Below are 72089 nucleotides of genomic sequence, written 5' to 3'. Positions count from 1 at the left end.
CTCGTGATCATTGTTATGGGGTAGAAACGAAAATTCTCAGCAGTTTGAACCAGAATGAACTGGTTCAAAGACCTGGTTCAGACTGCTGTGATCCATTGTGGTTTTCACTGGCCCATTTTCAGAAGTATGATCATGACTTCCTTCCTAGTCCTTCTTAGTCTGGAGGCTCTGCTGAAACCTGTTCAGCATCACAGCAACATGCAACCCTCCACAGATAGGCAGTGGTGACTGTGCAGAGGTGCATTGGTTGGAAATCAAATTCAAGTCTCCCACATAGAAAGTGAAAACTCTACTAATAAACAACCACTGCCTCTCTCGTTGTTGTTGATGTTGTGAGGTACTGTTGAGCTGGTTCCGACTCATAGCAATCCTATACATCCCTGCCCCCCTCAGATCCCTGCTATTCTCTTTTCTAGAGAAACTAGCCCCAGGCCCTAGAGCCCCCTTAGGGTATTCTTCTGGCCCCATTCACTATGGTTGTTACCTGCCTGGCCCATCTTGGTATCTGTTCTGCAATACTTGCCCTGTTCATTCATACGTATGGTTTTGACCATCACCTGGCTGGAAATATTTTAAAACTTCCATCTTCCATGCCTTGCTCTTCAAGCTTCAGGCTCTTTATTTTTAACTGCCCGTCTCTGAATGCCTCATCCTCAACTAACTCATCATCTTTTCCTCTGCTGGGTTCCCTTTATCCAGTTTCCCAAGTTAGAAACCTAGAAAGCATCCTTGACTCTTCCCTTTCTCTCACCTCCAGTCAATCGTTGTTGGGTACCGTTGAGTTGATTCCAACTCATAATGACCCCAACTGCCCCATAAGGTTTTCTTGACTATAATCTTTACAGAAGCAGATTACCAGGTCTGTCTCCCACAGAGCCACTAGGTAGATTCGAACCTCTGACCTTTCAGGTAGCAGCTGAGTGTTTAACTGTTTTGCTACCAGGGCTCCATAGTCAATCACTAAGATCTACTAATATTACTTCTTAGAAGCTTCTTATAACTGTTTCCTCCTTTTTATTCTTTCTGATACTTCCCTAATTCGGGACTACATATCTTTGGCTTAAATGACTCCAACAGCTTCTAAAAGGGTCTACCTGCTACCAGCCTCATGTTTACCCAGTCCATTCTCCACCTAGCAGCCAAAATGGCCTTTTTTTTTTTAATGTAAATCTGTTTGTGATGTTCCCCTGTTTAAAACCGTTTAATGTTGCCCCATCACCTTTGGGGTCACCCTCTTTAGCATCACAAACAGGGACTTTCTTCATCTGACCTCATCTGTATCTCCATCTCATAATACTTCCTACCTTGCCTTTTTGCTCCAGTAAGAAAGTTGCCCAAAAAGAAAGGTGATTCAGCCACCCCGACTGCACACTGAAATCAACTGGGGAACTAAACAATAATGCCTGGGTACCACTCAAGACCAAATAAATTAGGAACTCCTTGGGATGACGGTATTTTTTTTTAAAGCTCCTTAGATGATTTGAATGGGCAACCACTGGCCTAGAACACAATTCCTCACTTGCCGGGGCCTGGTTAATTCATTTATTCTTCAAACTTCAGCTCAGGCGTCATCTCCTCCAAGAACTCTTCCTTGAGGCAGCTGTGAGCCTAGAGCAGGTGCCTATGCTCTGTACCCCCTCCAGCCCCTGTGGTGGTTCTCACACTGAATATCCCAGTGTCACTACTTCTCAGTCTCTCCCTCTAGGCTGAAGTCACTGAGCAGGTGCTGTATTTTGTTCATCCTTCTTCTCTCAGTTCCCAGCACAGAATAAGTGTCCTCTTTTTTTATAGCCCTGGTGGTACAATAGTTAAGAGCTCAGTTGCTAACCAAAAAGGTGGCAGCTGGAATCCACCAGCCGCTCCTTGGAAACTATATTGGGCAGTTCTACTCTGTCCTAAAGGATTGCTATGAGTTGGAATTGACTCAATGGCCATGGGTTTTTTTTTTTTTTTTTTTGATTTTTGGTTTTATAGCCCTGGTAGCGCAATGGCTAAATGCTCAGCTGCTAACTGAAAGGGCAAGTGTTCTAACCTATCAGCCACTCTTTGGGAGAAAGGACCTGGTGATCTGCTCCAGTAAAGATTAACAAAACTCATTGACGTTGAGTCGAGTCCGACTCATAGCTACCCTATAGGACAGAGTAGAACCGCCCCATAGAGTTTCCAAGGAGCACCTGGTGAATTCGAACTGCCAAACTCTTGGTTAGCAGCTGAAGCACTTAACCACTACACCATCAGGGTTTCCCCAGTAAAGATTACAGCTTAGAAAATACTACGGGGCAGGTCTGCTCTATCCTATGGGGTGTCTATGAGTTGGAATCGACTTGAGACAAACAACAACAGTGCTACTTACCATCCCTTTCTTTCACTCTCTTCTGCTTGAAAAAGATCCTCACATACATTTTCTCCTTCAACAAAGATCCCAAAAAGTGACTCACACTTTTGCCCAGTGACTCACAGCAGTGTGGCAAAGGCAGAATTAGAACAAGTTCCTTCAGGAAGCCAGCCCAGGGCTCTTCTTACTTAATACTCTAATATCTGTGAAGATCAATCAAGGGCTTGCACTCCTTAATACTTCTTTCCAAGCTCTCCTTGAAGCCACATCTGGGGTGACTCATGATCAGAATTCCTAAGGTGGCTTATCTTGGGGGTGCAGAGGGAACGTCTGCACGTCTACTGGAATTTTCTCAATGGTTAAAAGCAAATGATTTGAGAACTGGGATTTAGAAGTTAGGAGGCACAAGTCCTGGGTTTGGCCCTACTGTTAACTACTTATTTGAATTTTCGTGAACAAGAGAAATTGCCTCTATGAGCTTCCATTTCCTCATCTATTAAGTGAGTATAGTTGTACTTTGCTTTCTACCCCACAAAGGTGTTTAGAAAAGCAAATCAATCTATGAAGAATAGAGTGGGTAGAAATATGCATTGGAGTATTACAGAAGGATATGAACAAACGAACTACAATTATACACAAGGCTATGACTAAATCTCACAATCATAGCATTGTGTGAAAGAAGTCAGACCCCAAACGATATAATACTGTATCATTACACATACATAAAGTACAGAAGTACGTAGCTGATATACAGAGCTAGAAGCCAGGAGAGTGACTTGGGACAGTGATTTCGTGGGGTGAGTAGTAACTGGAAGGAGTATAAAGGAGAGCCTGGGGTAATGACAGTATTCTTCTTCATCTGAGGGCTTGTTACTAGGGTTTGTTCAGTTTGTGAAAATTCATCAAGCCATACCTGTAGATATGTGCACCTTTCTGTAATTAAAAAAAAAAATCTAAAACAATGAAACTTACAGAAGGTAAAATTGCTACATAATGATCTATAATAATTATATATAATATGCAAATATTATGTAAATATAAACAGATGTATATGTGTATATAAACATAGCTGTATATATATACACATACACACACGTGTATATGTACACATAGATGTATCAATAAAAGTAGAATATATAGAAAAACCAAACCAAAACAGTTGCTGTTCAGCCAATTCAGACTCACTGTGACCCTACAGGAAGGACACAGTAGAACTGCTCCACAGGGTTTCCTAGGAGCTTCTGGTAGATTCCAACTGCCCATCTTTTCGTTAGCAGCCACGCTGGTAATCACTGTACCACCAGGGCTCCAGGATATATAGAACATGTTCCATATATTCTTAAGTGTAGAATATATTCCCTATGTATTCTACCTTTATTTGATGTCTTCTACTCTGGGCATGGCGGCAAGCACTTGACGCACATTACCTCATTTAATCTGCATAGAAATTTCACTTTACAGACAGAAAAAACAGACCAGGAAAGATAAGAAACTTGCTTAAAATCCCATCTCGTGTTCCACTGATGATTGTCAGAGTCTGTTCTCAAAATCAGACCTCTGGCCAACTCAAAGTAAAGCATTAGAAAGAGTGCAGGCTCTGAAATCAGAAAGCCCGACGAATTCTGTGACCTTGGATGAGGTACTTAACCTTTCTGTGACCCAGCTTCCTCATCTTTATTATGATGATAATAATACCCGACCTTTTGCAAGTCACAGGTGGTGAGGACTAATTAAAAGAAAGTGGGAACAAGAAAGAAAAATGATGGATGACTTAGTCATTTAGGCTCTCTAAGGCAGTAGATACGTAGATGTATCTAAACACATAGGAAGGTGGGGTGATGAGCTGCTTGGAGAGGTGAAACCTGCTCTGGAAAATGGAAGAGAGAAATAAGAGAGACAGAAGATCAAAGTGAAGGTGAACTCTGTAAGAAACTGCTATTTGAGAAAATATTTAGTCTCATTTATTGATGGGAAAGGAATGATAGATATGTATACTGTGTAAGTTATTTAAAAAAATTTTTTTTTGAGTGATTCGCAAAATCACAATGGTACAGTAAGGAAAGTACCCTGAGTTCCAGCTCTGCATCCACAACTTCATATCCATGTAACTTTTGGACAAGTCAACTAACTGATCTAAATCTCTAGTTCCTATCCACAGGGATATTAATACCCACCTGGCATCCTGGAAAGAACAAAATAAGAAAACAGATATGTGTATTATTTGAAAAGTTAAAATACCATTTGTTGGTGGAATAATTTGGAAAAGGATGGTGATAATGGCTGCAGAACATGACAATCATAACCAATGCCACTAAGTTATACATGTAAAAATGACTGAATTGGTGAATGTTTTGTACTATATTTTTTTTACAACAATTAAAAAAAAATACCATCTAGGTCCAGGTTAAAGTGGCTTTTACAAGCCATCTGACCCAAATGGCTTTAACTTTTCTGAACCTGTTTACTCATCTGCAAAAGGGATTAAAAAAAAAAAAAGAACTTAAATTAAGTAATGTAGGTAAGCATATTATACTCATTGGTGAAGAATGGCACGACTACTTCTCACGTACTTTGGACATGTTATCAGGAGGGACCAGTCCCTGGAGAAGGACATCATGCTTGGTAAAGTAGAGGGTCAGTGAAAAAGGAAGACCCTCGATGAGATGGATTGACACAGTGGCTTCAACAACGGGCTCAAGCACAGCAACAATTGTGAGGATGGCGCAGGACCGGCCACTGTTCTGTTGCACATAGGGTTGCTATGAGCCGGAACTGACTGGACAGCACCTAACAGCAACGATGTAGGTAAAATGCTTCGCACGGTGTCTGGCACATGTTAAGGGTTCAATAAATGGCTGTGTTTATGGAGACATCAACAACAACCACCACAGAAACATAACTGCTGGGAAGTAAAAACAGTAGGATGTTTTGGCTTTTTAGGAAAAGAAAAATTAATGGAAGTGTTAAATATCCAGGTTTCTTAGTCTTCTTAATTTGCCCTTAGCCTGAGAAACTGCAACAGAATGGTATGCCTGAAATAGCGTGCTTGGAGATTTTTCTTCAACTCTACAAGGTTAGAAGGCTTCAGTCTTCAGTGATTGAGCACTCCCAAGACACTAGATCATTTCCTGAACTTCATTTATTTAATAACTAATCTTTTATTGCCTTTCCTCTCTTAAAGCTGGCTAGTCTTGTTTCCACCCCCATCTCTTTTCAAGGTTTCACCTCTTTAATCATTTGGATACTGCTGGGACACACTACAAACCATTTTAATGGAGGACTGATAAGTGGAGGCCATTTTTCCTCCCGTCTGCTTCTCAACCTGGCAGTATTTCGGATGATTTTCAATAATCCCAGCAAATCACTCATGTCATTCTCCCACTGTCACCTAGTTAATATCCTCAGTCAACAGGTTTCTTTTGGCTCTTTTGTCTGGGAAAGCCTGCTATGCAGGGCTCCAGAACTCCAGAGGAATGAGTCTGTACCTGGAGTTTGTACAAACTAAGCCCTTAACTGCAAGATTAACATTTTCCCAAGTTAATATAATCGTTACCATCTCTGAGCCATAATTCTGTGCCAGGTGCTGTGCCAAGCACTGTACCTGCATTATCATCTGTAATCCTCACAAAACCTACTAGAGAATGCTCTCACACTCATTGTATGGACAGAGAAACTTAGGTCTAAGACTTTATTACTCCAAGTGTGGCCTTCAGGGCAACAGCATCACCTGGGAACTTGTTAGACATGCAGATTTTGGGGCTCCAATACAAACTTACAGAATAAGAATATCTGGGGATGGGGTTCAGGGATCTGTGTTTTAATAAGACTTCCAGGCATTTCTGATGCCAGTGAAAATTTGAGAAGCACTGGACTAGAAAAGGTGAGTAACGTCCCAAGTTCACAGAGCTAAAAAGTGGCAGAGCTAAGGTTGAAATAAAAAAATCCTAAACCGAAGTCAGATGGGCTTGCAACTAGAAATGAGATGGCTCAGAGAGGTTTTAGAGTTTGAAGTAAAATTGGCTTGTACAACAAAGACATTTATTATTTCGTATAGTAAGATGTGGAGATAGTCCAGTTCCAAGATTGGTTTAATTCAGTGGTTGGGTGGCTTTATGTCTCCAGCTCAGCAACATCTCTGTGATTCTCTTGGCTTTCTCCTCATGGCCACAAGATGGCTGCAGCAATTTTAGGCATTGCATGTTATTCCTCAATGCCCAAAATTCTGGGGGTGAGATGAGAGGAAAGGGTCTGTGTCTTCTTCCGTGTCTCTTTTTATAAGCAATAATATTTTTTCAAGAAGAACTTTTCCTCAACAGACCCCTCCTCTCATGCCTTGCAGTCCAGAATTTCATTACATGCTCATTCTTAAACCAATCATTGGCAAGAAAAATGGAATAATGATGACTGGATAAGACTAATCCAGATTCGCCTCACCTGGAATGCATGGCCACCTGAATAAACAACCATGTGGATGGGAGTCTAGATCAGAGCAATGGGCACAAATTACAGGATGGTGAAAAACAAGTTTGGAGTCACAGGATGATATCAGATGATGGGAATCCAGATAGAAAAATTAAGAATTTATTCCATAAGAAATATAGAGACTGTAAATTTTTGAACAGGGGGCAGTAGCATGTTTAGAAACACATGGAAAGAGTCTGCTGGTGGTGTGTAGGATAGATGGGTCTTGGATGGGTTAAGGGAATGATGTGAGGCTACAGGAGAAGACCAGATGTTGCTTTAACCCTGGTGAATGTGCCAAGGTCTTGGTCTAGGTAAATGCTGGTGGGTATGAAGGATGGATGAAGGTAAGAGTCATTTGGAAGGAAAATTGGCAAGAGTGGGTGACTGGCCATGGGGAGATAAAGAAGGGGATGAGTCAGGGATTAGGAGCCATCTTCATGTCCGTGATCAGTTGTTCTCTGGCTTGTCTGAGGTCAGGATGGAAAGAAAAGTGTCAGTTTCTGCAAAAGGAATTTAGGCTAGCTAAAGGGAAATTGTCAGATGTGTGTGGCTTAATTACGGGTATATACTTAAATTCTTAAATGTGGTGCTTGGCTCAGTGACATAGTGATAACAATAGCGCCATTTATGGCCAATTTTTAGGTCCTGCTGTTACACTTATTTATTTAGCTTCACTTTTCATTATGGAAAATTTTAAACATATATAAAAGTAGAAAGATTAGTATAAAGAATCCCCATATACATATTAATCAGTTTCAAGAAGATCACACCACAGAAAATCGATTTTATTTTCCCCATTCTTCCACCCACTCTCTCCCTTCTCACCCCACTCCTTGGTTATTATTTTTTTTTAATAATAGCTTTATTGCGCCGTAATTCGCATAGCATACAATTCACTCACTTAAAGTACATCATGCAATTGTTTTTAGTATATTCACAGAGTTATGCAACCATCATCATAATAAACTTTAGAACACTTTCATCACCCCCAGAATAATCCCTGTACCCAATAGTAGTCACTCCCATTCACCTCACCCCATCCCCAGCCCTAGGTAGTCATTAATCTTCTTTCTGTCTCCATTGTTGTTAGGTGCCTTCGAGTCAATTCCAACTCATAGGGACCCTATAGGACAGAGCCGAACGGCCCTATAGGGTTTCCAGGAAGCAGCTGGTGGATTTGAACTGCTGCCCTTTTGGTTAGCAGCCAAACTTTAACCACTATGCCACCAGGGCTTTCTTCCTCCATAGATTTGCTTATTATGGACATTTCGTATAGATGGAATCATAAGAGATGTGATCTTTTGTGACTGGCTCCTTTCACGTAGTATAATGTTTTTGAGGTTCATCCATGTTGTCGCAGGTCTCGGTACTTCATTCCTTTATATTGTCAAATAGTATTCCGTTGTATGGATATACCACATTTTATTTCTCTAGTCATCATTTGGAAACCTAGGTGATGTAGTGATTAAGAGCTATGGCTGCTCACCAAAAGGTCGGCAGTTCGAATCCACCAGGCACTCCTTGGAAACTCTATGGGGCAGTTCTACTATGTCCTATAGGGTCACTATGAGTTGGAATCAACTGGACGGCAACAAAAACTGTTTCCACTTTTTGTCTGTTATGACTAATGTAGCTATGAATACCCATGTACCAATTTTTATATGGATATGTTTTCATTTCCCTTGGGTATATACCTAGGAGTGGAATTGCTGCGTCATATGGTAACTTTTTAAGGAAATGCCGGACTGTTCTGAAGCGGCTGCTGCACCTTTTTACGTTTCCACTAGCAGTGTATGTGGGTTCCAGTTTCTCCACATCCTTACCAGCACTTGTTATAATCTGACTTTTTGATTATAGCCATCCTAGTGGGGGTGAAGTGGTATCTCATTATTGCTTTGATTTGCATTTCCCAATGGCTAACGATGTTAAGCATTTTTTCATGTACTTATTGGCTACTTGATATTCTTCTTTGGAGAACTATCTATTCAAATCATTTTTAAATTTTTGTCTTTTTATTATTGAGATATAAAAGCTCTTGTGTTCCAGATACAAGTTCCTTATCATATATGAAATTTGCAAATAGTTCCCCCATTCTGTGGGTTATCTTTCATTTTCTTTCATTGTGCTTTAGATGAACATTTACAGAGCAAATTAGTTTCTCATTAAACAATTAATACACATTTTGTTATGTGACACTGGTTGCCAACCCTGCAGTGTGTCAACACTCTCTCCTTCTTGACCTTGGTTTCCCCATTTTTTTTTGTCCAGCTTTCCTGCCTTCTCATCCTTGCCCCTGGGCTGGCGTGCCCATTTCATTTCATACATGTGGTTGAGCTACATGCGTTATTGTTTGTTTTATGGGCCTGACTAATCTTTTGGAAACCGTGGTGGTGCAGTGGTTTAGTGCTACGGCTAGTAACCAAGATGTCAGCAGTTCAAATCCACCAGGCGCTCCCTGGAAACTCTATGGGGGTGGTTCTACTTTGTCCTATAGGGTCGCTATGAGTTGGAATCGCCTCGACGGCAGTGGGTTTTTTAGGTGGGTCTAATCTTTGGCTGAAGGGTGAACCTCAGGAGTGACTTCAATACTGAGCTAAAAGGGTGTCCAGGGGCCATACTCTCGGGGTTTCTCCAGTCTCCATCAGAACAGTAAATCTGGTCTTTTTTTGTGAGTTTGAATCTTGTTCTACATTTTTCTCCAGCTCTGTCTGGGACCCTCTGTTGTGATCCCTGTCAGAGCAGTCAGTGGTGGTAGCTGGGCACCATCTCTTTGTGCTGGACTCAGTCTGGTGAAGGCTGTGGTAGTTGTTGTCCTTTAGTCCTTTGGACTAATCTTTCCTTTGTGTCTGGCTTTCTTCATTCTCCATTGCTCCAGATGGGGTGGGACCAGTGGAGTATCTTAGATGGCAGCTCACCAACTTTTAAGACTCCAGATGCTACTCACCAAAGTAGGATGTAGAACATTTTCTTTATAAACTATGTTATGCCAATTGACCTAGATGCCCCCAAGACCATGCTCCCTAGCCCTTAGCCCAGTAATTCAGTCCCTCAAGGAGTGTCTTTCATTTTACTGATGTGTCTTTGAAGCACAAAAGTTTTTTGATGACGTTCATCTATTTTTTCCTTTGTTGTTTATACTTGTGGTGTTATATCTAAGAAGCTGTTGCCTAATCCACGGTCACAAAGATTTATACCTATGTTTTCTTCTAAGAGTTTTGTAGTTCTGATCCATTTTGAGTTAATTTTTGTATATGGTTATGAGGTAGGGTTCCAATTTCATTCTTTTGCATGTGGATATCCAGTTGTCCCAGCATCATTTGTTGAAAAGACTATTTGTCCCCCAACAAATTGTCTTGGTTTCCTTGTCAAGATCAATTGACCATAACCTCCAATTATTTTGAAACAAATCACAGATATTATGTCACCTTATCTGTAAAAATTTCAAAATGTATCTCTAAACTTCAATGCCATGGTGTTTTATCATCACTGATCCTCACACAACAATCATCAAGTTACCATTATCCACTTTTAACAGATAAGGATACTGAGGCTCAGAAGGGTTGGGTGACTTGCCCAAGATCATGCAGCTACTTAAGTGACACAGCCAGATCCACCGGCGGTGCCCTTGCCATCAGATCATCAACCCCTGTAGCCAAAGCACAGTGAAATATAGTAATATGAGGGCAGCATGACCCAGGCAACCCTTGCCTGAAATTCCTTAAAAGTATCAGTTAACTTGTTTACTTTCTTCACTGCCATCATAACCATCTCGATTTGTCCTTCATCCAGTGTTCTGCCCAACAGGAGGTAGAAAGACAGCTCTCTAAAAAGCTCTTAAATTGCCACCTCGGAACTTAGAGGAAGAGTAAGGTGGGAAAATTGAAAGCTCAGGACAAAGAGTCTGTAAATTTGCATCAGTCTGTGAGGTGACACTATCCATTCTGAAGTGAGGAGAAGATTGGGCAATTTTAACTTTCAAATGGAATTTGAAACTTTGTTTACTAAAAGGAAGACTTGAATTACCAAATCTTAGAATTGAAAGACACCTTCAGCGTTAGTTTGTCTGACTGATGTCTTATTTCATACATCGAAAGACGTCTAGTGACTTCCCAAAGGTTAAAAACTAGTCGTCGTTGATTCTGACTCATAGTGATACCGTACGTGTCAGAGTAAAACAGTGCTCTATAGGGTTTTAAATGGTTGGTTTTTCAGGGTTAGAACACGAGGCCTTTCTTCTGTGATGCCTGTGGGTGGACTTGAGCCTCCAAACTTTCAGTTAGCAGCCAGTTACCTTAACCATTCATACCACTCAGGGACTCCTTCCAAAGGTTACAGGACTAGTAAGAGGTGGAAAGGAAACTTAAAGGCAGATCCCCTGATTCCTATACTAGGGAATATGAGAATTTCCTGTTTCTAGAACCTTCTGGGCATGAAAGGCCAGATAACTTGCCCTCACCAAGCAAAGAGTCTATATTAATCTCATGAGACATCAAAAGACTTCAAGTAACAGGAATGTGAAGAAGAGGCAAAAAGATTGAGATTTCTCTGAACATGCCTGGGGAACAGGAATTTTCCCAAAAATGTATAAGCTAACAAACAATCCAACTTCTGAGTCAGAGGGTAGATATATGATACAGGAATTGGAAAGCATAATGTAGATTCTGTCATCTTTTCAATAAGAAAAGAAAGTGAGAGAGTTGGGCTCAGACCCAATTATAATATACTGCCTAGGGCACAATGGAAATACCATAGACAGCACACGAGTTTAAAATAAGTGGTGCTAGAAAGAGATGTACAGCCTATGCTAAAATGGCTTAGGGTCTACACCAGAGGATAGAATCCCACCAAGGTGAGTAATGTGGGGGAGGGAACATCAACCAATGAGATCACCTTCAGGACTGGTGCCTTCTTACCTTCCACCCAGCCCTGACTTCCACCTTCAGCAGAAACTGCTCTCAGGGAAACTCTTAATGGTAGAATCAGGATTGTAGCAAAGCTTTAGAGTTAGCTAGTTGTTGTCATTGTTGTTAGTTGCCATTGGGTTGGCTCTGATTCATGGCAACCTTATGTATAACAGAACAAAATGTTGCCTGGTTTTGTACTATCTTCATGATTGTTGCTATGTTTGAGTCCATTTTTTCAGCTACTGTCTCAATCCATCTCACTGAGGGCCTCCCTTGCCTTCACCTATCCTCCGTTTTACCAACCATGATGTCCTTTTAGAGCAATTGATCTTTCCTGATGATGTGCCCAAAGTAAGCAAGCCAAAGTCTTATCATCTTCGCTTCTGAACTGCATTCTGGCTGTATTTTTTCTAAGACTGATTTGTTTGTTTTTCTGGCAGTTCATGGTATCTTCAATATCCAATAGAGTCAGTTGGACAAAGGTTCAAATTCTGACTTCTTTACTGTTTAGCTGGGCAAGTCATTTTACCTCTCCAAGCCTCAGTTTCTTCCACTGTCCAGTGGGGCTAAGCATAAGTCTCTCAAGGATGTTATGAGAATTAACTGACACAATAGTATAAAGCATATAGCACAGTTCCTGGCACATAGTAGATGTTTCACTCACGATTTTTTGTGCCTACCTCATTTAATCTTTCTCATCTTAGTATGAATTTTGGTCCCTGTGCTCTTCAGGTGCTGTTTGGATCTTGGGAGCTACACCTTTCACTATGAAATTAAATATTTCATTCTCCTACTGACTGAACTTCAGACATAAAGGAGCAGAGGCCCTACTGAGAAACCTGAGGCCAGAGCATCCATGGCAGAGTGGATGTTGGACTCTTCATTCGGTGCTCCCCCTTCTACCCTCACTGTGGTGTGCCTGTGATGCTGGTTGCCATGATCACCTAATTATTTCCTCTAGGCCTGACCACCACAACTAATTGAAATGCTTGCCAATCTCCCAGCCAAACAAGCAACAGATGTCCAATTTGAAAACACGTAAGTTCCTGAACAATAGTGTTTGGGTTCCCATCAATCTCATGGACCATCCGCAGAAGTGGGGGCAGGGAAGGGCAACGGTGGGGAAGCCAGAAGTCAGAGCTGGGGCACAGAAAGGGGCCAGCCCAGCTGTATGGTCTTGTGCCTTTCCGTGGTTAAAATGTGCAGGAGGTACTTCTTACCCAATACTGGTTAAATTATGGAGTCACTAAGTATAGGGTCGCTATGAGTCGGAATCGACTCGATGGCACTGGGTTCTGGGTAAGTATGTTCAGTTGGTCTTAGGACAAACTCTAAACAGCCACCCAGCAGCAATGGTGGGCAAAGAGAATGGCTTTTAGAGTCAGACAAACCTGGATTTCAATACTACTTCTGCCTGTGACTACCTGGGTGCCTTTGACCAAATTTGAATGTAATAATACCTGCCTCATAGAGTCGTTGTAAGTATTAAAGGGGAAAGTGTAAGGATTTAGTACAGGGCTTGAACCTAGTAATTCTTGATCAATGTTAGCTACACAGTTGTTTTAAATCATCACACAGTCGAATATACCCACTCTACCACAATATATCAAGATTCGTGACTGATTCTGAGAAATACAGAATCTCATCCAAATGAAAGGTGCTTTATAAATTGTTTAGTACAGCACTTTTATTTTATAGAGGAGGAAATTGAGACTCAGAGGGGTTAAAGCATTTGCCTGAAATCACACAACTAGTTACACCAGGGCCAGGACTAGTATGCCAAGGTTGTAACCTCCAGTCTGGTGCTTTTTCTGGCATCCCATGCTTCCTAAGAAAGGGAAGGAGGTAAGATAATTAGCATTTAGTATCTACTATTCACAAATGGTTAAGGTTGGAGGTTCAAGTCCATCCAGAGGCACCTTAGAAGAAAGGCCTGGTGATCTACTTCTGAAAACGTAGCCATTGAAAACCCTGTGGAGCACAGTTCTACTCTGACACACGTGGAGTCACCATGAGTCTGAGTTCTTCACGAACTGTTTCATTTAATCCTTGTAACAACACTAGAATGCATGTTCATATATATTATCTCACTTGTTTTTTACAACCACCAAACAACAAAACCTACTACCACTGAGTCAATTCCAACTCATAGTGACCCTATAGGAGAGAGGAGAACTGTCCCATAGGGTTTCCAAGGAGCACCTGGTGAGTTTGAACTGCCGACCTTCTGATTAGCAGCCGTAGCTTTTAACCACTACGCCACCAGGGTTTCCTTCACAACCACGGAGGATAACTATTTTTCTTTTTCTTTTTTTTTTTGACATATGGGAAAATTGAGATGTAGAAAGGTTCAGTAACTCTTCCAAAGTAACATGGTGAGTAGGTAAAACAAGGGCTCAAACCCCAGTCCCAGACTTTCACCTCCATCCTGGTTTTCTTCACAGAATATCACAGCTGCTTCTAGCTTGTGTCCAGAAGAGGCTGAGAAGGGGTCAGCAGATGTTATCAGACCTGTCATACAATAGGATGGGGGAACAAGAATAGCCCCCTCAGGTCTGCCGCTGAACATTGGTCAGGATGCTCTGAGCTGTGGTGGCTGTCTGTGACCACAAGCACAAAACAGACAAGTTGAGGATAGCTAGGTCCTTGGTGACACTACTGAAGCTTGCAACCTAGTTAAGTTAGATAACCAAATAGCTTTGTTACTTTAGCTGTTATTAGTTGGCAATCTGCTTTCTATAGCCCAAAGCTCTTCTGACTGATACGCTGTTTCTCGGGTGTGAGTGGGCAGTAAAGGCCACAGCACTTACCGCCTATTCTCTGATGGGCAGGAAAGTCTACTTACGTCCAGAATTCTCAGTGTCCATATCTTTATGTATGGGAGAAATTTGTTGGTTAAAAGCATTAGAAATGAACTGGAGCTAGTTTATGTGAGTGAAGAGAATTTGTTATAGAAATAAGACGTGTCTCATGGAACCCAATACAAGGGTGCTGCTGAGCCTGGCAGTAACCTGGAACTGGGACCTAAATAGGGCTCTTTGAAAAACAGCCTCCAACAGTGTCCACATTTATGTGTAACCAATTCAACCACTGGCAATGAGACTGAATCTCAGGCCCAGATAAAATTTCTTGGAGAGGAGATGCTGATTGGCCACACTTGGATCTTGTGCCCAATGCTGTGACAATCAGCTATGGCCAGGAGGAAGGGCCACATAGTAGAACTTGGCTTCCTGGGCTTGATCGCTGTATACCATGTAGAGGATGGACCAGGTAAGTTCTAAGAATAGAGGGTCTGGGAAGACAACCCCAAAAGTGTCTATTACAAGATCCTACCTTCTCTTGCTTTCCAAAGCATTAAGTCACCAGTTTCATCTGTTACTGAGGCCAAGTGGCATCCCGACCCTCTCTGCAGTTTGGGTTTTGTTCATTTAACATTGAACAGGCTCTGTTCCAGGCACTAACATGGAGCAGTGAACAAAGGTGGCAAAGTCACTGCCCTCAGAGGTCCTATACTATCCCTGTTAAATTGTATGAGATATCCTATATTGTTCCAATAAGGTATTCTTTAGCCTAAGCTTATTGGAGATGGGTTTTTCTCAGTTCTGATACAGAAATGGGTACTGGAAGTGAAATGCTACAACTGGCATATCTTCAAATGTAAAACTGGCTGAATCAGGATAAAGTAGGGAGTTGTGAGTGCCATATGTTGTTGTCGTTAGGCGCCATTGAGTCAGTTCCAGCTCATACTGACCCCATGCACAACAGAATGAAACACTGCCTGGTCCTGAGCCATCCTTACAATCGTTGTTATGCTTGAGCTCGTTGAAGCAGCCACTGTGTCAGTCCACCTCATTGAGGGTCTTCCTCTTTTCTGCTGACCCTGTACTCTGCCAAGCATGATGTCCTTCTCCAGGGACTGATCTCTCCTGACAATATGTCCAAAGTATGTAAGATGCAGTCTCGCCATCCTTGCCTCTAAGGAGCATTCTGGCTGTACTTCTTCTGAGGTAGATTTGTTTGTTCTTTTGGCAGTCCATGGTATACTCAATATTCTTCGCCTACACCACAATTCAAAGACGTCAATTCTTCTTTGGTCTTCCTTATTCATTGTCCAGCTTTCGCATGCATATGATTCAATTGAAAATACCATGGCTCAGGTCAGGCGTACCTTAGTCTTCAAGGTGACATCTTTGCTCTTCAATACTTCGAAGAGGTCCTCTGAAGCAGATTTGCCCAATGCGGTGCATCTTTTGATTTCTTGACTGCTGCTTCCATGGCTGTTGATTGTGGATCCAAGTAAAATGAAATCCTTGACAACTTCAATCTTTTCTCCGTTTATTATGATGCTGCTCACTGGTCCATTTGTAAGAATTTTTGTTTTCTTTATGTTGAGGTGGAATCCATACTGAAGGCTGTGGTCTTTGATCTTCATTAGTAAGTGCTTCAAGTCCTCTTCACTTTCAGCAAGCAAGATTGTGTCATCTGCATAACACAGGTTGTTAATGAATCTTCCTCCAATCATGATGCCCTGTTCTTCTTCATATAGACCAGCTTCTCGTATTATTTGCTCAGCATACAGATTGAATAGGTATGGTGAAAGAATACAACCCTGACGCACACCTTTCCTGACTTTAAACCAATCAGTATCCCCTTGTTCTGTCCGAACAACTGCCTCTTGATCTATGTAAAGGTTCCTCATGAGCACAATTAAGTGTTCTGGAACTCCCATCCTTCACAATATTATCCATAGTTTTATGATCCACACAGTCGAATGCCTTCGCATAGTCAATAAAACACAGGTAAACATCCTTCTGGTATTCTCTGCTTTCAGCCAGGATACATCTGACATCAGCAATGATATCCCTGGTTCCACGTCCTCTTCTGGAGCCGGCCTGAATTTCTGGCAGTTCCCTGTCAATATACTGCTGCAGCCATTTTTGAGTGATCTTCAGCAAAATTTTGCTTGGTGTGATGTTAATGATATTGTTCTACAATTTCCACATTCGATTGGATCACCTTTCTTGGGAATAGGCATAAATATGGATCTCTTCCAGTCAGTTGGCCAGGTAGCTCTGTTCCATATTTCTTGGCATAGATGAATGAGCACCTCCAGAGTTTCATCTGTTTGTTGAAACATCTCAGTTGATACTCCATCAATTCCTGGAGCCTTGTTTTTCACCAGTGCCTTCAGAGCAGCTTGGACTTCTTCCTTCAGTACCATCGGTTCCTGATCATATGCCACTGCTTGAAATGGTTGAACATCGACTAATTCTTTTTGGTATAATGACTGTGTATTCCTTCCATCTTGTTTTGATGTTTCCTGCGTCATTTAATATTTTCCCCATGGAATCCTTCACTATTGCAACTTGAGGTTTGAATTTTTTCTTCAGTTCTTTCAGCTTGAGAAACGCCGAGCGTGTTCTTCCCTTTTGGTTTTCTATCTCCAGCTCTTTGCACATGTCATTATAATACTTTGCTTTGTCTTCTCGAGATGCCCTTTGAAGTCTTCTGTTCAGTTCTTTAACTTCATCAATTCTTCCTTTTGCTTTAGCTGTTTGACGTTCGAGAGCAAGTTTCAGAGTCTCCTCTGACATCCATCTTGGTCTTTTCTTTCTTTCCTGTCTTTTCAATGACCTCTTGCTTTCTTCATGGATGATGTCCTTGATGTCATTCCACAACTCGTCTGGTCTTCGGTCGCTAGTGTTCAGGGGGTCAAATCTATTCTTCAGATGGTCTCTAAATTCAGGTGGAATATAATCAAGGTCATATTTTGGCTCTCGTGGACTTGCCCTGATTTTGTTCAGTTTCGGCTTCAACTTGCATATGAGCAATTGATGGTCTGTTCCACAGTCAGCCCCTGGCCTTCTTCTGACTGATGATATTGAGCTTTTCCATCATCTCTTTCCACAGATGTAGTCAATTTGATTTCTGTGTGTTCTGTCTGGGAGGTCCATGTGTATAGTCGCTGTTTGTGATGGTGAAAGAAAGTATTAGCAATGAAGAGTCACAGGTCTTGCAAATTCTATTGCTCGATCTCCGGCTCCGGCATTGTTTCTATCACCAAGGCCATATTTTCCAACTACCGATCCTTCTTTGTTTCCAACTTTCGCATCCCAATCACCAGTAATTACCAATGCATCTTGATTGGGTGTTCGATCAATTTCAGACTGTAGCAGCTGAAAAAAATCTATTTCTTCATCTTTGGCCCTAGCAGTTGGTGCATAAATTTGAATAATAGTCGTATTAAACTGGTCTTCCTTGTAGGCGTATGGATATTATCCTATCGCTGACAGCATTGTTCTTCAGGATACATCTTGAAACGTTCTTTTTGATGATGAATGCAACACCATTCCTCTTCAAGTTGTCATTTCCAGCATTTTAGACTATATGATTGTCCAATTCAAAATGGCCAACACCAGTCCATTTCAGCTCACTAATTCCTAGGATATCGATGTTTATGCGTTCCATTTCATTTTTGATGATTTCCAATTTTCCTAGATTCATACTTCATACATTGGAGGTTCTGATTATTAATGGATGTTTGCAGCTGTTTCTTCTCATTTTGAGTCGTGGCACATCAGCAAATGAAGATCCCGAAAGCTTGACTCCATGCACGTCATTAAGGTCGACTCTAATTTGAGGAGGCAGCTCTTCCCCAGTCATCTTTTGAGTGCCTTCCAAACTGCAGGGCTCATCTTCCAGCACTATATTAGACAGTGTTCCCCTGCTATTCATAAGGTTATCACTGGCTGATGCCTTTCAGAAGTAGACTGCCGGGTCCTTCTTCCTAGTCTGTCTTAGTCTGGAAGCTCAGCTGAAACCTGTCCTCCATGGGTGACCCTGTTGGTATCTGAATACCAGTGGCATAGCTTCCAGCATCACAGCAACACGCCACCCCCCACAGTATGGCAAACTGACAGACACGTGGGGGGAGTGCTATATGGGGCTGATATACTAGCCATCCTCGTTAGGTAATAGAAAATCAATTGGTTAAAGGATTATCAGTTGTCTGCTAAAACTCAGAGCATTGTCTACAAAATGGTAGCTTTAGGTGACCTGGTAGAAAAATGTCAAAATATTGCAATGTGTGGCTACTTCTTCCAGTATGTTATTGATTCTGGCCCATCTGAAAGCAGACCTAGAATAGCTGGACAGGTATACAGCTCTATTAAAAGAATTCATTTCTTCCTACCTGTAGTAAGCAGTCTGAACCTGCATAATCAGATAATCAAGCACCTTAATAATTACAAAAGTTTTGCCTTTAGAGTTAGTACAGTGATTAGGACACTGGATATCTGGGAGGATTCAGAAAAATCAGAAGCCAAATGTTGCAGATTGTTTCTGAGCAACTTCACTGTGTATCTCTGCCCAGAAACATTGGAAATGCACATTTGAATGGGTAGTGAAGTAGCGACAGGAGCCATATTAGTAGGAAAGAGGAGCCTTGCCTTCTACTTCAGCCTATTATTCTTCAAGTTTGTAGGCAGAGGCCAATAAGCTGAGATATAGCAGAAGTGTGAAGTCCCCAAGTTTGATATTAAGAAAATGATGTTATAAAAGTGAGGTCAAAACTCAAAAATGAAAGTTTGGCAAAATTTCTGGTGTTGGTTACTAGCAAACTGAGTCACCTTCATCCCTTTCATGCAATCAATAGGCCCAGCTAACAAAGGACTTCAAAGACTTGTACTTCAAGAAATACCCAAGCCTGGTAAACAGAGACCTGTGCTTGCTCAGTTCTTAAAGCAACCCCTAGCTGAACAGACACATCCCAAACAGAAATGAACTGTCAAGGTGGTAACCAAAAACCAAACCAGCTGCTGTTGAGTCGACCCCTACTCATGGTGACCTTATGTGTGTCAGAGTAGAACTATGCTCCATAGAGCTTTCAGTGGCTGATTTTTTCAGAAGTAGATCTCCAGGCCTTTCTTCCAAGGTGCCTCTGGGCAGACTTGAACTGCCAACTTTCTGGTTAGCAACCACATGCGGTAACCATTTGCACCAACCAATACAGCCCCCTATGATAGAACCCTCCTCATAAATCTTCCCCTGGAGCTGACACCCTGAATTTGGGCTTTTAGCCTGCTTTACTGTGAGGAATAAACTTCTCTTTGTTAAAGCCATCCACTTGTGGTATTTCTGTTATAGCAGCACTGGATAACCAAGACAGAATTCTACAGGCACTAACAGGCCAAAGGAGCCACATCCATTGTCCTCCAAAAAAAGAAAAGAACCATCTCTGGAGCAGAGATCAGCAGAACTGTTGAAAGGAGCACAGGAAGAAGGGCCTTCTCAGTTTCAATGGGTGGGGCCACAGTCTCCTAGATTTCAAAGAGTTGGATCTTTACCAACTGGCCTCCAGAGTGTGGGGACATTCTTAAAATATACTGGGGGTACAAAGCCACTGCCCAAAGCTGAGGGAGCAGGGCTGCCCTGCCCAAGAAACAGAAGAATGGGGCCTGCCAGGGCCAAGGGAGTGGGTTGTCACCCAGATGGACTAGGAGAATGGGGCAGCCCAAAGCCAAGGGACTAGAGTTGCCATCCCAGTGGGCCTGGAAGGTGTAGCTGAAGCCCAGGTCTGAGGGGCCTCTACCCAGAATCCAGAGGGTGTGGCCAACACCCAGAGTCTGGAGGGCAGAGCCATTGCCCAGATGGGCTCGGAGAACAGATGATTATTTTCAAGCTTTGAGAGCAAATGCAATTTGTTCTGCTGAGTTTTGAACTTGCTTGAAGCCTGTTATCCCTTCTTTCCTTTCTATATTGAATATACCATGGACTGCCAGAAGAAGGAACAAATCTTTCTTGGAAGAAGAACAGCCAGAGTGTTCTTTGAAAGAGAAGATGGAGAGGCTTCCTCTCACATACTTTGGTTTGGAGGGACCAATCACTGGAGAAAGACATCAAGGTAGAGGGTCAGCCAAAAAGAGGAAGACCCTTGATGAGAGGGATTGACACAGTGGCTACAACAATGGGCTCAAATATAGCAATAATTGAGAGAGTGGTGCAGGACAAGGCAGTGTTTTTTTTAGGTTGTACACAGAGTCGCTATGAGTCAGAGCTGACTTGAGGGCACCTAACTATAACAATACTTGTGGTTATAATACCATTTGGGAATGGGTTGTCTTTGTTGACCATCTTTCCACATGCTTGTTTGCCCTCCACATCTCTTATCCGTTGAAGTGTTTGTTAAAATCTTCCATCCCTTTTATTTTTGTAGGATTTTTGTCTTCTTACTGTTAGTGGCATAGTGGTTAAGAGCTACGGCTGCTAGCCAAAATGTTGGCTGTTCAAATCCACCAGGTGCTCGTTGGAAACTTTATGGGGCAGTTCTTGATGAGTCAGAATTGCTTCAAAGGCAATGGGTTATTGTTAGTGCTATCTAGTTCTTCTCTCTGGAGTCCACTTCCTTTTCTCTAAGAAGACATTCCATAAATTAGAGTACAAATAAAGAAAACTCACATGGTTTAGTGGAAAAGGCACATGTTTGGAAATTAGGCATACTTGGGCTTGAATTCTATCTCTGCCTCTTGATGAGTTATGAGACATTGGAAAACTCAGTTAACGTCCCTGAACCTTAGTTCATTTGTCTACAGAATGGACCTAATGTATCTACCTCCTATTGTTTCTGTGATGGATACATAAAAAATCCTTACTTAAAAGAATAACATACAACAATGAAAATAACCCTCGCGAAGGCCATGTTCTCAAAGGCAGGCTACATATGAAAATTTTGATTGTAATCCCCTCAATACCATATATTCATGTAAAATGACATCTGGAGTGGCATCTTGCTAATATTTCCCCTTTTCCTCTTTTCCATTGGTTCATTCTTCCCTCTGTACTTATTTACTGTTCACAAAAGAAGTTTATCGTAGACGCACATACCTGACACACCCCAATAATACCTACTGTAGTATTCATCTATCAGCAGGGACTGGGGTAACCTTCTGATCTGGAGGCTCCTCTTCTGTGGTCATTCTGTTCTTACGTTGCCTTCATCCCTTTCTGAGTTCTTTGTTTATATCTTACACCGTGGTCACATCCCTGTGGGTTATTTTTTAAAGTCATGAAAGAAGATTCCCAATCTCTCTATCTGCAATGGTATAAATGTGCAAATTTCTGTCAATAGCTTATGAGGAGGTTTGTTTTCTTCTGTGTAAACAGTGGTAGTTCTCTGATCTTTGCTCTGTGCTCCGAAGAGTCTCCCTGGGAGCTGAGCTGTGGTGCTGTTTGTACTGAGTGCTTGGTGGGAGAAGGTGGGGTGGGAGAGCAGGGCATAGCTATTGCTCCTGGCTTTCTGACAAGAAAAGAACAGCTTCCAGACAGGGTTCAACCTGAAAAAAAGGTTCCCCTGCTGTGCACGAATTATTCACTCTAGGATATGCTTCCTGTGCTACAACATCAAATATCCCCACTGGCTGCAGAAGCTCAGGATTTGGCAGCTTAACTGTTTCCTGTCCAGTCTGCATGAATTACAAAAGCCCCTGCCACAATGCCGTGCACATAATACCAGTAGACATCCCAGTTGCCATTGAGTTGATTCCAATTCATGGTGACCCCATGTGCGTCAGAATACAACTGTACCCCCTAGGGTTTTTGATCTGGTTTTTTGGGGGGGGGAGTAGATCGCCAGGCCTTTCTTCTGAAGTGCCTCTGGGTGTACTCAAACCTCCAACCTTTTGGTTAGCAGCTGAGCATGTTAACTGTATCAGCCAAGGACTCCTGTGCACATAATAGGCACCCAGTAATGGTAGTTTTCTTCCCAATGCTAATTCCCACTCCCAAACAGGTATAGGGATATCTTTCCAAGTTTTCCTGTAGTTAGATGTCACTGAGTATTATGAATTATGTCCTCCAAAAATATATGTTGTAAATCCTAACCTCTATGCCTGTGGTTATAATCCTGTTTGGGAACAGGTTGTCTTTGTTATAATAATGAGGCAGGATTAGTGTAGCTGTATCTTGAGTCAATCTCTCTTGAGATATAAAACAGATTAAACAAGCAAATGAAAGAGCAGAACCCACCAAAAAAGAAAGAGCAGAAATGGGGGAAAACAGATGTCAAGAGACATGAAGATCTCCAAGGTACCAGTAAGCAGAAGCTGAAGAGACAAGGACGTTACTCTAGAGCCAACAGAGAGAGAAAGCCTTTCCCTAGAGCCAGTGCTCTGAATTTGAGCTTCTTGCCTTCTAAACTGTGAGAAAATAAATTTCTGTTGTTAAAGCCGTTCACTTGTGGTGTTTCTGTTAGAACAACTCTAAATAACTAAGACACCTGAGCTCTATGTAAGTGTCAATACTACCACTCTCCCAAGGGCCCCATCTTCATGCCTTTAATTCCTACAAGACTTGCTCCCTCAGTTCTACCTGTCTTTGATGAACACAACAACTGGCTTTGTAAAAGGTGCAAAGGGGCCCAAGGAACATCACAGACCGGTTATAAAACATACACAACATTCCCAGTGTTTTAACATTCAAAACTTCCTTGAAGAACTTCTGATATTCTCTACCATGAGACAATACTACAATATTTAAGTGAAAAGGCGGGTGGGGCATCTGAGACAACCATCTCACTGAGCAGAAACCTTCTAATTGCTTTCATGGAGAAATTAATAAAAATAAACCTGCAGTAGTTTACAAAGGGCACTTGGAAGAAGTTGCATTAAACCCAGAATCCTGTGGGATGCCACAGAAAGACTGGCTTAGACTCAAATACTAATAGCCCTGCTGATGAGCATGGACAATGTGATTACAGAGGAACAGCAAGGCCAAGTTCTCCACTCTCTCCCCAGCTGGCAAGAGCAATCTTCCTGGAGTGGCTCCCTCCTACCTCCCATCCTCTCCATGCTTAAAAAACTTCCGGGAATCTTACTTCCTGCTCCAGGCTTTTTCAGACAAAATGAATGGATCAAGAAATCACCCTTCACAGAAACCTCAGTGCCTTACCTTCAGGCATCTAAATTAGAAAACAAAACAAAAAGTTAAATTAATTAGTAGAATCCCCTCAATGCCAGATAATCATGTAAAATGATTATTTTATTTTATGGAGCAAAGTGTTAACACTAGAAAGAACATCAGGCAGGGTCGAAGACACACCCAGAGAGAGAGGATAGGGTAAGGGGCTTGCTGAGAGCTATGTCCAGTCCTAGTGCCGGATGGCTTAGTCTCACATGTTTTCCCCTTCGATCCTCATGATAGTCCCTTGCAATAAGGATTATTATCTCTAGTTTGTGAGTGTGAGAATGGAAGTTTATGGAGTTTCAAGAATCTGTCTGGGGTCACACAGTGATTAACAACTGTTATGGGTTGAATTGTGTCCCCCCAAAAGATACGCTGAAGTTCTAGCCCCTAGTACCTGTGAATACGATGAGACCTTTTTTTGGAAATAGAGTCTTTGCAGATGTAATCAGTTAATATGAGATCATATTGGAGTAGGGTGGGTCTTAGTCCAATATGTTGGTTGAATTTACACAAGTGTAGTGGGCCCTGAAATTATAAGCAAGTTTTTACCCTCTTCCTTTTTTTTTTTTTTTAGCATGTGTGCATTATTTTTCTGAGAAGTGGAAGCAAAGCTTTCAACAGATTCTCAAACAGGTTTTGAGTTAAAAAAAAAAAAAAAGTTTAAGAACCTTAGAGCAGTGGTTCTTAAACCTTATAAAGAGAGATGAGACCTAAGGACAGACAGACACAGAAAGAATATGGCCATGTGAAAATGGAGGCAGAGATGGGAATGATGCACCTACAAGCCAAGGAATGCCAAGGATTGCCAGGAACCTCCAGAAACTAGGAAGAGGCAAGGAAGGATTCTTCTCTAGACCTTTCAGAGAGGGCATGGCCTTCCTGATTTCAGACTCCTAACCTCCAGAACTGTGCAAGTATAGATTTCTGTTGTTTTAAGCCATTTTCTTTGTGGTACTTTGTTATGGCAGGCTTGGGATTCGATTACAAGTCAATCTGATTTCCAAAGCTTATATATTTCTCATTATACTCTTTTCAGATTTTTGCATGGCCTATATCTGTCATTCCATGCTCAAACAACCAGCCTGTCTGGTCTCAGGACATGTTTTGCCTCAGACCCTGAGGCTCTGCTAGGATCACTGGAACTTCTTTTCTTTTTTCTATTCTGCACCATGTTCCTGAAGCACATTAATAAATTGGCTAAAACTACCTTTGGGGGAGTGCTGTCTCTTCCTCATCATTCTCTCCTTTCTTCTCAACTAGGTCTTCTGAAGGGCCATAGGCCTTTGTGGAAAAGAGCACCACTTTGCCCAAGCTGCCACAGTGAGGAGCCTGGTTGAGTCTTCCTGCCTCAAAGATTTACTACTGTTTCTGCAATTCATCCAACCTCTATTTTTTATTGTTTTGGTGGTGATATGTCTGTTTCTTTGTTGGTTGGTTGGTCTGAGAGCAGCTCTGCACTTAAAGCTCATTTGGTGAACACAAATAAATGACCTGCCCTAAGCCCGTTGACAATCAAGCCTTTCCTCAACTCAAGTTAGTGTCTCCACCCTCTTCTTTTAGAGGTTCAGTTTACGCAAGCCCTCTTGATAGTCTTAGACACTGAGGATACAAAGATGAATAAGACCTGGTCTTGGCCTATAATAGCTTACAACAGGGTGAGGGGGTGAATTCTATCAATTTTCAGTGGAAACCATTCTAGGCATTTTAAGCAGAAAGGATTTAATATTGGGATTAGATGTGTGAAAAATTAGGTAAGTGGATTGTAGGCTCCAGCAATGTCTTCTAAAAAGAGCTGCTACCTCTGCCACCTCACAGAAATAGGAACTCAGGAAGCCCCAAGTTGAACTATTGAGTTCTAGATTCCAGAATCTAGAATACTCCTCATTCGTGCAATCTAGGGATCAGAAAGTCAGCACTGAGAAACTGTTATCACTGTTGCTGAAACTGACTCTTGACAACCATGAAACTGTTGACTAGTTACTGGAATATCATGCAAAAAAACTTCATGTCTCCACAACTTTTTTGCCCATAGAAGCTATCTAAAGCAACAGGAATATTTCCTTTGTTTCATTTCTACTTTTCAAATCTTATTCAAGTGCATCTATTGATGGAACTTAATTTGAATCCAGAACTCTATCTGCAGGGAAGTCTGGAAAATGGGCTTGCACTATAGAAGGTGAAAGTGCATATTGGGGAAATAACTAGCAGTCTCTGCACAGACTCATGAAAGTATATGTGCCTACTGTATATAACATATGTATATATATAAAGCATTAGAGAAAGCACTCTATACAAGGTATGGTAGGTCAAAAAGAAAGGAGAGGTCACTCTACCTGGGGGTTCAGGGAAAGTGGCAGAGAAGTGACTCCTTCAGCTGGGTCTTAAAGAATACCTCAGAGATGTTTGCCTCAAAGAGGGCGAAGGGCATTTGGGGCGAGTAAGCCTTAAGCCTTATGTGTCAAGGCAGCACTTGGAATCAACCTGTACTTCCTTTGGATGGAACAGAAGGGAGAAAGGTATGCAGTGTGCAACAAGGCCCAGAGGTGGCAAGGTCCAGACCCTATGTCATACTCTCCCGGAAGTGATGGAGAGTCAGTGGAAGGTCTTATGTATGGGAATGACAAAATGAGAGGGGTTTTAGAAAGATCACTCTGGATGCTGTGTGGAGGATGCTTTGGAAGAGAAAGAAAATCCGATTAAAGAGAAGAGTTGCGAGGGTATTGCAATATGCTACGCTAGAAGCAGGAGCCCTGGTGGTACAATTGTTAAGCACTCTGATGCTAATTGAAAGGTTGACGATTCGAACCCACTAGCTGTCCACGGGAGAAAGATGTGTCAGTCTGCTTCCAAAAAGATTTATAGCCTTGGAAACCCTATGGGGGCAGTTCTACTCTGTCTTATAGGATCTGTATGAGTAGGAGCTGACTCCACGGCAACAGGTTAGGCTAGAAATGGTTAGAGCCTAAACTAGGACTGTAGCTATTAGGATGGGTTAGAAGAGGGCTTGGAACATATCAGGAAGTTGAACCAATAGGATTTGGTTGAGCTAAACTAAATTAGGCACAATTATTGAGCTGTTCCTTGGAAACCCCATGGGACAGTTCTACTCTGTCCTATGGGGTTGCTATGACTTGGAATCGACTTGACGGCAATGAGTTGGTTGGGTTTTTTGTTTTTTATTGAGTGTATATACTATGTACCAGGTTCTAGTGTATGCACTTTACATATACGAACTCATTCAATCCTTACAAAACTCTATGAAGTAGGTTCTATCATCAACTCAAGTCTACAGATGTGGAGCCTGAAGCACAGCCGGTAAATGGCAGAGCCAGCATTTGAAGCCAGGCAGTCTAGTTTTAGAAAACAGATGCTCAATTTGCCATAACACTCCTTTGCTCTTTGTGATAAAATCTGCTTTCCTGTACCTTGTTAATCTGCACCTGACTCTTGAATCCTGGACTGATCCCTAAATCAGGAGTTATTTTGAGTTAGGAGTTCATGGATGAACTTATCCAAGTCTAGTGGGTCCTGAAATTATAAGCAAGTTCCCCACAACCTTCCTTTTTTTTTTTTAGGATGTGTGCGTTGTTTTTCTGGGAAGTGGTAGCAAAGCTTTCAACAGATTCTCAAATGAATTTTGAGTTAAAAAAAAAGTGTTTAAGAACTTAGTCTTGGAGCAGTGGTTTTCCAAGTGTAATCCCTGAACCAGCAGCATCAGTGGCACGTAGGGACTTGTTAGAAATGCACATTCCCAGGCACCATCGCAGGTCTATTGAATCAGAAAGTCTGAGGGTAGGGCCCAGAATTCTGTGTTAATGAGCCTTCCAGGCAATTCTGATGCAGGCTCCATTTTGAAAATTATTACCCTAGAGCAAGCAGAAGCATTGGTGACGTGGCCATAGTGTCTGTTCTTTGGCAGAGATAAAAAAAATTCACAGTGTTTATGGTGCCAGGGCTGCTAACTGAAAGGTTGGTTGTTCGAGTACACCCAGAGGTACTTTGGAAGAAAGGTTTAGTGAGCTACTTCTGAAAAATCAGCAAGTGAAAACCCTATGGAGCACAGTTCTACTATGACACACATGGGCTAACCATGAGTCAGAACCAACTCAAAGGCAACTGATTTGTGTCTGTGTGTGGTGCCAGGAAGGGTGGAACAAAATCTTAGAAGCCTGAGATCTTTGGGTACTCTCAGGAAGAAAGCATTAAGCTATAACCTCTGCACCATGCTGAGGTTTTGGACTAGGCATTCACTGAGGGCTTTGGTGGAGCTCAGAATGGGCATTTCTGGATGATTTCCAAAGTGGGTCTCTGGACTTGCAGCTGAGAAGATGCAACCTGAAGACTCATGCACCAATTCTACAATGCCCTGGGCACCAGCCTCTTCCCCTCTTCCACATGGTTTCTTCTAGGCCTGGAATTTGTATATCCTGTTTCATCCAAGGTACACAGACCTCTAATGACATTTCAGCAGAAGATAACTTGCCTGGGCTCCCGGGGCATTTAGTATCCACTGAAACCCTAACCACTCACCGCAAGGCGCCAGGGCCTCTCGCCCACACCTCACCCAGTTGACACAACAGCTGAGAAGTCTGTGCAGGATTCATCCCTGCAATGCCAGTCTTTTTCCACATCTTCCTGGAAACTTGAAAAGATCCAGAAACAATCTGCAGGTGATGGCAATGGCAAGGATCCCTGTGCCCCTCTTCCCTCCAGGAACCCACACCCAGCCTCTTCCTCCTTTCTGCTAAGTCACAAAGCTAGAAGTGCTTAGGGTATGGACAGAGCATGTGCCTGCTGGTTGGCTTGGAGAGCTTCTGAGAATTCATTATGATCTAAACAACTATTCCAGTTATTCATGTGACTCAGCCCCTGAAATCGGGATCTTCCTGTGTCCACAGGGCTGGGTGTTGCTGACTCAGTGCTGAAGAGGGCACCTTGTCAGCCCTCCTGGGCTTTCAGCTCCTCTCCCCACTCCCCTCCATCCCCAGAGGACAGCAGAGGGAAAGCAGATGGTGCGGGTGAGCCTCTTGGCTTGCTCAGTTTCTTTTCTAAACAAGCAGCCAGGCTCCTCCCATCACAGAGCCTCACCACACACATCTGTCCATCTTCTTTGGTATCATTTGGAGAGGAAATAACAGAAACATTCGCTCATGCATCATGCACTCACATATGCATTTAGCACATTTATCCAGTATTTACTATGTGCTGGGCAAGTTGCTAAGGGCTGGAGGCCCAGAGAGAATTGGTCATTTCTGCCCATCAGTTCAGGTCTCTTTGCTAGCTGCTCTCAAGTCACTTCCACTCTTTGTGACACCATGTGTGCAGAGCAGAACTGCTCCATAGGCTGTGACCTTTCGGAAGCAGATCGCCTCTGGGTGGATTCAAACCATCAACCTTTTGGCTAGTTGTCGAGTGCTTAACCATTCGTGCCACCCAGGGACTCAGTCCAGGTCTGGTAGGAAAGGATGCACCAACAGACAGTTCGGAAGCAATGGGAAAAGTAGCAGAGGTAGAGGAAGCTCTCAGAGCACTGAGCAGCAAGCAGCAAGCCTTTCTAGGTGCCTGGAAATCCTCTTTAAAGTGCAGTAAAACTCATAGGGTGTGGATGGGAATTAGTTTCATTTCTAGACTGGATGGCAACAGGTTTGTTTTTTTAATGGGAGCTGGAGAGAGAAGAAAATGGCTAGGAACCAGCATTACACAAAAAGGAGGGCTTTTTGGAAGAAGGGAAAGCTGAAGGAGGAGGCAAAAGAGCAGTGAGAATAAAGCGGCAGTTTTCACAGTTTTGCCAGAGGGCCTTTTCTTAATTTGAACCTGTTACGCCCTATTAGGCAGGATGGCTCAAATTCACTTGAAGAGAAAAGGGAAGAGGAAAGAAAAGTCACATGTTGCTGGGTGAAAATTAAATAAAAAATAGAGTATCTACTGTGTTTTAAGCCTTCTTCGTACACGAAATATCACATCCTGTTTAATGCCAAGAGGACACACACGCAAACACAGTATTTTATTTAGCCCTAGTTTGCAGAAAGGGAAATTGAGACATAGAGAGTTTAGTCAGAGTGGCAGAGTGGAAATTTGGACCTGTGTTACCTGTGTTATTGCCTCTTACAAACTTATTGTCCACTAGATAACCAAGAAACATGGTAAAAGTCAAAGGCCCGCTGAGCCCTGAATATCTTCCCACCTGCCCTCTTCCCTCTCTGACCTCATCCACTTGAGTCGCCCTGGCCTTGTTGCTGAGCCTCAAATACACCAAGCATGCTCCTGCCTCAGGGCCTTTGCACTGCCTGTTCCCCTATCTAGGACACTCTTTCTCTAGCTGTCAATTGTTTCCTGGTTCAAATACCACCTTCATAATAAGGCCTGTCCTGACTGTCTTATTTAAAATTGTAACGCCTGTTCAAACTCCCTTACCCTACTCTTGTTTTGTTTTTCCATAGCTTTTATTACCTTCTAACATACTTAATATGGATGGCAAGACTTTGTCTCACATACTTTGGACATGTTATTAGGAGGGATCAGTTCCTGGAGAAGGGCATCATGCTTGGTAAAGTGAAGGGTCAGTGAAGAAGAGGAAGGCCCTCAATGACATGGATTGACACAGTGGCTGCAACAATGAGCTCATGCATAGCAGCAATCGTGAGGATGGCACAGGACTGGCCAGTGTTTCATTCTGTTGTACCTAGGGTCGCTATGAGTCAGAACCAACTTGACGGCATCTAACAGCAACGACATACTTAATAAGGAGCCCTGGTGGTGCACCAGTTAAGGGCTTGGCTGTTAACGAAAGGTTCAAACACACCCAGTGGCTCTGTGGGAGAAAGACCTGACAATCTGCTTCCAAAAAGATGACGGCCTAGAAAACCCTTTGGGGCAGTTCTACTCTGTTGCACGGGGTCACTGTGAGTTGAAAATTGACTCGAGGGCACCTGAAAACAACAGCATACTTATTAGTTTACTCTTTTATTACGTTTACTGTTCATCTCCTTACTAGAGAGCATGCTCCCCAAGGAAAGGGATTGTTTCCTGCATTATCCGTAGTTCCCAAAACAGTGCCTAGCAGAGAGTAGCTGCTCAGTTAGTATCCTTTACATGAATTTAAGTGTTGAAGGTGCTGCTCAGGGCAGATTTGATTGATGAAACCAAACTCCCGTGCATCCTGTCTTCTCTCTGGAAGAAAATGACCCATTTCTCCCTATGCTTCAGCCAGGTTTGACTAACCCTGCTTCCCACTCAACTTTTACTACTCAGGGTTCCACCCTGTTGAGGATCCCACACATACGCCTCCCAAAACAGTAAGGAAGCAGCTGGTGCAGTAATGCACTCCGCACTGGGAGCTGGGATTCCCAGGTGGCCATCCTGGCTTTGCTGGCACGCTAGTTCCCTCTCCAGCACCTGTTTCCCCAGCTGTCAGGGTTCCCGGCTCAGTGCAGGCTGAACAATATACCTTTTGCATTAAGAAGGAAAAGGAAGGGCTGGGGTGCCTTAAACCAGATGCAACAGCTTCACCTGGGAGCTTGTTAAATATGCAAACTCTTGGGCCTCACCGCAGACGCACAGAATGAAAAACACTGGAGGTGGGGCCCAGCAAAGTGTCTTAACAAGGCATCCAGTTGATTCTGATGCACTAAGATTTGAGACTCCTGGGCTAGGGGCAGGAGCACTGGAAGTGCAATGGTTAAGAGCGGGCTGCTAACCAAAGGTCGGCAGCTGGAATAGAGTGAGGGCAATTTTTTTTTTTTTCAGTCGGGGGACTCAGGGCAAGGAGAAAGTTTGTCAGAGCTTTGATGGCAGAGATGGAGTTAAAAGGTCAGGCAAGAGGTCAAGTCCTGTGAGGTCTGGCTAGCACTGGGTTTGGTTTCCTTGTCAAAGGCACAGCTCTCCCCTACTGAGACCTCAGCGCTGGGTGGTCCCAGATCAGGTCAGGCCTGGGAAGTTTAAAAGGCCAGGGCTCTGAAGTTTCCCCACCCCAGGAAAGTCCCTGTGGGGAGGCTGTGACCTTCTGCAGGGGTGTGTCAGGCTCCAGGACTGCCTCCAGGCGGAAGGTGGCTGCACTCAGGAAGGTGGGTGGGAGCTGGTCCACCCTCGCCTCCCAAGGTCTCTCACCTCATGTCCCAGTCCTCTCATCTTCCCTGCCCCCGTTGGGAACTCTGGAGGGGCTTGGCCAAAGGAAGAGGTCCAACCCTTCACCCGCCCCCACATCCCTTCACCTGCCCCCCCATCCCCCACCCCATTCCTCTCCACCCCTGCCAACAACACCCATCCTTTTCTGCCCTTGGTCCTTTCCTTGCCTTCTTTCCTTGGCCCTGCCATCTATCTGTTGCCATCACTTTGTCCCTCTGCCTGTCTTTCTCAGCATCTCCCTTTGTAGTAACCTGTCTCTCCCCTCCCTATTTCATCCTCCCCACTTCCTTTCCCTTGCTCATTTTCATTCATTCTTTTGACAAATAGTTATTAAGCACCCACCATATACCCTGGGCTCTGAGTAGTTGGCGGTGAAACAAGGTACCTGTTATGGAGCTTATGGGGTCCTTTGTTGTTCCTCGCCTATCTCATCCACCCTTTAGTCCCTTCTCTCAGTTCTCCCAGTCTCCCCTTCCCTCCTAGCATTTTTGGTGGTAGCGATGGTTCTTTCTTCTCCCTTTTGTAGTATCTAAAGGAACTTTCTTCTGAAAGACCCCATGACAGTATTAAAAAGCCTACTTGTCTGACTCCTGGAAAATTGTGATTAAAATATAAATTTTACCTTGACTTATCAACAGTTTAAGCTGTTACCAGCTATTAACAACTTTAATCAAAATTAGTTTATAAACTTATACCAGAGAGCCATACCCTAAACACGAGGCGTCCTAGTTGAGGGAAACTTATATTTATCTACTTGAGCCATTAAGCTAGACATTCGTTCAAGAAAATGCTTGCATTCATTCAGCTATACATTGAACATCTACTACCTACCAGACATTGTTCTAGATGAGTGCCGTCCAATAGAAATATAATAAGAACCACACACAAAAATTTCAAACTCTCTGGTAGCTGCAGTAAAAAGTAAAAAGAAACAGGTAAAATTTACTTTAATAATGTATTTTATTTAACCCAATATACCCAAAATATCATTTCAACATGTAATCAACATAAAAATTATTAACAAAATATTTTACATTACATTGTTTCTTCATTCTGAGTCTTTGAAATTCCATGTGTGTGTTATACTTACAAGAAGCCCTAGTGGTGCAGTGGTTAAGCACTTGGATGCTAACCAAGAGGTCAGTGGTTTAAATCCACCAGCCACTCTGCAGGATAAAGAGGTCGCAGTTTGCTTCTGTAAAGATTTACAGCCGTGCAGTTCTACTCTGTCCTATAGAGTGGCTATGAGTTGGAATCCACTCAATGGCAATGGGTTTTTTTTTTTTTTTTGGTTGCACTTATAGCACATCTCTGTTTGGACTGGCCCATTTCTAGTGCTCAGTAGCCACATTGGCTAATGGCTATCATACTGGACTGAGGAATTAATTATAGACACTTGGGAAACAGCTATGAATAAGACAAGGGGGGGGGCATAGGAAGAAACATTGAATAAACTTGTGAACAAATTAAGATGATAATATTAAATAGTGCTAAATGCTATGAAGAAATTTTAAAAAAATTTTTATTGTGCTTTAAGTGAAAGTTTACAAATTAAGTCAGTCCCTCATACGAAAATTTGTATACACCTTGCTATTTACTCCTAGTTGCTCTCCTCCTAATGAGACAGCACCCTCCTTCTCACCACCCTGTATTCCCTGTGTCCATCCAGCCAGCTTCTGTCCCCCTCTGCCTTCTCATCTTCCCTCCAGACAGGAGATAACCACATAGTATCACATGTCCACTTGAGCCAAAAAGCTTACTCCTCACCAGTATCATTTTCTATCCCACAGTCCAGTCCAATCCCTGTCTCAAGAGTTGGCTTTGGGAATGGTTCCAGTCTTGGGTCAACAGAAGATCTGAGGACCATGACCTCCGGGATTCCTTTAGTCTTAGTCAGACTATTAAGTCTGGCCTTTTTATGAGATTTTGAGATCTGCATCCCACTGCTTTCCTGCTCCATAAGGGATTCTCTGTTGTGTTCCCTGTCAGGGCAGTCATCGGTTATAGCCAGGCACCACCTAGTTCTTCTGGTCTCAGGCTGATGTAGTCTCTGATATATGGGCTCTTTTTGTCTGTTGGGCTCGTAATTACCTTGTGTCTTTGGTGTTCTTCATTCTCCTTTGCTCCAGGTGAGTTGAGACCAATTGATACATCTTAGATGGTTGCTTGCTAGTGTTTAAGACCCCAGACGCCAGCTATGAAGAAATTAAAACAAAATAATGACAGAGAATGACAGGACATTCCATCCTGCAGACTCGTTGGCGGAGCCCAGAAACACCTTGCCCCGTAGCCCAAGCTTGTCTGATACCTGGCTCATGCCCGGTCTAAGCTCTTTCTTTCCAGAAGCAACTGGGATCCTGATCCCAATTCCTGATTATGAAGGTATCAAGGGAATTTGGGAGTCTTAGAACTTGGTAGATTTGCATTCAAGGACCTTTCTAACTGGGCTGCCCTTAGAAGGGGATAAAGAGCTTTATATGGAACAGTTAGAAACTTTTCATCATCAAATGTACCTGCTTTCACAGAGGATTTGGGCAAAGCTCAAAGCATTTTTCCTTAATTCAGGTGGGCTAGACTAGGATCCAAAAACCTCATGGACAGTATCACATGGTGCTAAAGAACAGAGGTTTTGAGTGGCAGTTGGTCATCTTATCTGTGAGACCTTAACTGTTTTGAGTCCCATTTGGCTTAATTTTAGAATGGACTTAATAGCAGCATCTATCTCATTGCATAGTTATAGAAATTAAATGATATACACAAGCACTTAACACTGTAGCTAGTGCAGAGTAATTACATAATAACTATGGGCTATTATATTAACAGCACTCATTGATAGTGTACATTTGGCATTGGAAGGACTTGTGTTTCAGTCTTACCTCTAAAACCTACCAGTTGTGTGACCTTGGGCAAATCAATTAATATCTCTGTACCTCAGTTTTTTCATCTGAAAAATGGAAACAAGAGTATTATCTGTCCAATCTGCTAGAGTTTCTTCATAAAGGTCAAATAAGATTCCGCATGTGAATGTGCTTTGCAAGCTGTAAAGCACTGTGCCCATGTTGATGATTGATATTTTTCTATGATTTTTGTTTTCTTTTTCATATCACAGAAAAATAACTATCAATAATAAATATCAATAATAAGTAACTATCAATAAAGAAAATGAAAATCCTTACAACTGGACCAATAAAGAACATCATGATATATGGTAAATAAATTGAAATTGTCAAGGATTTCATTCTTCTCAGATCAACAATCAATGCACATGGAAGTAGCAGTCAAGAAATCAAATGACATATTGCATTGGGCAATTTTGCTACAAAAAGACCTCTTTAAAGTTTTAAAAAACAAAGATGTCACTTTGATGACTAAAGTGTGACGGACCCAAACCATGGTATTTTTAATCACCTTCTTTCACATGCATGTGAAAGCTGGGCAATGATAAAAGAAGACTAAATAAGAATTGACACATTCAAATTGTGGTGCTGGTGAAGAATATGGAATATATCATGGATTGCGAGAAGAAAGAACAAATCTGTCTTCGAGGAAGTACAGCCAGAATGCTCCTAAGAAGCTAGGATGTCAAGACTGTGTCTCTCATACTTTGGACATATTATCAGGAGGGACCAATTGCTGGAAAAAGACGTCATCCTTGGCTAAGGCAGGGTCTGCAAAGGAGAGGAAGACCCTCAACAGACGGATTGACACAGTGGGAGCTACAATGGGCTCAAACATAGCAACAGTTGTGAGGAGGGTGCAGGACTGGACAACATTTTGTTCTGTGATACATAAGGTTGCCACGAGTCAGAGCGGACTCCATGGCACCTAACAACATTTTTCTCTGAAGCATCGTATACAACCCTTTGCTGATCTGAGCTGCCTCATCATTGCCTCTGTAGTAGAAAACACTTAGAACCCCATGTTATTTATTGTCACACTCAGCAAAGTGTTTCCTATGCCAGAAGTACCCAGGTTATTAAAGTTAGGAGGCTGAGGGTCTGGTCTGATCTCCGCTATATATTGATGGTATAACCTTAAGCCAGTCATCTAACTTCTCTGAGCTGTTTCCTTATCTCTAAATTAGGCATAGTCTTAATATTTGACTTGCCTATTTGTTAGGGTTGTTCAGGATGATCAAAAGAGATAAAAGCATGTTAAACACCATAAATCCTACCAAAATATGAGGAAACCTTATCCTCATTACTCAGTGTGCAGCTCATGTCCCCTCCTGCCAGTTCCCAGGCCCGCAAAGCATTCACACAGAACTACTTACGGTTTCCTGCTCAGCGCACAGGTCCCTGCTATTTCATGCCTTGGTGCCTGTGCACTTGGCTCAAGCTAGTCTCTCTGCCTGGAATATCCCTTCCCTTAACCTTCAACCTTACCCCTTACTTGCAGGATGCCTAAGAAACCTCACTCATTCTTCAAGGCCCAGCTCCAAACAGTCTCCTTTTCTCTAATGCTTTCCTAGAACCCCCAGCCAGAGTCAGTCACCCCCACATGTTGTGTCCCGCTGTGACCAGCCCAGGCTGCCATAATATCTTTCATCACCCTGCATGGAGCCTATCACTTAATCATCAACTCGAAGGCAGCAATAGAGCATAGCAATGAAGCACGTAGGCTCTGGAGACTGGGTTAAAATCCTGGCTTGGACACTTATTAGTTGTGTTACTTTGAGGAAGTTACTTATCCTCTGTGCCTCAGTTTCCTTATTTGTAAAATGGGGATAAAAATAATACTCTACCATAGGGCTGTGTTTGAGAGGAGTCACGTTAAACACTTAGAACAGCGTCTGGTGCATAGTAGGTCCTCAAATTTCAACTTTTGTCAATGTTTCTTTCTTAATCGACAGCAAGGACTGGGTCTTATTTTCAGTGCCTGAAACTGCCCCTGGCACATAGGAGGGGCTGAAGAAATGATCATTTAATGAATGACTCAGAGAATCCCACATGCCTTGAATTCTTCTGCCTCTACTCATCCCTTTACCCTACTCGCTGGGTCCTGCCTGCTCTCCAGTTTTTCTTGGAATTGGGTCTTGTAGCTTCTGCTTTCCATTCAGTACCAGTGCTGCTCTGTTGGTCCAGTGTTTCTTCACCTCTTGCCTAGCTTTCCTACTTGGCCCTCTGACTCAGAGCCTTACTGCCCCACCCTCGCCAACAGCCCTGCTGCAGACCCAGCTTGCTAAGACATTGTTCTTTCTGCTTATCCTCTGCTCCTGATCCCTCTAGAGCCCACATTTTTTTTTTAATAGAATTACATCAGAGGTCTTCTGCCAGGGTTTTTTTTTTTTTTTTTTTAATCTCCTCACTGCTTGCCTAGGACCTTCTCTGAGTATGGTAACTTCTTCACCATTTCATTCATCCCTCCATCTGTCTCTCCCACCCAAACCACTCACCCAGTCACCCAGCATCTACACAACTACCTAGTTAGCCACTCACTCCATCTACCCATGCACCCACCTACCCATCCACCCATCCATCCACCCATCCACCCACCCATCCACCCACCCATCCATCCAGGCGTTCAATTCACATTCTCTGTGTACCTATCACTCTTCAATCACTATATAGATTTAAACCAGAAGAATCACTCCCCAACCTAATGTAGTTTATAATGTATCAGGGAAACTTAGGTAACTGAAGAACCACAATTGTGGCAGAAGGTAATTTTTGTCATATGGGTGCTATAGCAGGTTTTTAAATTAGAGTCTGTGGATGAGCTTCAGGGAATCTGTGCACTCCTTAAAATTGTAAGCAAAATTGTGTGGGTGAGAGGGTACGTGTTCCCTACTTGCATACCCATACCCATTGCCATCGAGTTGATTCCGACTCATAGCGACCCTATAGGACAGAGCAGAACTGCCCCATAGAGTTTCCAAGGAGCGCCTGGGGAATTTGAACTGCCAGCCCTTCGGTTAGCAGCTGTAGCACCTAACCACTTAACCTACTTGCATACATGTGCATTTTTCAGGGTAGAGGCTGCGTGGCTCTTATCCCATTGCCCAAGGAGGTCCCCAGGAAGAACTCAGCTGAAAAGGAAAAGCCTGGGGAAGAGATAGTGCTTGCTCAGGGCCTTAAGGGGCGGGAAAGGGAAACTAACTTTATTTCAGACCCACTATATGCCAGGCACCACTTCTAATTTTACAACCTTGGCTTTATCCTTGTTTGGAATATGGGAGTGGTAGAAATAAGGGGGAGGAAAACAGCTTTTACCGAGAGCACCCACTACTTGTCATGCACTGGGCTAGACATTATCATCTCATTGAATGCTAACAGCAACCCTTCACGGTAAGTGTAATGTCCCTATTTTAGAGAGGAGGAAACTGAATCTCAGAGAGAAAAAGGAAGACCCACAGCCACACGGCCTCAAGGAGTGGAGTGAGGATTTGAACCCAGGTTTCCCTGGCTCTACAGCCCATGATTTCTGCTTTCATTGCAGGGTTGTCTGTGGATCATGCATGTCAAGGCATGGGAAAGTGCTTTATAGCTGGAAAACACCGTCCAGTGCCAGAAAAGATGCTGTTGTCTGTGCTTTGAGAACGTTAAAAGGTTTTACAAGTTTAAGGAATAGCTGTCATTAAATTTTCAGCAACCTCCCAAAAGACCTTCTCCTGCAAGTCTGTCCATGTACAAGGTCAGTGAGTGAGTGTTCTCACCCAAAGGTTGTAATCACAGCAGTTTCCAGGAACAAACTGGGCACAGGGCAGTCACAGCAAGCACTTGTGGGTGGGTCTGATAGCAGAAAAGTGCCCTCAGCCCCCTGCCAGCAGCCGTGGACCTGGGGAAGGGGGCTTTACCTGGTGGGGACAGCAGCCTGCTCCCACAAACAGCTGGTGAAAAAGAAGTCACCTCATAATTGTCCCATTGCCTGGAGCCACAAGCCTTGCCAGCAGCATACACATTCTTCCCTATCCAGTGATTTCAGGAACTTCAAAAAAGGTGGTGTCCACTCCAGCTGCCCACCCAGATTGTTCTCACTGCTGTCTAACACCCCACCACTGCCTCCCTGCACCGGAGGAACTCCAGCTCAGGATGAAAACCCCTGGACCTCTTGCAACAAGAGATCTGAACTAAATTACTTCTTGGCTCCCTCCAGTCACATAAGACTGGAGTGAGTTAAGGGAGAAAATGTTTTTTCAACTAAATTGTTTTCTCCTTGAAGATGCCAACCAAACTAAATATGTTGCTGCCGAGTCAATTTGAACTCATAGTGACCCTATAAGACAGAGGAGAACTGCCCCACAGGGTTTCCGTGGCTGTAATCTTTACGCAAGCAGGCTGCCTCATCTTTGTTTCTACAGAGTGGCTGGTGGGTTCTAATGCACACCTTTTGGTTAGCAGCCAGACACTTAAGCACGGCACCACCAGGGCTCCTTCCTTGAAGGCAAGGACCGTATAATTTGTTGATTTGGACTTCTAACGAGCTTCCTCCTTCCCCATCTGTCCATCCCCACAGCCACCACCCGATTCTAGAACACCACCATTCACCCGACTACTACTACAGCCTGCTAACTGGTCTCCCCACGGGTATCTCATCATGTCCCAGCCACCCCATTTGTTCCTGGAAGCCAGCTTGGTATTTCTAAATGGATGTCATTATATTTCTGGCCTTCTATAATTCTTCAATCACTCTACATGGTGGATTTCAGGACTGAATTTTTTTTTTTTTTTCCAACTGTTCAGGTTTCCTAATTTATTTCTAAAAACACTGTGTCCTTGCACTCTGTGCTCTGGCCATGGCATACATCTTTCCCCTTTTGGTTCTTCCCGTGTGCTCTTTACCCGCCTACTCCTGCCATCTCCAGCTCAGCAGAACTACTCCTTGACCTCCAGGTCTCAGTCACTTGCACAGGGAACCCTTTCCCGGAACTATGAACTCTGGGTTTGGTGCCCTCTTGTCTGCTCTTGGAGCCCTAGTGGTACAGTGGTTAAGAACTACAGAGAGCTACAGCTGCTAACTAAAAGGTTGGCAGTTCAAATCCACCAGCCACAACTTGGAAACCCTATGGGGCAGTTCTACTCTGCCCTATTGGATTGCCATGAGTTGGAATCCACTTGACGGCAACAGGTTTGGTGTTTTTTTTTTTTTTTTTGGTCCTCTGTTCCTACAGCACCCACAGCCCTCTTCACCCTGTATCGTAATTTTCTGTCTCTCCACTAGGCTGTAAGCTCTGGGCAGGCTGTGCGTGTGTTTGTGCATTGCCATCCTATTCTCATGTCCAGACCACCAGGCCTAAGACCCTCGCTTATAAAGAGGAGCTCAAGGAACACTTTCGCGCTGGATAGAACAGGGCTGTACCCTGAGGAGAGGTCAAATTTCATGGCCCCTGAGCTTGAAAGACCTCCCTGCAGAGGGCCCCAAATGTGGAAACTGTTAGTGCATCCACGCCCTGCTCTTAACTGAATTTGCTCGGGAGGCAGGAGGGGCCCTTGGAAGCACCTGAATTGTGTTATCAAGCCTGCAACCAAACACAAGGCATAATTGGGCCGCCTTACTCACGCCTCACCTTAATCCCCTGTTTTAGCCAGATGGCCAGCATCCTGACCTCCCCGCCCCCAGCCACCCGGCCTGCCTCTCTGCCAATGTGTTCTGGCTGTGACAGCACTGCCACCACTCACTGCATTCAGCTGCTGTCACATTCAGACTGGGTGAGGCAGAGACTCACTTCAACTCTGACATTCAGTCTGTCCCTTGTGACTCAGGTTGCCACTTACCCCTGGGGCTGCAGGATGCAAACAGGGATAACCCTTTTACTAGATATCGGTGACATGGGGAAAAGGTCAGACAAGTGGGTTGGGCTGCTGAGTCACGGAGCCTGATTATCCATCCCCCTCCCCCCAACTCTACCGGTCATGGCCTATCCATCTCCAGGGCCACCTCCACCCCTCTTTGAAGCTGGTTTAATTCATGGGGCAGGTTCAACTTGTTGTGTGTAGGCCAGGACGCCCCTTGTCCACCTTTATGAAGAAAGACAATATAACCAGGTTGAAAAGAAACCAGGTTTTGGAGCCAGAGACACCTCTGTTAGAATCTCAACTCGACAACATTCTAGCCATGGTATCCAAAGCAACTTGCTTCATTTTTCTGACCTCCACTTTCTCATCTATAAAGTGGAGACAATACTGGCTAACTCTGGATTATTGTGAGAATGAAATGAGGTAAAGTATATAAAAAGTATGGTATAGTGTTCAGTTAGAATCTCAGTCCTACAGCTTACTAGCTGTGCAACCCAAAGCAAGTTGCTTCACCTTCCTGACCCCCAGGTCCTCATTTATAAGGTACGTGTAATACTACTTAACTCATAGGATTGTTATGAGAATGCAATGAGGTAAATTATGTCAAAAGCTTGTCATAGTGCTTGGCAAACAGTAAACAGTCAATGGTAGGTATTATTATTTGTACATGCTGACTTCTCAGTAGATACTCCGTCTCTGGGGAACACTGTATCTCCCCATGGAGTCACCAGGTTCTGGCCACAGTTGCACAGTAGTGGCTTTGGGAAATATAGCTAAAATGATAGGGGGCAGGGCGGAAAGTCTAGTGTTTTTTCAACCATCTCAGAAGCACAAATTGTTTTTCCAACATGAATGATTCCCAGTTGTGTTTGTCTCAGTGGAAACTAGGTGCACAGGTGACATGGGAGCCAACTGTGCCCCGAAAGCAGGGTTTCAATTAAGTCAAGTCTTCTGACTTAGAGAAAACTAACTAGAGAAAACCCAGCTCATTGACTGAGGCCTCTGAAATTTATGCAGTCCTTACCATTCACTGAGTTTCAGACTGGGGCTCTGCCCTTTGGCTGTCAGTACAATATCCTCCCCTGTCTTCATCCAATGCTCCTACTCCTCCAAACAGAGGAAAAACATCAGAGTACTCTTTACACCAACATGGAGAAGACCTAATTTGCTTAGCGTCATTTGGCAAGATGTTTAACCTCCCTTGTAACCTAGCTATCTTTAGCCTCCTTGATGCTATTTTGAAATGTCAAACTAGCAAATACTGCTCCCAGAATGGTTCAGATCTGGGATGTGGCAGGATGCTTGGGGGTGGGGAGATGAGGAGGAGGTAGGGATGGTAAAGGAGCCTTCTGGTAGAGGGTAGATAATGCACCAACTCTACAATTGCCAAGATTCTTTCCCCGCTATTGCCTCAGCTACCCCCTCTGGAGACCAGTCCCCTTTAAGGGGAAGTGAGGCAGTGAGCTCCACCTGGGTCTTATCTAGAAGAATGTCTGCTTCTCTGACCTTGGAGCCAGAACTGGACAGCACATTAGCCAAAAAGGCAAACTGACTTTTATATGCCCAGTCCAGTTTTATTCACTTACCCATTCATTCATTCAATAGGCATTTATTGATTACCAACTCTGTGCCAGGCACTCTACCAGGCACTGGGGATATAACACTTGCAAAGGTTAATACCCGTTAGAATGATCTAGGGAGTTTGTTTGTTTGTCTGTTTGTTTGTTTTTAATGCAACTTCTCAAGTCTTAGCCCCAAGAGTCTGATTCAGGAGATTTGATACAGGCCCAGGAGTCTGCATTTTTAACAAGTACCTGAGCATTCTGATACAGTTACCCCAAGATGTATGAAAAATCCTAGTCTAGCTTGTAGAAATATCTATTTCCTAAGCACTCCACAGTGCTGAAAGCTACTCACTGCCATTGAGTCAATTCCAGCTCATGGTGACCCAATGTGTTACAGAATAGAACTGCTCCATAGGGTTTTCTTGGCTATAATCTTTATGGAAGCAGATTGCCAGGTCTTTCTTCTGTGGCACTGCTGGGTGAGTTCAAGCTACTAACCTTTTGGTTAGTAGCCAAGAGGAATGTAGAAATACACATCGGACCCCAGACCTTGAAGAGCTCACAGTCTCCAGAAGGAGACAAACAAATAAAAATATTTCGGGGTGTTAAGTGCTCTGAAAGCAGAGGTCCAAAGCACTGCTAGGGCCCTGTGAAGGAGGTAATTAGCTCCAGGAGAACTGGGGGAGGGAGGATAATATTTGACCTAGGATTAGAAGGGTGAGAAGTCTTTTTTCAAATAGGAAAAGAAGAGGTGGCAGATTTTATTTCCCAAAGATGGAGTCACCAATATGTATCTCCCATCCCATATGCTCTTATAATGTAACTGACACACCCTGCACAGAAAAGTGTGGTGTCTTTGTTGCCTCCCCTTGAATCTGGATGGGGGCCTGTGACTGTTTCAACCCACAGAGTGTGGCAGAAGTGATGCTGTGTGACTTCTGAGCCTAGGTCACAAAGAGACGATATGGCTTCTGTTTGACTTTTTCTTTCTCAGGACTCATAACTTGGAAGCTCTGAACCAACATGTAAGGAGTCTACTCTGAAACCATCATGCTAGAGAGACCACATGGAGGAGCCACATAGAGATAGAATGCCACCTTCCAGTCCCCAGCCTTTGAGCCACCCCAGGTGACACAGAGAGGAGCAGAGTTAAGATGTTCCTCTCAGTCTTGCCTAAATTGCACATTCATGAGCAAAATCTAGGTTTTTCGAGTCTATGATCACATATGGTTGGGTATAGGCATTTATGTTTATGGGTAGGTACAGGTGTATACATATGTGAGAAGAGGAAAAAGTATATGTATGCGTAAATACAGATATGTGTGGTCAGGCATACACATTCATTGAAGACATAACTGTAGAAATTCTTCAGACATAATCAAACACCTTCAGAGATTGGTTTTCTAGATTTGAAAACTTAGGACCATTGTCTCATGGGACAACTCAGTCAATTGGTATAATATAGTTTACAAAGTTCATGTTCTGAATCCTAATGAAGTGAGTAACATCTGGCATCTTAAAACTTGCAAGGGGCCATCTAAGATATAACTGTGGGTTCCTGCTCAACAGAAACAAAAGTGTAAGAAGGTGACCAAAATCTCAGAGGAAAAGCAAGCCTACAATGCTGATAGCCTACAAGAGCCATGACCTTAACCACCCTGAGATCAGAAGAACTAGACAGTATCTGGCTACCTCCACTGATCAATCTAACTGGAGTCACAGTAGATGATCCCAGATAGAATGGCAGAAAAATGTAGAACATAGCTTAAACTCTTTAAAAAAGTCCAAACTAAGTAAACCACCTGAGACCAGAGGACTCCTTCAGACTATTGCCCTGAGATACTCTTTAAACCTTGAACCAAAAGTATCCCCTGAGATATCTTTTAGCAGAAAAGCAGAGTGACACATGAAAATAAGGATACTACCTGTTAGATCAGTGCTCTACTAAAAAACCATCTGTATGAGTCCAAAAGGTCAACATTTAATCTAAAGCAAAGAAGAGAAGATAAGAGGGCAGGGATATTAGAGTACTGGAAATAGAACAATCAGAACACAGTTAAAGAGAATGTTAATACATTGTGAAAAATGGAACTAAAGTCATAAATGAATTTGTGTGGAAATTGTCAAATGTGAACCTAACTTGCTATGTAAACTTTCACCAAAACACAATATTATTTTCAAAAAAAAATGTTTTTGTGGTTTTAAGCCACCGAATTTTGGGGTGTTGTTGTTGTTAGGTGCTGTTGAATCAGTTCGACTCATAGCGACCCTATGTACAACAGAACAAAACAATGCCCAGTCCTGTGCCATCCTCATACTCATGGCTATGTTGAGCCCATTGTTGCAGCCACTGTGTCAATCCATCTTGTCAAGGGTCTTCCTCTTTTTCGCCAATTGTGGATACAAGTAAAATGAAATCCTTGACAACTGTGATATTTTCTCTTTTTATCATGATGTTGCTTATTGGTCCAGTTGTGAAGATTTCTGTTTTCTCTTATGTTGAGGTGTAATCCATACTGAAGGGCATGGTCTTTGAACTTCATCAGTAAGGGCTTCAACTGCTCTTCATTTTCAGGAAACAAGGTTGTGTCATCCACATATGACAGGTTGTTAATGAGTCTTCAATCAATCCTAATGCCATGTTCTTCTTCATACAGTCCTTTTACTCAGATTATTTGCTGATGGAATAACCAAAAACCAACAAATGCATTGCCGTCTAGGGGATTCTGACTCATAGCGACACCATAGGACAGAGTAGAACTATCCCATAGAGTTTCCAAGGAGCACCTGATGGATTCAAACTGCTGACCTTTTGATTAGCAGCCATAGCTCTTAACCGCTATGCCACCAGGGTTTCCTACAGGTTCTGCATAAGCACAATTAAGTGTCTGGAATTCCCATTCTTTGCAATGTTATCCATAATTTATTATGATCCACACAGTTGAATACCTTTGCATAGTCAATAAAACACAGGTAAACATCTTTCTGCTATGCCCTGATTTCAGCCAAGATCCACCTGACAACAGCAATGATATCCCTTGTTCCAAGTCCATCTTGAGCTGCTCTTTGAAATCTGTTCAGCTCTTTTACTTCATCATTCTTCCATTTGCTTTAGCTACTCTCTATTCAAGAACAAGTTTCAGAGTCTCTTCTGACGTTCATTTTGGTCTTTTCTTTCTTTCCTGTCTTTTTAACAAACCTTTGCTTTCTTCATGTCTTCTGACTACTCGTCTGGTCTTCAGTTGTTAGTATTCAATGCAGCAAATCTGTTCTTGAAATGTTCTCCAAATTCAGGTGGGATATACTCAAGGTTGTATTTTGTTTCTTATGGACTTGTTTTAATTTTCTTTAGTTTCAACTTAAGCTTGCATATAAGCAATTGATGGCCTGATCCCCAGTGGACCTGTGGCCTTGTTCTGACTTATTATATTGAGGTTTTCCTGTGTAGAATTAGATGCCTGGAACAGGCTATAAGTGTGTTCCTGGAATAGGAAACAATAGCAGGTGCAAAGATTTGGAGGGATGAAATGTGTGCAAAAACTGTTTTTGAGATTTGGGTAGATTCAATATCTTTATGTATAATTTATTGATATTCATTCTCCACACACTGACACATGCAATAGAGTCTCCTGTGTGTTTGCACAGAGGTAAGCTCTAAGCTCTTTTACCTGGCCATGTGCCCCACCAATAAGTTGGTGATGCCCCAAATTGGTGTATATAGTTTTAACCATCATGTCCTTGCTGCAATGTAAATTTAAGAGTGTGGGTGGTACCTTCGCATTTCCTAGGAAGGCTCTTTGGATGCTGAAACTGAGATGACTCAGGTATCATTTAGTCTAACTGCCTTTCTGATCTTACTTTGCTGAATACAGTGCCTGGCACATAGCAGGCCATCAACAAAAGCTAAGTGAGTATTTGATAAGGTCCAGTGTGCGAGTAGCAATATCAGAACAAGAACCTACACCCCTGAGTCACAGAATCACAGAATCTCTGGTGTCAAGTGATCTTTCCAAGCCACCCCCCCAACCACCTGCCATCCTCTCTGCTTATACAGCTCTTGCAGCAACCTGTCCACACTTATTATAAAGTTCTTTCCTCAGTTGGGTCTAAATCATGTCTCTGAAATTCCCATCCATTGACCCTGGTTCTATCTTTGGGACCCAGAAATCCGCTCCCTTTTTTTTTTTATGACTACTGTGATGGTTTTGACAGATCAACCTGGCTAGGCTGAGCAACCCTCCTCAGAGTTCCCTCTGTTCCTGCTTAGAGAGACCACAAGGGAGATTCTGATGTAAGAGTTAAAGGTGGGTGGGAGACAGCAGCCATTCTGCAGCATACACATATCTTCTCCCGGTTATTCAATCACACTCTAATCTAGGTTCCCCGGGTGAATGGAATTTGCAGATATAGTTAAAGTTCCTAATCAGTTGACTTTAAATTAGTCAAAAGGGGGATTATCCTGAGTGGACCTGTCTTAATCTGATAAAAAAAAAAAAAAAAAACCCAGTGCTGTCGAGTCGATTTCGACTTGCAGAAGGGGTTAAAGGGTTTTCTATCTTAATCTGATAGAAAGCCCTTTAACCCCTTCTGTAAGGAGCCTTGATGGTGCAATGGTTAAGCCTCAGCTGCTAACCAAAAGCTCAGCAGTTCAAACCCACCAACTGCTCTCCAGAGGTGTAGGAGGGTGGGGGCAGAGGGGGGACACTTGCCCCTGAGTGCAAGTCCAAGGAGGCGAGTCACAGAACAACATTCTAAGACACCATAAATAGGAAAGGCACCTGACTGAGGCAGCCAGATAACGGGGGGAAAGGCATTTCTGCTGATGTGTCGCCGCTATCAAAGTCTATTTGTCTTGAAATTGGGGTGGGAGGTGCAACTTAGAGATTGCCCCCGGGTATCTCTTACCCTCGCTGGGCCCATGTGCTCTTCCCATAAAGATTTAAGCCTAAGAAATCCTGTGGGACAGTTCTACTGTGCACTATAGGGTTGCCATGAGTCGGCATCTACTCAATGGCACACAACAAGGTCCTCCATGACAGCAGAGGTTCCAAGTAGCAGCCGGACCTGCAATTAACCCTGTCTTCACTGTGGATCTTCCTTCCTGACTGTGTCTACATGTTTCAGTTTGTGCCTGTGAAGTTTCAGCCTTCTGAAGATCATCTTTTTCTGACTGTCTACTCTGTGGACTTTGGGCTTGCTTAGCCAGCTCCCACAATTGTATAAGCTAATTTGCTTTAATAAATCTGTCTACCTACCTATCTATCTCTAGATAGTCAGCCAGCCAGATATCTCTCTGTATCTTTCTCTCTTTCCTAGTGGTTCTGGTTGAACCTTGAATGATACAATCATCCTCCAGACGACTTCTGTCCCCTCAGTATTCTTTCCCCAGTTACACAATCCTAGTTCTACCAATGCCCCTTACATGACGTGGTTTTGAGTCCTTTCACCATACTGACCTCTTTCCAAACATGGTATATTTTTATTCCTGCCACCTTACAATTTATCCATTCAACAATGTTTATTACATTTGGGTTGCAAGCCACAGATCACCTGGGGGTCCAAAAAGGAGGAAGCCTCACCCAGTTCCTGCATTCATGGAGCTTGGGTCCCTAATTCTGAGGTCACATTCTCTGTGGGTATAGACTAGTCCTACAAACACTGGAGGAAGAAGGCCGTTTGACCATCAGTACCATCACGCCTTAGTAGCCACCAATGATTGTAGAGAAGGAGGCTTGCTCTGAGCATTTAATTAACATTATTTGATGACAAGGGTGGACAATAGTTCTATTAAGTTCCAGGCAGTTTAAAATTAGTCATCCCACATAATCCTTACAGCAATCATCTGAAGTAGACATGCTCCTTTCCATCTTTCAAATGACTCAGGAGATTGTACAGCTTGTAGGTGCAGAGCCAAGCTTTGCCCCCAAGAGTGTGAGATCCCAAAGACCAAGCTTGTGTCCAAACATTAACATGTGGGTTTGTCCTCAATGGGGCCCAAAGAAAACAGCTAGCTGTCACCCATTTGGGACCCAAACTCTTTTCCAGGTTCTCTTGTCCCTGTGGTTCTAATTCCACCATGACATGCTTTAGTCCCCAGTCAACCCAAGTACAGGGAAAGCCCTGGTGCTCTTCAAAGGCTCAGTAAAGTAAATAGCTTGGACAAGAATAAATTACAAATTATCTTGAGAACAGTCCTTTCTGTAATTACCAGCCTGGACATATGATAAAATTTAAAACATGGAATACTGTTCTCTACTAGGCTTTTGGGACTTTAAAAAGAGCTGTGGAGTGGAGAGTTTAGAACAGATTCTGACTCATAGCAACCCTACAGGACAGAGTAGAACTGCCCCATAGAGTTTCCAAGGAGCACCTGGTGGACTCGAGCTACCAACCCTTTGGTTAGCAGCTGTAGCACTTAACCACTATACCACCAGGGTTTCCTTTTTTTTGGTTTTTGTGGAGTGGAGAAAAGGAACTAGCAATTGTGAATACCTATCATGGGTCAGGGTTTGTGCTCATCATCATCAGTTATGCACTGTGTGTCAGACACTGTTCGAAACTCTTTACATGTATGAACTATTTAATCTTCTTAACAGCTACATGAATTAAGTACTATCATTATCTTTATTTCATAGGTGAGGAAATGGAGAATTTGGTAGCTTAAGTTACACAGTTAGTAAACGGGCAAAGCTGGGATTTGAACTCAGGAGGTCTGGTTCTAGAGCCTGTATTCTCATTAAAGATGTGCTGGGTCCATAAATACTTTATCTCATTTAATCCTAATAGTCCTGAATGTCAATTGTTATTTTAGCCCTGCTAGACCCTTCCACAGTAAATACTTTATTCTAATAATGTATCTGTCTCTTCATTGGTCAAGAAGCTTCTGGAAGGGCAGGGACTATGTCTATCTTATACACTGCTACATGTTCAGTGCCTAGCACAGTGGCTGGCACAATTATCTGGCAGGTTATCAATAGGCATGAAAGAATTTGCAAATTTCACAAGTGAAGAAGCTAAAACAAACACGCAAGGTCTAATTAGAAATGAGTGACCAAACTGAGATTGAAATCCAGGTTTCCATGATGCAGAATTCCAAACTCTCTTCCTATCACATTTTCTTCATGGCTTTATACCAGCTCCCAGGACAGGGCCTGGTACATAGTAAACGCCCAATAAAATGTTGTTAAATGAATGAAATGACCTGTCCTTCAACTCTCCCAGCATCTGATTCCTCCAGGGCTTTATCTTAGGTTTCTGTCTTTTCCATAATGCTATCAACATAGTTAAGCCATATTCACCGTGCTTGCCCCTCCCTCCCAAGATCTCTAGTTGCTCCTTAGCAAACCATCATGTTTATATTATGTCTTGCATGTCCCAGCCCCCTTTTGTAAGTGCCTGGGTTTTCAGCTTGTACCACCCTTCAAGGTAATAAGACCCTCTTATACACGAATAACACATTTTTTATTGACTCTGAACTTCTCTTAATTAATTTTGGTTTGATTTCTTGGGACCCACGTGCTTATAGCTAGAGGAGACTTCACCAGTTTACTAGGATATTGAATGGAAAGTTCCTTCTTTTTTTTTATTTTTGAGAGGAGGGACTTATTCTGAGAGAATGGCAACTTCCTAATGTAAGTGGAGTCATTTTAGAACCAAAGGTTACAATGGGATAATCTCAGGCAAAAGATAGAGTTGTGCTAGAAAAATTAAAACTCTTGTGGGTCAGAGGTAGTTTGAATTGACAGAAAGAGCACCAACCCAAAAAGGCAGTGTCTTGGAATGGAATGAGCCAAGAACCCAGGTTCTAGTTCATTCATGCATTCATTCATTTGTTCATTCATTCATGGGGGGAGAAATGTTTCAAGCAAGTGGACAACATGTACACATGCCCATCAGTGAGAAGGAGAATATCCTATTTGGGAAAAGAGAAAGACATTCCATATGGGTGGAGATGAGTTCAAAGGGAGAAGACAAGAGATGGGGCTTGCCAGGTAAGCAGAAGCTAGATTATGAAGGGCCTTGTAAGACTCGGCCTGATGTCCACTCTTAAGGGAATGGGGACCTATTGAAGAGACAGAGGCAAAGGAATGCGTGTGTTCATTCATGAATTTATTACGAAAATGCTCTGAACATTGAAGGAACATTTTGAGCTCTACACATCCTCCTCGTTTTTCAGTGGTCCTGAGGTCGTAGGGCAGAGCCAGGAGTTAATTTCAGTTCAGACCCATTGTATGACTTGGGCAAGTTACTCCCTAGTTCAAGTTCTTAGTTTTTTTCATCTATAAAAGAAGAAGAAAAAGTAAGGGGATTGGCATGCGTAGCAGTAGCAGATAGTTTTCCTTTGCTGAACTGTTCCCAGAGGGTCAACCAGCCTTCAATAGCACGATTAATAAATTACAAAAGATAAATAGAGTGCCTTGAAAGATTTTATGTTCTTTATTTAAATTTCACCTGTCTTAACAGCCTGCTGGGAAGTCTGTCATTCAACCCTTCGCAATAAAACAGCCCTCCACGAATGAAGACAAAATAAATCAGAAGCCGTGTGCTTTTAAACTCACTAAATGAAAGCCCAGCATGCATACTGCCTCCCTCCAAATTAATCACTGGATTAAATGCGAGACGTGCACCCCAAATCAATAGCTTGTGACAGAGATCTCCTGTCTATGCTTCAGGAAAATTCCACTTCCTTTCAGATGTTGTGCTTGCAATGTCAGGAAGTTTCCATTCATCACTTACCCTTGAAAATGCCAACATCACCATACTTTGTTTCCTTTCTGCCTTTCTTCAAGGGAACCAAGGTGCCTTGCAGAGGGAGCCCCCTAGTTGTCATAACCTCCCCTGGAGGCTGGAAGAGGGGCAGTGTGCAGAGAGGAGGGGTGTGTAGAGGCCTGCTTTAGAAATAGGAAAAGTAAAGGAGAAAGAAGCCAAATGCCTTACTCCAAAGTTCCAAAGAGGCAAGACTCTTACACTTTCCCTTAAGTGAACAGTTTAGTGCAGTGGGAACGCCATGGGTTTAGGAGTTATTTGAGAGACGTGAATTTAAATCTTGACCCCAAACCTCTCTGCTTCACCTTTCTCGTCCATAAGATAACCAGTTGCCACTGAGTCAGCTTCAACTCCTGGGAACCCCTATGTGTCAGAGTAGAATTACACCCCATACTCTTCAATGGCTGATTTTTTGGAAGTAGATAAACAGGTCTTTCTTTCGAGGAACCTCTGGGTGGACTCGAATCTCCAAACTCTCGGTTGAACAGTCAAGCCTGTTAACCATTTGTACCACCCAGAGACTGTCATCTATAAAATAGGGGTAATAAAAATACTATAGTTTCAAATCCTAACATCAGCATTTAGCAGCTGTGTAACCTTGGGCAAGCCCGGTAACCCATCTCTGCCTGAGCTTCCGCATTTGTAAATGAGGTAATGAAGGTTAAGTGTCCAGTCCGCTGTAGCTCTCCACACATGGTGATAATGTACTGTTTCACCTCTAAATCAAGGCTACATCAACCTTTTCTGCTCTTCAAGACTCAACCTTGATAACATCTTCTCCAAAAACCCCCTTTTTGCTGTGCTGTAATTATATTAATAATAATTAAGAAAAACAAAATAATGACGACAGTCAAAACTAACATTTATCAATCACTACTATCTGACTGGCTCTAAGCGCTTTACTTGAATTAGCTCATTTTGTCCTCATGACAATTCTATGAGGTGTTATTATAATCTGAATTTTACAGATGAAAAAAATGAGGCACAAATTGTTTACGTAACCTCCCAAGATCCCATCGCTAGTAAGCAGGGGAGCTGTCCTGTCTTCCAGAGTACCCCGAGTTTCACTTTTTCTTGACTTTATCATATGACCATGACAGTCCCCATTATATGGCTTTATCCTCCTCTGGACTTCAGGCTCCCAAACAGGAACTTGGGTATTCCCAGAGATTTTCACAGGGCAAATGCCCTTGGAGTTTAAAATGAAATTAACTCATCATGCAAAGACAGTAGACTCCAGGTATTTAATAGCAAGAGCTCTGAATTGAGAAGACAGCTTCCCAGGTCAGAGTGTTGCAGAGCTAGACATCATCTCACACAGAAGGGTCTCAGCCAGACTGGGACAAAGCACAGACAAGAGCAAGTCCAGACAAGACAAAAAAAAGAAAAGCTCTTCCCTTTGCCATGGAGGTGAAAAAGGCTTACTAGATGCTTAAGAGGATGGCCTAGAAATTTCCATCAGAACCTCAGTGAATGGTGTATGTGGTTGTGTAAAAATGGCGTGGGAGTAGTATCTGACCTCCTCTAACTTTTCAAGGGGGAAGGAGACTCAAGATCAAACAGCCCAAGGCTGATTCCTATAAGGCAGAGGTCAAACATAATTCTTCTCTCTGCCATCTTTACTAATTCTAAGACCAACTGCCTCCCCTCCCCATAGCACTCTACCTCTCTGCTGTGTTCAATAATTCATTTCAATGGCCACACAGAACTCACAGACAATACTCAAGATTTGGGGGCTTATTAGGGAAGTTGTTGTTGTCATTAGGTGCTGTTGAGTCAGTTCCCACTCATAGCAACCCTATATACAACAGAAGGAAACACTGCCCAATTCTCTGCCATCCTCACAATTGTTGTTATGCTTGAACCCACTGCTGCAGCCACTGTGTCAGTCCATCTCATAGATGGTTCTCCCTCTTTTTTGCTGACCCTCAGGATTGGAGGAAGGCTCATGAATAATGTGTGATATGCAGATGACACAAACTTGTTCACTGAAATTGAAGAGGACTTGAAGCATCTACTGATGAAGATCAGTCTTTGGTATAGATTATATCTCAGCATAAAGAAAACCAAAATCCTCACAACTGGACCAATAAACAACATCATAATAAACAGAGAAAATATTGAAGTTGACAAGGATTTCATTTTACTTGGATCTGCAATCAATGCCCATGAAAGCAGCAGTCAAGGAACCAAATGACATATTGCATTGGGCAAATCTGCTGCAAAAGACCTCTTTAAAGTATTTAAAAAAAAAGATGTCAGCTTGAGGACTAAGGTGTGCCTGACCCAAGCCATGGTATTTTCAGTCGTTTCATATGCATGCAGAAGCTGGGCAATGAACAAGAAAAACTGAAGAAAAATTGACACCTTTGAATTATGGTGTTGGCAAAGAATATTGACTATACCATGGACTGCCAAAAGACCAAACAAATGTGTCTTGGAAGAAGTACAACTAGAATGTTCCTAGAAGGGAAGATGGTGAGACTTTTTGTCTTATGTGCTTTGGACATGTCGTCAGGAGGGATCAGTCCCTGGAGAAGGACATCACGCTTGGTAAAGTAGAGGGTCAGCTAAAAAGAGGAAGGCCCTCAACAAGATGGATTGGCACAGTGGCTGCAACAACGGGCTCAAACACAGCAACAATTGTGAGGATGGTGCAGGACCAAGTAGTGTTTCGTTCTGTTGTACATAGGGTCTCTATGAGTCAGAACAGACTTGACAGCACCTAACAACAACAAAAATAACACCATCTGCAGTTGTACTCATTCATTCATTCATTCAAATACTAAAATAAACACTTTTTTTTTTTTTGTTTGTATTTGTTTCCTTTTTGGTTATCAATACTACTTGTTCTTTTTTAAGGCTCTGGTATCTGGAAAAGCAAGATGCGCCAGTGGTGCAATGGTTAAGCACTAGGCTGCCATCCTAAAAGTTGGCAGTTTGACCCTACCTAGGAGCTCTGCTGGGTAAAGGCTTTGTGATCTGCTTCCTTAGAGATTACAGCCTAGGAAACCCTATGGGGCAGTTCTACTCTGTCCTACAGGGTTGCTATGAGTTGGAAATGACTCAGTGGCAGCCTACAACAACAACATCCAAAAAAGCAAAACCAGACTCTTGATGGCATGAGGCTTAATTCGGTCTGGGTGTACTATGTGTTACATTGTAATACAAGTATGGATAAAGCCCCATGGAAATACAGAGGAAAATGTAAAAAACAAAACCAAAATTGCCTAGAAGAAGGAGGGCAGGTGAGACAGAAGAGGAGGGACTGAGATTTAGTCTGGGCCTTGCTGAAAGAATAGGGGCTCTCCAGGGGATGCAACGAAGGCAAAGCTTTCCAAGTCAAGAAGCACAAGAGCCCAAGCAGAGGCATAAAACAGTGTGGACTGTTGTGGGTCTGTAGCTGGATGGTTTATTCTCTCTTGGGACAGAGCTAGACAAAGCACAGTAGGAAGAGTGGTCCAAGTTAAGCTCTAATTGAGGAGCAGCAATAAGACAAGACGGCCAGAGAGCTATGATGGATTTTGCGTGTTTGCAAGTTGTTTTTATCTGTCCTGCAGTGGAATGTGGCTTATAACTCATCTGCATATGCAGCTATTGGAATGGACAAAGGAAACTCAGACAGTGGAAATTCCTGGGAAACTGTGATGGGGCCCAAATAGGAAATGCCAGTCAAGAGATATTTTACTGGTACGAAACTCAAATACCAGTGTTGGAACTGTGGTCCTTTAAGAACCATTCCTGCTTATCTACTACACATGAGACACTCTGACAAAAGGTAAATGGACGGTAATCGGGGTCCCATAGATATTTGCCTTTCCAGCCCTTTTGCATGTACCATCTGATTTGATGCTTCAAAAACCTTCCAGACCCAGATGATTACCCCTACTTTACACATCATGGAACTGAAGCCCAGGGAGGCTAAGTTTCTTCCTCAAATCACATGACTAAGGGAGACAGTATGCTATCATTAAAAAGTCATTTGCCTTTAGAATTTTAAAATCTAGGTTCCATGACTCACTAGTTGGGTGACTTAGGACAATTTATATTCCTTTCTGAGTCCTTTTTCACATCTGTAGAATGTGGATACTATTACCTACTTTATAGAGCTGTTGGAAAAATGGAATGAGATAATATGTTGCCTACTTATTACCCATTTCCCTCTTTTTTTTGGTAGTGATTTAACCCTAATGGTGGGACAGAAAATGCGCACCACTAAAAACATTCAATTATCTAGCATTCTTTGTACCTAGGGGTGGCCACGTGACATAGCTTTGGTCAATGAGATGTAAGCAGAAGTCTCTGGGAAAGGCACCCTTCCCTGAATAAGAGAGCTAAATCTTTTCAGAAAAAGCGTTTCTTTTCCCCCTCCCTTCTTCTTGGAATGGGGAAGGGAGACCTAAAGATGCAGTAGTCATCTTGCAATCACATGGTCCCATGACTTACAAACAGTGTTAGGATGGCATTCCAGCCCCTAATTCCTACGGACAGCTCTATCCTCACCTTCCTGTAGTTGTGTGCAGGCCAGCTGATTCTGACTCATAGCAACCCCATGTGTTACAAAGTAGAACTGAGCCATTGGGTTTCCTAAGCTGAACTCTTTACAGGAGCAGATAGTCAGATCTTTTTTCCAGCAGAGTGGCTGATGGGTTAGAACTGCTGACCTTTCAGTTAGCAGTTGAGCACTTAATTATTTTGCCACTGGGGCTCCTTTCACCTTCTTGAGCTCCTGGAAAAATACCTTTCCCCTACAATCTCACAGTAGGGTTTTCATAGCCCTCTGCTATAGCACTCATCTTATCATAGTCATCACGCTTGCCTCTCTCTTCAGTGGAATACATCACATTTATCTTTGAAAGTCAGGTATTCCCACACAGAGATGGTACTCAGTAAATTACTGCTGAACAATTTTCCAGTCAGTGCCTGGGAGTCCATTCACATGGAGGTTTTAGCTTATCCCTGAACATGCTGAGATTTTTCACACCTTGGCATCTTTGTACATGCTATTTCTTTTGCTTCTAATTCTTTCTACATACTATACCTGCAGGACTCCTACTCACCCGTATACACCCACCTCAAACATCACTTTTCCCAGCCCTCCCAGTTGCTCTTTCCCCTAGAATTTTATCATCTAATACTTATTTCCACTTACAGCACATAACTCACTGTTCATTACTATGGCTTGTCTTTATGCTTCTCTTCCCTGCCAGCCCATGAGCTCTTAAAAGCATTTAATTTTCTTTCTTCTTTTTCCTGTCATCCTGGCACATGGTGGATGTTGAGAAATTTGGTGGCTTTGAGTTGTTGTCTGCCCCTGTGCCCTACATTAGGTATTAGAGGGGGTGGCAGTGAAAAGAAATGAGCCTTTATTTGGTGCCTACTGTGGAACAGGCATTATTCTTGTCCATGCTGACTCCAGAGTAGGAATGAAACATGCCTTCAAGGAGCTTGTGATCTCATTGCAGAGGCACAGGATACTTAAATAAAAGCTTTAGAGATTGGTATAAATTGAGTTAATGGTGATTTTGTTAATTTAAACCACACCTCTTGGGGTGACTGTCTGGCTTACAATGGGTTGGTAGCTTTAAAAATCCTGGGGGCCTATGGTGACCCTGTGTGTATTTGTGCTGAACTCTCAGACACCAAAGCCTGATCCAAGCTGGCTCAGTCAGATTCTCCATATCAGAAATACGAAATTTGGAATGCATTGCTGAAAAAAGTGGGAATTGTTGGAGGTGAGTCATATTTGTGGCAGCCTTCCAGGAGAAAGGTCATGAAGTCCTGCTTTTGAGATACAAACCTTGCCCTGGGTCCTCCTATCTTGGTGATTCAGCATTTCCTTTGATTCCCTGAAACATGCCGAACACCCTCCAATAAATTTCCCTTTTGTTTAAGCTAAACAAAGTCCATTTCTGATGCTTACAAGTGAAAAAAAAAAAAAAAGTAACCAATATAGTCCACATCTCGAAATAATTTCCTGTTTGGCCTCTGAATTGGTTAGGATTTACATCGGCAACAAGTAACAGAAAACTCCAAAATAACAGTGGCTAAAAAAGGGTACAAGTTTATTTTTCTCTCAAGTGAATGTAAGCAAGCAGGCTAGTTGCCTGATCCTCAGGAGTCCATGTTCCCTCTATTGTGTTGTTCCACAAACATCAGGATGTGACTTCCATCTTGTGGACCAAGTTGGCTGCTCAAAGTCTAGTCTTCATGTTGCCAATCCACCCAGTAGGAAGGAGGATGGCATGTTCCTTTCTTTTAGTATATGTCCTGAAAATTGAACAGACCACTTCTTCATACATTCCACTGACTAAAATTTATAGTTACCATAGTTACGTGGTCCCCCATATACCAGCTACCTTCCATTTGCCTCTCTAGACCCATTTCCTACTCCCCTTCATCTGCTGTCTGCCCTCTGAGGCTGGGCTATATGGACCACATCAATGTGGTATTGTAACCTCTGGGTCCTAGTTAGATTCAGACAATGGGGAGGGACTCTAGCAGGAGGTTAGAAAAACACAAAAGATGAGGTCAGGGTATTTCTCTGGATCTCTCCCTTCAAGGTTTCACTAGGCTGGCTATGTCCCTCAATTGAGGGTCACTAATTGGTTGAAAAGCAATTGACTGTACTTAATTCTCTCTTTTTCTGAATCCTGGCAACCATTCCCTTCCTTTATCCCACCGGGCCCAGAGGTAGTAACAGTTGGGCTACTATAAGCGCTGGGTTACTACACTATACTTTGTGGTTCCTCCAAATCCAACATTCGCATGATAGAATTTTGTAAGGCCAATGATTTATTCATTGCAAACACCTTTTTTAAACAACATAAATGGCTACTATACACGTGGACCTTGCCAGATGGAATATACAGGAATCAAATCGACAACATCTGTGAAAACAGATGATGGAAAACATCAATAATCATCAGTCAGAACAAGGGTAGGGGCCAACTGTGGAACAGACCATCAATTGCTCATATGCAAATTCAAGTTGAAGCTGAAGAAAATTAAAACAAGTCCAGGAGAGTGAAAGTACAGAACTTGAGTATATCCCACCTGAATTTAGAGACCATCTCAAGAATAGATTTAATGCACTGAACACTAAAGACCAAAGACCAGATGAGTTGTGGGATGACATCAAGGATATCATACATGAAGGAAGAAAAAGATCATTAAAAAGACGGAAAAGAAAGAAAAGACCAAAATGGATATCAGAAAAGACTCTGAAACTTGCTCTTGAACATTGAGTAACTAAAGCAAACAGAAGGAAAGGATGAAGCAAAAGAGCTGAACAGAAGATATCAAAGGGTAGCTCAAGAAAAAAAGTAAAGTGTTATAAGGAAATGTGCAAAGACCTGGAGTTAGAAAACCAAAAGGGAAGAACATGCTCGGCATTTCTCAAGCTGAAAAAACTGAAGAAAAAATCGAAGCCTCAAGTTGCAATATTGATGGATTCTATGAGCAAAAAATTGAAAGACACAGGAAGCATTAAAAGAAGATGGAAGGAATACACAGAGTCACCATACCAAAAAGAATTGGTAGACATTCAGCCATTTCAGAAGGTAGTATATGATCAAGAACTGATGGTACTGAAGGAAGAGGTCCAAGCTGCACTGAAGACATTGGCAAAACACAAGGCTCCAGGAATTGACAGAACACTAATTGTGATGATTCAAAAAATAGATGCAATGCTGTTAAGTGCTTACTTGTCTATGTCAAGAAATTTGGTAGACAGCTACCCCATCAACTGACCAGAAGAGATCCATATTCATACACATTCCAAAGAAATATGATCCAATGGAATACAGAAATTATTGAACAATATCATTGATATCACATGCAAGTAAGTTTATGTTGAAGGTAATTCAAAAATGATTGCAGCAGTACATTGACAGGGAACTGCCAGAAATTCAAGCTGGATTCAGAAGAGGACATGGAACAAGGGATATCACTGCTCGTGTTAGATGGATCTTGGCTGAAAGCAGAGAATACTAGAAAGATGTTTACCTGTGCTTTATTGACTATGCAAAGGCATTTGACTGTGTGGATTATAATAAATTATGAATGACATTAGGAAGAATGGAAATCCTAGAATGCTTAATTGTCCTCATGCAGAACCTGTCATAGACAAGAGGCAGTCATTTGAACATAACAAGGGGATACTGTGTGGTTTAAAATCAGGAAAGGTAAAATCAGGGAAGGTGTATGTCATGGTTGTACCCTTTCACCATATTTATTCAATATATATGCTGAGCGAATAATCTGAGAAGCTGGACTATAAGAAGAAGAACACGACACCAGGATTGGAGCAAGATTCATTAACAATCTGAGATATCCAGATGGCACAACCTTGAAAGTGAAGAGGACTTGAAGCACTTACTAATGAAGATCAAAAATTATAGCCTTCAGTATGGATTACACTTTATCATAAAGGAAACAAAAATCCTCACAACTGGACCAATAAGTAACATAATGATAAACAGAGAAAAGACTGAAGTTGTCAAGGATCTCATTTTACTTGGATTCACAATCAACAGGCATGCAAGCAGCAGTCAAGAAATCAAACAATGCATTTCGCTGGGCAAATTTGCTGCAAAAGACCTCTCTAAAGTGTTAAAAAGCAAGGATGTCACCTTGAGGACTAAGGTGCATGTGACCCAAGCCACGATATTTTCAATCACCTCATATGCATGCAAAAACTGGACAACGAAAAAGGAAGACTGAAGAAGAATGATGCCTTTGAATTATGCTGTTGGTGAAAAATGTTGACTATACCATGGACTTCCAGAAGAATGAACAAATTTGTCTTGGAAGAAGTACAGTCAGAATGCTCCTTAGAAGTGAAGATAGAAAAAATCTGTCTCACTTACTTTGGACATGTTATCAGGAGGGACAAGCCCCTGGTCAGATAAAGTAGAGGAGCAGAGAAAAAGAGGTAGACCCTCAACGAGATGGATTGACACAGTGGCTGCAACAATCAGCTCAAACAAAGCAATGATTGTGAGGATGGCACAGGATCAGGCAGTGTTTTGTTCTGTTGTGCATGGGGTCACTATGAGTCAGAACCGACTCACTGGCACCTGACAACAACAACATAATGAAGCATATAGAGGAAAACAGAAGTTAAAAAAAAATAATAACAAACAGTATGTCAGTGACTTGTGGAACAATTTGAAGTGGTCTAACATAGTATAACTGGAGTTCCAGACAGGGAGATCAGAGTGAAGGGAAAGAGAAAAATATTTGAAGATGTATGGCTAAAATTTCTCATATTTGATGAAAAGCAAAAGTTCAATGAACTTCAATCAAGATTATAAAACAAACAAACAAAAATTCCACCGGGGTGCATCATAACCAGATTTCTGAAAATAAATAATGAAGAGAATTTTTTTTAATTGCCAGGGAGCGTGGGGAATACATTATGGAGTATCAAAGATAAAAATTAGGACAGGCCTCTGAATAAATGCAAGCCAGAAGACAAAGGAACACAATATTTAAAGTGCAGAATGAAAAACAAAAAAAAATCTGTCAATCTAGAATATTATAGCCTTTGAAAATATTCTTCGGAAATAAAGACTTTTCAAAAAAAAAAAAAAAATGGCTGAAATAATTTGTTGCCATTTGACCTGAACTACAAGAAATATGGAAAGATATGTTTTAGAGAGAAGGAAAATTACAGCATCTGAAAACTTGGGTATAGAAAAGAAATGAGGGATACCAGAAATTAAATGTAAATATAAGCTTTTTTATTTGTTAATTTCTTAAAAATTAATTGACTCTTTAAAGCAAAAATAATAACAATGTATACTGGGATTTATAATGTATATAGAAGTAAAATGTAACACAAAAGATAAAAAAAAAAAACGTTGCTGTCCAGTCAATTCTGACTCATAGCGACCGTATAGGACAGAGTAGAACTGCCCCATAGAGTTTCCAAGGAGCGCCTGGCAGATTTGAACCGCCGACCTTTAGGTTAGCAGCCGTAGCACTTAACCACACAAAAGATAGGAAGGGGAAGATGGAACTATAGCATATTAAATTTCTTATATTATATTGGTAATGGTATAATATTATGTGAAGGTAGATTGTGTAAGTTAAAGAAATATACAGCAAATTCTAGAGGAAGCATTGGCAAATTTTCTGTAAAGTGACTGGAAGTAAACATTTTAGGCTTTGTGAACCACATGGTCTCTGTCACAACTATTCATCTCTGCCTTTGTAACGTGAAAGTCATCAGTGGCATAGACAGCAATAGATAATACTTAAATGAATGAGTGTGTTTGTGTCCAATAAAACTTTATTTATAAAAATTTGTTGTGAGCTGAATTTGACCACAAGCTATACTTTGCCAACCCTTGACCTAGAGCACAATAAAATAAAACAAAATAAAAAGGTAGGCTAATACACCAGTAGTGAAGATAAAATGGAATAATAAAAAAAAATACTCAATCCAAAAGAAGGCAGGAAAAGAAAAAAGAACAGATGGGACAAATGGAAAACAAATAGCAAGATGGTAGATTTAAGCACAACACTATTGCTAATTACGTTAAAGGAAAGTAGTTAAAACACTCAAATTAAAAGGCAAATAGTATAAGACTATGTTACATATTGAAATGTGTACCCCAAAAATATGTGTTGCAAATCTAACCCACGTATGTATCTGTAGTTATAATCCCATTTGGGAATGAGTTTTCTTTGTTAATGAAACAGGATTAGTGTAGGAGTGTCTTAAATCAATCTTTTCTGAGATATAAAGGAGATTAAACAAGCAAAGGAGAAGTAGAGAGGAGAAGGAGACATGCCAAGCCACATGGACATTGCCCAAGAAATGAACCCCAAAGAGACAAGGACTTTGTTCCAGAGCTGGCAGAGACAGAAAGCCTTCCCATGGAGGCAGTGCCCTAAAATGGGACTTCTAGCATCCTAAACTGTGAGAAGATAAATTTCTATTTGTTAAAGCCACTCATTTTTTTTTTTTTTCTGTTACAGCAGCATTAGATAATTAAGACAGAATTCGGCACCTGAAGAGTGAGGTAGTGCTCTAACAGACACACAAAATGTAGAAGTGGTTTTGGGATTGGGTAATGGGTAAAGGCTGGAAAAGTTTTAAAGTGCCTAATAGTAAAAGCCTAGATTGCTTGAAGAGACTGTTGGTATAATTATGGACATGAAAGGCAACTCTGGCGAGGACTCAGAAGAAAGTAAGGACAGCCATAGAGAAAGTCACTTTAATCTTAAAGAATACATATGGCACCAGCAAGAGAATGTTGCTAGAAATGTAGACATTAAATATACTTCTGATGAGGCTTTAACAGGAAATGATGAACATGCGATTGGACAAGGGAGAAAGAACAATGCTTTTTATGCAGTGGCAAAAAAAACTCTGAATTATGTTCAAATATTTGGTGGAAGGTACAACTTGTAAGTGATGGACTTGGATATTTGGCTGAGAAGATTTGGAAGCAAGATCTTAAAGGGTCCACATGGTTTCTCCTTGCCACTTAAAGTAAAATGGGAGAGGAAAGAGATGGACTTAAAAATGAACTGTTTACAATGAAAACAAAACTTGAAGATTTGGAAAATTCTCTTGTACAAACTAAGGACACATGTCCTAGAATGTTTACCAAGGATATGGCTACACAGTCTTTTGCTAAAGATACTAAGGTTGTGACTGATGGATCTAACCAACTATCACAGCAGAAAATCCATCAGCTTAGTCTGAAGGGGACAGAGACAGAACAAAAGTAAAAATTGCTTTCTGCTTCTTGGAATTCTACAGGCAGAAAACAGGCCAAAGGAGCTACATGCATTAGCCTCCAAGAAATGAAAACGATTATCCCTGGAACAAGTGAGAAATCAGCAAAACTTTTTGAAGGCACATGAAGCAGGGCTGCATTGGTTTTAAAGGGTGAGGTCATGGCCTCCTAGGTTTAAAAGTTTGATCTTCACCGATTCAATTCTGGAACGTGGGGCTGCCATTCAAGAGTGCCAGGGGGATGGGGCTACTGCCCAAAGCTGAGAAGGTGGGTCTGCCTTGCCCAAAGGGCAGAAGAACAAGGCTTGCTAGAGTGAGGGGGTGGGGTCACCACTCAGACGGACTAGGAGATTGGGGCTGCCAAAAGCCAAGAGAGCACAGTTGCTATACCTCTGGGCCTAGAAGGCAGAACTGAAGCCCAGGGCCAAAAAGCCTCCACCCAGAATCCAAAAAGCATGGCCAACACCCAGAATCTGGAGGTCAGAGCCCTTTCTAGCTGGTCCCAAAGAACAGAGGATTATTTTCAAGCCTTGAGACCTAATGTAGTTTGTTCTGCTGGGTTTTGGACTTGCTTGGTGCCTATTATTCCTTCTTTCCCTCCAATTTCTCTCATTTGTAATGAAAATGTCTACCTTTTGGCTGTTCTACCATTGTATTTTGAAAGTGGATAACTTGTATTCTAGATTTCACAGGCTCACAGATGAAAAGAAATTTTGCCCCATGATGGAATATGCCTAAAGTCTCATCTATATTTGATTTAGATATTTCAGAAGATGAGATTTTGGACTTGGAGTTGATTTAAGACCTTTGTGATTATTTGATGGGGTGAATGTGTTTTGCATGTGGCAAGACATGAATTTTGGGGGGCCAAAGGCTGGAATGTTATGGATTGAATTGTGCCCCCTCCAAAATATGTGTGGTAAATCCTAACCCCTGTATGTGTGGTTATAATGCCTTTTGGGAATGGATTTTCTTTGTTATGTTAATATAAAAAATTCAGTAATTTAGAGAAATACACAGATTTCTAGAAAGATGTACATTGCCAAAACTGACTCCAGAAGAAATAGAAAACTTGCATAGCCCTAAATCTGTTAGAAAATTGTAATTGTTATTAAAATTATTTTGTAAATAAAAATACAGATTTCCAAGTTAAATTATATAAAAACATTGAAAAAGAAATATTATCAACCCTACAATAACCCTCAAAATAGAGTGGAAGAAAGAATACTTCACAACTCTTTTTATGAAGCTAGCATTACCTAGATATCGAAACCAAAAACCTAAGAAAAAATGTATATAAATAGTCTTCATGAACACAGATTTAAAAATCTTTTAAAAAATGAACATATAAAATCCATTCACTAGCATAAAAATGGGTAATATACCACACTCGAGTGGAGTTTATTCTGGGTTGGTTTAACATTAAAAAATCAATCAAGGTAATTAACGTACTAATAAAATAAAAAAGAAAAAAATTAATGAATGCATAAAAAACATTTGAAAAAATTCAATACCCATTCATTATTTAAAAATACAAATAACCAACCCCTCAATTACCTAAGAATAGAAGAGAACCTCCTCAATTCGATAAAGAGCATCTGTGGAAAACTTGTAGCTAGCATCATACTTAAAAGTGATCTTAAGATCAGGAACAAGATCATAATTTACACCACACCAAAAAAAAAAAAAAAAAACTTAAAATGGATCATAGATCTAAATGTAAAAGCTAAAAGTACAAACTTCCAGAAGAAAACATAGAACAAAATCTTTACAGCCTTTATGTTGGCAAATATTTTTTCCTCAATAGGACACAAAAGTATGAACATAATTTCTAAATTGGGCCTAATCAAAATTTTAAAAATTTGCTCTTGCAAAGACAACACAAATAATAATAGTAATAAGGCACCTGTTATGGTTTGAATTGTGTCCACCCAGAATAATTGTTGGAATCCTAACCCCAATACCTGTGGATGTAAGCCTGTTTAGAAATAGGGTTTTCTTTGTTCTGTTAATGAAGTCATATCAGCAGACATCAGAGTGTGTCCTAAACCTAATAAACTGAGTTATAAAAAAGAAGATTATACACAGATGTGGGCACATTCTGGGGAAGATAAATGCCATGTGAGAATCACCAAGAACCAAGAAAAAAACAGGGGCCAATAAGGAAGGAAATCCATAAAATAGTCAGACCCTGACTTGGACTTTTAACCTCCAGACTGTGAGAAAATAAATTTCTGTTCTTTAAAGCCTCATAAATGTGGTATTTGTAGTACAGTATCACTAGCTAAGACAGAACTCCTCAGACTGATAAATAAATTTCAATACATAAATCTGACAAAGGACAATTATCCAGAATATATAAGGAACTCTTATAATTCATAAGAAGTGGACAAAAACTTAGAACAGTCATTTTCCAAAAGAAGTTACATAAATGTGAGAAAATGCTCAATATTATTAGTTATCACAGAAATATATATTAAACCCACAGTGAGGTACCATTAAAATGGATAAACTTAGAGAGTTTATAAATATCAGTGGTATAAGTGTTGACAAGGATGTAAAACAATTAAAATTCTCATATGTTGCTGGTAATGAAATAAAACAAAAGCTATACAATTACTCTGGAACATAGACATTTTATTATAAAGTTTAGCATATACCTTTCCTATGACCCAGCTATTCTGCTTAAAGAAATTTACCTAAGAGAAATGGAAACATATGTCCACATGAACACTTGCACACAAATGTTCATAACAAATTTTTAGTACTATTCCTAAACTGGAACAACTTAAATGACTATCAACAGGCAAATGGAAAAATACATTTTGGTATATTGATACGAGGAAACACTACTCATCAAATCAATAAATCTACTGAAACAACACATAGAGAAACCTAAAATACCATTATATACAAAAGTATATATATTGTATGAGTCCATTTATATGAAACTCTAGAAGAGACAAAGCTAGAAAGGCTGTTTGGTGATTGCTTACAACCTGCGTGGGTTGATTGACCAGAAGGACAGAAAGAAACTTTTTTGATGGACATGTTCTATATCTTGATTTTTGGTGGTACTTACATGAGTGTATACATTTTTCAAAGAGTCCTGGTGGTGCAATGGTTAAATACTTGGCTGCTAGCCAAAAGTTCCGCAGTTTGAACCCATCAGTGTATCCTTGGGGAAAAAGACCTAGTGATCTGTTCCTGTAAAGATTACAGCCTAAGAAACCCCATGGGGCAGTTCTAGTCTGTCTTATATGGTCACTATGAGTTGGAATTGACTCAAAAGCACACAACAACACACATTTTTCAAAATTGTTTAAACTGTCCCTTTAAAATGAGAGCAATTTATTGTACATAAATGACAGTTCACAAGCCCAGGGCACTCTTTTTAAGGGTTTTCGAGGGAAGGTCACTCAATTTTCGGAGATTGACTTATGAACCCCTGCTCTTTCATTCTATGAATTCCTTCTCTATCTCAATCCTCACCTGCTTCTCACTGTTCCACCCCTGATCCTCATGGTATTCCAATTTCTTCAAAGTGTTTCACTGAAAAATCCTAGCATGCTCCTTTTTCTTTCATTTCCCAAAGCACCACCAAAACCATGTTGGTTTGTATAGAGAATTTTACTAAAGTTTTGCTGATAAAGGAGGGAAGTCACATCACAAAAGAGAAAACACTTAAGACTAAACATCAGACAGCATGTCGGAAGTATTTTTCATCCACCCCTTGAGTCAGTAACTCACTGCCTCCTCACTTCTTGGCTCCAGCGTAGTTCAATGGGGTCATCTTTCTAACTCAAGGACTCAAGCTCTGACAAGGACTAACAATGGAAAAAGCCTTAGTTCTATTAGGTTGTAAGATAGAAAAATGTAAATTTAGTTATTTTTTTGACCTCTCCCATTAAGATGAACTCTGACACCTACATTTGCATAACCATATTCGCCTGTTAAAATAACTCTGTCAAAGAGGAAAACCTCATACTCTGTTAGGAATGAAAGAAAAGGAGTTTTATTGAGGAATAATACAGCTCAAGGTGGGCAGTGTTAAGTAAAAATACAAAGCACTCTTCTATCTCTGTTGAGTTAGAGGTTTTTATGCATAGAGAACAAAAGAAAGGTAGAATGTTAATGATTGACTCAGCTTCAGCTTTGGAGTCCTTTGAAATGTAAAAGTCTGTTATTTGGCTGGGTGGTGGGGATGAGTTTTACTCCCTAGGTGAGTGGTGGCAGCCAATTCTGTTATACACACTCTTCCTGGGAATAAATTGTTTACACCCTGACACATTCTTCCCAGGAATAAATTGTTTATATCCCGAACTTTAACTTGCTGGGAATGCATGTTGATTCCACAATTCCTGTCCTGAGATGAGTGCCTCTATGTTTGAAAATTTCCATCTGTGTATTTCCCCCTTCTTAATTTTCTAATGATACTATAACAGATATACCACAAGCAGATGGGTTTAACAAAGAGAAGTTTATTCTCTTACAGTCCGGTAGGCTAGAAGTCTGAATTCAGGGCACCAGCTCCAGGGGAAGGCTTTCTCTCTCTGACAGCTCTGGAGGAAGGTCCTTGATCTCAGTCTTCCCTTGGTCAAGGAACTTTTCAGCACAGGAACCGTGGGTCCAAAGGGCACGCTCTGTTCCCAGTGCTGCTTTCTTGGTAGTATGAGGTCCCCTTGTCTCCCTGCTTCCTTCCCTTTTTTATATCTCAAAAGAGATTGGCTTAAAACATTACCTAATCTTGTAGATCTCATCAATATAACTGCTAATAATCCATCTCATTAACATAATGGTGATAGGATTTACAACACATAGGAAAATCTCATCAAATGACAAAATGGTAGACAATCACACACTATTGGGAATCATGGGCTGAACAAGTTGATACATATTTTGAGGGGACACAATTCAATCCATGATACCCCCTTTTGATCAAGCCAGTACTAGGGGGTACTGGTCACCCATGGTGGAATAGCCTTTTTTCTGCAAGCACTTTGTCTGTTTTCTTGAGGAGCTTTGGTTAAAAAAAATTTATTTTCTTCACCTTGCCAAGCTAATAAACTTCATCTTCAGGGTGGGTAGGTTTTATGGGGAACATCTTGACAGACAAGGCCACATCTGAGGAACATTTCTCAGTCAGGACTGAATGATAGAGATCAAAACGAAACATGCCCAGGGAGCAACAGGGAGGTGATTAAACAACACAGTCATTGGTGAAAGCCTGTGAAGCCAGCATGACTTTTTGTGATGTGTCAAATGGTTTTGAAGTACAACATTTCATGGATAAAATGTGCTGAACCAAAGCAAAACAGCATTTTATAACTACAATAATAGAAATGATGAGGAATATAAAGATTCCAAAATAAAGTAGTAATTTTTTACACCATCTACCCCAAGAAGAAAACGAATTACTTATAATATCAGTTAAGGAAGGGACAGGATCATTAAGGCAAGATAGTACACATTGCATATGATTAACATAGAGTGTAATATTAGCACTATTGTCAGGAATATAAACACAGCAATCAGATTTTATTATAGCACAGGTACTTCCTTGCATTGCAATGAGCATGTCATAGGTTCTACTTGTCTCATCATTGCTATTTTAGTATTTATCTGTTGAAGCCCCTGGGTACTGTCATTTAGGGGAGTTTGCATATATTTATTTGGTTAATATTTCTACATGTGCCATAACATGTGAAGAGGACTAAGCGTAGTCCATTCCAATGAGGCTCTAATGAGTCTTTTATTTAGTGTTTCTTCCAATATACATATCCTCCTGGGATGACGTTAGGCAGACTTTGGGAGTCTCGTTTCTGTTCATCAAGGTCTTCTCTAATTTGTGAAAGATATTCTTTAAAATACTGGATTAAAGACTGGCAATACTTCAGTAATTCAGGTTGAACAATGTTAGGATTGGTACAGGCAACATAAGGAAGGACCCTGGGTCTCTCTTGCAGATTAAGAGCCATCTCAGGAAAAGCCTTAGCGGTAGCCTCTATCAATTTTTTACTCATGGCCTGAGAGTATTGCAACAGCTTGGTGGCCATTTTGTCAATATTTAAGGCTAAACTGTCCTTGAAATCTTTTCATTCTGCCTGCTGTAGCTATAATTGGGCTTCCCTGGGCAAGTAATCATAGTATAAGTTGAGAAGCCAGGCTGGTAAGCTTCAACAAGGATTTTAAATTCTTCAGGAATTTTTTAGGGAAAAATCTTTCACAATGCTTTGTAATTCTGAGCATGCCCACAGGGCAAAATGATATGGGAGAATCTTTGGCATCACTGCTGGGGTGAATTTTAAAGGGCATTTCCAGCAGGAGTTTATATGCTGGGTTTGTTTTGTTTTTAGGGAAGTTCAGATAAAGTGTCATTAGAGGAGCAGGAAGGCAAAGAAGGGTGTAAAGTGGGAGCAGCTGGTATGGGAGCTGAAATTTGGCATTGGGATTCTTTTATTCTGCTTAGTTAATTTAGATAGAGTGTCCTGCAGGGAAGCAATTTTACTGCCTTGATATTTCTTAGAGACCACAATATACCAATCAAAGTAGGCATCCCACTGGGATTGTTTAACCTAGGAGCCTCAGTTCTCTAATTTACTGAGCAGAAATGTTAACTTAAAGAGATTAAAAGAACCCCAAAGTGGCCACTTATTTTTCAAACTGTCTCAAGTGAAGTTATGCCAGACAGAAAGAACATGCATGATAAGAGACCATAATGCTTGTTCATGTAGTAAATAGCAGTCCCAGAGGGTGGCCCCAAATCTCCTTTAAACACAGCATTCCCCATTTTGTAATGACAGTTACAGCAAACTTTTACTTGAAAGAAACAAAACAAAGCCACTATAAAACTTGAAGAGCTGTCAATGTAAGGGAATTGAGCTTGGATTTGAGAGGTTTTTACCTTAAATGATTCCCAAGAATTTCTGGTGGAGAGCCCAAAGAGGTCAGCAAGTACTGTGGCTGTGTCCAAATACCTTGAGGAAAGTCAGAGATAAAGCACCTTAAAAATTATGATTCTGACACCAGAAATGTCCAAGAAGAAATGAAAGAAAATGAGTTTTATTGAGGAAAAATACAGCTCAAGCTGGGCAGCACTAAGTAAAAATAGCAAGCACTCTGCTGTCTCTATTGAGTTAGAGGTCTTTATGCATAGAGAACAAAGGAAAGGTAGGCTGTTAATGATTGACTCAGCTTCAGCTTTGGAGTCCTTTGAAATGTAAAGGTCATCATTTGGCTAGGGAAAAGTGAGTTTTACTCCCTAGATGAGTGGTGCCCACTGATTTTGTTATACATATTCTTCCTAGGGATGATCAGTTTACATCCTGACATGTTATTCCCAGGAACAAATTATTTACATCCTGAAGTTTTGTTCCCTGGGAATGCATGTTGCTCCCACCATTCCTGTCCTGAAATGAGTGCCTCCATGTCTGAAAGTTTCTGTCTGCATTTCTCAAGGAAAAGACATTTATTTCCTAACAGGAAAGCAAAAAACCAAAAACGTTGCCATCAAATCAATTCCAACTTCTAGAGACCCTGTAGGACGAGTAGAACTACCCTATAGGGTTTCCAAGGCTGTAATCTTTACAGAAGCAGACTGCCACCACTTTCTCCCATGGAGCGCCTGATGGACTTGAATCACTGACCTTTTGGTTAGCAGCCAAGTGCTTAAGCAGTGTACCACGAGGGTTCCTCACCTAACAAGAAGTTTCCCTAGGTTGGTGTTTTTTTTACCTGGAATGTTTATTAAAAATGTGATTATCTGGGGCCACATTAAGCCAAATGAATAAGAATTTCTTGGTCTAGGGCCTGGGAATCTACATTTTAACTAGGATGCCACCTAACCAAATCTTCTTTTGATTTTTTTTAGATAGTTTAAAATAGCAAAAGTTCTTGTTTTGTGGTTAATAAATGTTCTGTAAGCCAGAGGCCTCCCATTCTCAAGGTTAGTAGTTAATATTTGAATTTTATATACAGAACTGGTTCTTCTTCCAGCCTCCATCCACATGGCCCATCTTTGAACCACAGGAAGAATTTAGGACCACCAAACCTCCAATACAGCAGTGGACAGTGGAATGGGACAATGAAGTGCTGTTTTGTCATAGGCCTTGGGGTTTTCAGGTTGCATTTAAGGCTATAGCCTGGGAAACAACTTATAATTCCATAATATGAACCTGTCTAACCTTGGTGGTACAGTGGCTAACAGCTTGGCTGCTAACCTAAAGTTTGGTGGTTCAAACCCTCTAGCCACTCCACAGGAGAAAGATGTGGCAGTCTGTTTCTGTAAAGATTACAGCCTTGGGAACCCTATGGGGCAGTTATACTCTGTCCTACAGGGCCACTAAAACTCAGAATTGACTTGATGGCAACAGGTTATAGCTCCTTAAAGCACAAAGTTACCCCCTAAAATTATCATTGCTCTCTCAACTACAGAATAGTGTGGATTGCCCATGCCACCAGAAGATTTTATGGCTTTGAAAACACTATTACCCTTGGGGATCTTTAGATCCCCAAGATCTAATTGAAGTTATTAGATAAAGTTCTGGAAAAGTGGTCTGGCATGTGGTCTGTCTAGAGCCATAAAATTGCTTAAGGGAAAAAACCTTGAAATAGCAAATGACAGAGAGTTTTCCCTGAGGTTCACAGATGTTCTCTACAAATGCTAGAAGCGTGCCAAAAACAAATTTCATTTGGGGGGCTTCTTATCAACAAGCAGACAAAGATCAAGAATCAACACTAAACATATGGCTTGATGTAAATAAAATTTTCAAAGTTCCTCTTGTTTGCCATTACAATAATTGATTACAGCACGAGCCTTTTTAAATTTTCTTTTTATTATTATTTTTTCTTTCTTTTTCGCCCAGACCCTGTTGAATTGCTTTGATTCCTCATGAGATTACGGATGTAGAATTTGAGGTATAGATGTATTAAACTCAGTCTTTGGTCACAAGGCTTTCAGAATCACATTGACCATCTGCTCATGAAAATTATGGTGTTTTCTGCTACACGGAGATAACCACTGTTAGAAAGCTTCCTCCTTATTTTTTATATATAAATACTACATTTGTACTGTCTCTTGCAATGTTTGAATCTCATGCTATATACTAGTTTTTACTAACCATGAGGATATTCCCTTATAACTCCTCTCTTAGTTTCCTAGAAATATCACATGTGGGTGGCTTTATAAAACTGAAATTCTGGAGGCTAAAAGTCAAAATAAGGGTCTTGGCTGTGTTAGTTTCTTCCTTGTTGGTAACCCCAGATGTTCCTTTGTTCCTTGGTGATCCTCACATGGCATCTATTGTCCTCTGTGTAGCTGTATCTCTGTGTCCATTCTGCTCTTTATATAGCTTAGAAGTGATTAGATTTTGAACCCATGCTACTCAAGTATGATCTAATTAACATAACAAAGAAAATCCTGTTTCCATACAGGATTACATCAACAGGTATAGGAGTTAGAATTTAAGCACATAAATTTAATCT

This window comes from Loxodonta africana, chromosome 3 (genome assembly GCF_030014295.1).
Source record: "Loxodonta africana isolate mLoxAfr1 chromosome 3, mLoxAfr1.hap2, whole genome shotgun sequence".
NCBI lineage: Eukaryota > Metazoa > Chordata > Mammalia > Proboscidea > Elephantidae > Loxodonta > Loxodonta africana.
The sequence above is the reverse complement of the archived record's forward strand: the minus strand, read 5'-3'. Positions refer to the sequence as shown.